The sequence below is a fragment of the Conger conger genome, chromosome 1 (assembly GCF_963514075.1).
Source record: "Conger conger chromosome 1, fConCon1.1, whole genome shotgun sequence".
In the NCBI taxonomy this organism is placed as follows: Eukaryota; Metazoa; Chordata; class Actinopteri; order Anguilliformes; family Congridae; genus Conger; species Conger conger.
In genome coordinates, this window is record NC_083760.1 from 45223217 (window position 1) to 45295305 (window position 72089).

At 42.4% G+C, this 72089-nt stretch overlaps 1 protein-coding gene across 2 annotated transcripts; it reads left to right on the forward strand.

The window, feature by feature from the left end:
* Positions 1 to 3495: 3495 nt before the first annotated feature.
* rpap1 (RNA polymerase II associated protein 1) lies at positions 3496 to 37749 on the forward strand. Of its 2 annotated transcripts, none has more exons than XM_061219284.1 (25): positions 3496 to 3615; positions 4126 to 4318; positions 4451 to 4605; positions 4723 to 4815; positions 5931 to 6135; positions 6450 to 6608; positions 8275 to 8466; positions 11764 to 11879; positions 12233 to 12331; positions 12489 to 12590; positions 15233 to 15400; positions 17545 to 17724; positions 18378 to 18512; positions 22200 to 22370; positions 22605 to 22762; positions 23111 to 23281; positions 25747 to 25942; positions 27846 to 27955; positions 30006 to 30192; positions 30509 to 30655; positions 32914 to 33056; positions 34903 to 35662; positions 36818 to 36994; positions 37195 to 37251; positions 37495 to 37749. In XM_061219284.1, exons 2-25 carry the CDS (start codon positions 4129 to 4131, stop codon positions 37642 to 37644), a joined length of 4221 nt encoding a protein of 1406 aa, XP_061075268.1. In that variant the 5' UTR covers positions 3496 to 3615; positions 4126 to 4128; the 3' UTR covers positions 37645 to 37749. The 2 variants fall into 2 exon arrangements, with proteins under 2 accessions (XP_061075268.1, XP_061075259.1); XM_061219275.1 differs by having other exon boundaries at positions 3503 to 3614; positions 4115 to 4318.
* Positions 37750 to 72089: the final 34340 nt, after the last annotated feature.

Below are 72089 nucleotides of genomic sequence, written 5' to 3' on the forward strand. Positions count from 1 at the left end.
GCTAGTAGGGGGCACAGGATTTGAAAGAGTGTCTTTGGCTATGGTTAATGGAAAATCTTATAATTGACATCAGTAGATCCTACTCCTTCAGATTAACAATTTTGCTTTCAGCAATAATGTTGGCAACCATTTAAAATTTCCACCATTTAGAATTTTTTCTAAAACACATTTCTTGCTTCTTCTACAAAGGTCATGCAATCTTCCTCAAATTTGACACAGAGCATAGTTTTTTCAATCATAATATCTGGAGCAGCATGTAGTTTCACCAGTAAAAATTCTACAGAAATTGACCAATTTTCATGAAGTTTGGGGTGCAGTTGCATTACATCAAGCTTCTTAAAACCACCAGAAGCCCTCCTGGTGTGGTGGTCCAGTGGTTAGCAGACTTGCATTTCAATTCAGCTCTTTCTGTCAGGAGTTTGCATGTTTTGCAGGTGCCTGTGTGTGTGTTTTTTGTTGTTGTTTTTATTGCATTAGATGAACTTAAGAAGGATCAATCATCTTGAAATTTGCTCCATGTTGTCGAGGACCCGGCCCTAGGCCCCCCTGATGAGAGATTGACGGGGGATGGGTTAGAAAGGAATGCATTGTTAACCCCTCGCACACGCCATCGAGGTGGTAGTAAGAACGCCCGTAAGAAGAAAAATATGTGGTTCAGAGAATGAGCAGCCATACTTGTCAGTAGAGGAGTCTGAAGTCGGGGGACTTAGATTTAGGGTTTTAAGGAGCAAGGTTAAAGTTCTGACTGAGAGTACCCCAACCCTACAGGGGAGGGGCACAATGCCTGGCTAAAGAAAAACAAAAATAAGGAAAACGGAAGGGACGTCAATACCGAAAGAAAATTAAGAGGCTTCAAGGGCCTTCCTGAGGATAACACAAATAATTTATCGAATAGATTTAAAGGACTGACTATAGAGGAGTTGAATGATGAATTACACTCAGCTATTAGCTGGATGACCTTTGTAGACCCCTTAAGGCGCCACAAAAAGGGGCACCTAAAGAGGGTGTTGGGATGGTGGCAGGCTTTAACGTCTGGCTTACATGAAATCAAAGTTTGGAGGAAGTCAAGGAGAGATTATGAAACTGACACAGACACCAGTGATGAATAGGTTCATTAAAAACAACATAAGGGCTAGTGTTTTTCCACTCATGTATTAAGATGGGGGAAATTCCCAAACCAGAGGGGCCCATGAAATAAAATATTGGGGACAGTTCTTTTGAGGTATGAGAAAATGACAATTGGAAAAACAGAAATAATTAATATGATCATTAAAAAACATAATGGGGGCATTTCTTATCAAAAAAGGTACACTTTTGTATGCAAAAAAGATATATAAGGGATAAGCTTTTAGACCTTAGAGCAGGATCCCAGAATTTGGCTTCAGAAGATATCTACGAGCTGTTGAAGAGAGAGCAACGCAAGACAGTCAAGCTGGAGTGGCGCGCTCCCTCTGCGCGCCACTCCAGGATATGGATATGGAGAGAGGAGTGACGTACGCGGTGCGGACTCAGGTGAAGAAAGAGCCACGCAGAACAATTATAACAAAGCTGGAGTGGTAATTATAATCTATATTACTTGTAGAAGTAGGAAAAGTAACATATTATAAGTTTACTTTTATATATCTTTTATTTCTCATTAGGGTACTATATAAAGTAGAAAAATGTAGAGAAATTATCATATTTAGATAAATATAATATTATAGGAATAGTTTCTTTTTAAACGTCAAGAAGGGGGAGCTATAGGATAAGGCTAAGGCCAAAGAGGATGGATATAGGAAGGGTGTACCTTGATTTTTAAACATCGTGGTGGAAAGGTAATTTAGAAAGAGCTAAGAGGGGTATATGTAACTTGCATGTGATTAGCAAACTGCAAAAGATGATATGTACACTGTAATCTGTATAACTCTATTCTTTTGATTGATTATAATAAAGTATCTTACTATAATCATATGTGATAAAGAGTCTTTAGAGGAAATACATTGAATACAGGACATCGATTACCAGATTTGCATCACACCCTTCACTTCGAGACTGGGCTGGAAGTTCAGTAGAACTTACCAGGGCTCCAGGACGTTCGGAGTACTTGAGTTCGTCCCCGAGACACCTCATTGTGAGGTACTGCTCGTGGGAACGTGAGGTCTGAGCTCGGCAAGGGGTCCGTGGCTCACGACAATGTGCACCGCTGTGTGCTAGTTTGCAAAACGTGGTCAGAATTGGCAAATAGGGGGCATTACAGTAATTTATCAAACTTGTACAGAGTTTCTTTTTTTGTAAATTCTCATGTTACAACGTGAGTGCAGTCAATTGTGCTGATTACATTCGGGAAACCTGACATCACTGCAAATTGCATTTTGATGTTGGCCTGTTCAGCCCCAGTTTAAGGAAAGTTAATGTGTTGCCATTTTAATTATGCTGTCCAACAGGTAGCATAGGGATTGCTGCAATATTCCTGATCTGTGGGCCAATTCCCTCTGGAAACGGCCGGTCGGCAGAAACCAGGTCGTGGTTAGTACCTGTAAGTGGACTGGGATATCCTGATTTCTTAGGGTTGGTCTCTCTAAAGCTGGACCCAATTCAGCAGCTAGCTCCAGGAGAATGGCTCTTACGAATCTAAATCGGCTCATTAGCCATCCATCATCATGGGCCAGGAAAACCTTGTGGTCCCTGAATACTTGTTCCCTCACGTTCACATAATCTTCTATTTGTGCCAAAGCATCCCATTGCACTGTATGTACCATCGTCATCAGTGCATTCATAAGCCTGTGGCAATCCATCTAATTGCTTCACACTTTGAATTTGTTGCAATTAATTGAGTCATGCCAATTATATATGCTTTTATAATTCACAACTTTTGTGTGGGAAGTGGCATACACATCTTTGAATTGGCTTCAGATTACTGACAGACCACTTTGACTTTCCAGGTGCATACACTCACAGTCATATGAAAGTCATATATTTATCTCAACTTGCCCGATTTTCTTTGATTTGATTAACCTACGGGAGGTCATCGCGAATTCATTGTTGATTCGTTGAAAACTTTTGCAATGATTGAAAAATGATGCATGTGCAGAAACTGAAAACATCACTCTGGCCATTTGACCACATGGAAACCCTGATTTAGTGCCTACAGTTTTTACAGAGCGCACAATGCAATGCAATGCAATGCATATTTTCCCTTTCGTGTGGGACGACTAATGCACATCATTTTGTAAAAGCAATCACGGCGCATCATTGTAGAATGATGGCACGTGTACTCTTCCACAAAAGTGCACTATCCCTTTAAAAGTGGCTTGGACAATGCCCTCTGTCTGCCGCAATAAATATGACATATCGACATGGATATATAGTACATATACTATATATATATGTGTGTGTGTGCAATCAAAACGAAGATTACATCGTTATATCTGGCCACAGAACAGTTATGTGCCCCTAACTAACACCTGCATAATACAAAACCCATATGCGGGGCGGAAGTTGTTATTTGACTGCGGAAACAGTTCGGAGAGTGGCGGAAATGTATGCTTCACGTTATATCATGAAGTTGGAATTGTGCTTATGCTGAGAAGACGAGCTGAGTAAAATTGTATTTGAAAGCCGTGCATTTTAACAAAGGTAACCCGTTTACCGTGATACACGGTCTTCTGTGTTCGACCTTTGTTCATATAAGTTAGTGAGCGTATTGTAACAGTACCTAAACACTAACGCTAATATTTGGCAGTAAACAAGCCAAGTTTGTTACCGGACAGACATTAGCTTGATGTATTTATTATTTGGAAATACACTGCCCTCTTTGAATTGCTGTCCCCTATTTGATGTAGCATTATTTTAGAATGAATTATATTTTCGTTAAGATGATTAGGCTACCTAATGGTATCTAGCTATATCTAAGCGTGCTTATAGGAACATATTTATGTGTATCAGACGGGTACATAACCTCATTAAGCTTCATAAAAGTATTCTGTTCCCTTCAGAATACTGGCAAAGCCACACTCTGGCTTGTATGATAATTGATTAGTTGCCTGCGTTCACATATAAGCAAATGTTTCTATTGTTAAATAACTTGGTGCAAGGCATCTAGTCACACGTTGGTTCGTTTATGTTTGGCTTTAATGGTCACCGCAGGGGATGTTGAGACGTCCCAAGCCCGGAGACTCTGAGGCGGACCTCCTGCGAGCCCAGGAGGAATTCCTAAATTCGGGTGCCCAGTCAGGGGTTCACGTGATTCGTCGACCTGATAAGCGCAGGGGGGAAGAGAACGAGGTGCACAAAGAGCCAGGGAATAAGACCTATCAAAGAGATGTGGTCTCCATCCAAGGTACACATTGAATTACTCTCATCTGCATAGAGTATCTGATTTCAAAATGTCAATAGAGCACACATTTGATGATTGCAATTAATGTCGGCACAACATACATTATTTGGCTATGATTTCTGTTTTATTTTCTAGACCAAGATTTATCAGATGAGATGCCCCCTTTGACTCCTGCAGCCCCCAAGAAGTCCCGCTTCAAGGCAGCTAGTGTACACTTTGAGGATGAGGGCCCAGAGGAATGTCTGGACAGACACGACACACATGTCACTTCTGTCCTGTCCAGAATCATTGTGAGTGTCACTAATCATGTGTAAGCCTTTCGCCACAGAAATGGCCGCTGCTGCAACTGCCTCTCTGTGTGCTTGACAGCCTCTGATACTGTTCTTCTGATCTCACATTGGGTATAGGAGAGAGACTTGAGCAATGTCCCCGTGTCTGTCCCAGCCTTCACCACGGCTGCTTTCCCAAAAGTCTTCCATCGGTCAGAGATCGAGGATGGGGTAAGATCAGCACTGTGTGTGTGAATGAATGTCTGTGTCTTCCCTTGTCTGCACACAGTTACCACTGGCAGCAGTCCAGATTTGATGGACTCATCTGCACACTGGAATGGATTATTGCTATCTTTAATCTCATCAAGTTATAGAATGTAGTTGGCTAAATTACAAAATTTAATAATTTAAAAGCAAGTTATAGACTACACTTAAGTGGAAAGTCCCTCCAGAAAATATTGTGTTGATATTCCATTGATTGACCTTTACTCTTGAATGTAATTTTCAATGAAGCTACAAAAATGTTTAGCTGATGCTGTGTACTATTACTGATCAAATGTTTAGTTTAGTTGAAATGGGGACATAAATTAACATTAATGTAAATGCGCCAGTTTTACCCAGCTGCCTCATTTCCAACTGTAGTCCCTGTGCAATGTGTTAAATGCAACACCTTTCACATTTGATCTGATGCAAGCAATGGAGCGAATCATGTTAATAGTATAAGCTACTTTGTGTAAAAAATTATCAAAAAGTTGAAATAATTTCTCTTTTGGAAAAGGAATGAGATGAAAATGTTTTTGTGAATATGCGAATACCCAATTGATGTTTGTCAATAGAAATGCAGAGTAAATGCAGAGGTCCCCAAATACCACTTGATACTTTTCATTTCACACTGAATGGTACTAATATGATGGTACTATTCAGTTACTTTGTTCTTTATGTACACTTCAAGTTCAGTGTGCATAATAAAATTTCATGACAAAAATGGGTAATAAACAAGCTTTATCGATTGCTGATATTTTGGTCCCATATTGGTTGATAAACCTTATCTACTGATTTATCAACTGATATAATCAGGTGGGCAGAATTTCAGCATCATGCAGAATCCTGAGCTTCGTCTCTTATTGTTAACAAGCTGATATTGTTTAAAGCACTACTGGAATGCATGATTTTGTATGTATGGTTATGTTCTTTTAACTTTCATGTCTATGTGTATTTTGTCATTGTGTCTTGGACCGCAGGAAAACTAGCTGGTCGTTAAGGTGTCCGCTAATGGGGATTGTTATAATAAACAAATACTTCACTAAATCCCTGGAATGCTCTGGTTCACTGTGCTTTACCCACAGGGGCAGGGACAGGGACTGGAACAGAGACAGGGATCCACACCTCTGGGCAAGAGGAGTATTTTTGCACAGAAGCTCGCAGCTCAGAGAGCCAGAGAATCCCCTCATGGGAAGCCCCAAATCAGTTGCCTGACACCTGGAGCACAAGGGTCAAATATCTCTCCTGTTGCAACCAAGGTGACAGAACAGTCTCTTCCTGGACATGAAGGTAATTTCTGACCTGTGGTGAATTTCAGGTGTCAAGATTTTATTGTATTATTACACCTATACGATATCCATTATATTATATTCCTATTATATTTTGTGTGAAAATATTTATTACTACTGCAAAATAAATTTTAAGCTCTGTTGCATTTCCTGGTTTAGCAATTGTTGGTAGCTTCTAGGAGTGTTAAATGTCTCTTTACTGTGTGTGTATAGTCATTCTTTTGTAACTTTGGTGGTTGGTGCTCAGCTTGCTTATCTTTGTTTGATGGATGTGGAATGTAATGTATATTATAAAGCATGTTTGTGTGTGTGCAGGCCGTACTGAGAGCTCCAGGCTGGTGTCAGGGCAGGGCTTGAACCAGCAGGACAGCACAAAAGAAGCTTTGAAGATCCACCAGGAGAACAAGGCCTGGCTGGAGGGCATGTCCCAGAGAGAGATTCTGGAGGAGCAGAAGAGGCTGCTGGCTCAGTTAGGTGGGTGCACTGATGGGAGGGGTGCACACTGGCACTGCAACGGCAAATCATTTCACTTTCAGTAGAGGAGCCAAGTGTTATGGAATCTTCCAATGTTTTGGGGCTCTTGATCCTGTGATGCTATGGTGGAGCACCTCCTTTCCAGTTTGTTAAGCCCAATATCTGCTTGAATACACACCCTGTAAACTGGGAGTATACTTGCTGTAGAAACAATTGTATTTATATATTTATTTAGTACAAACTAAATGACGCATTTGTGGACAAAACAAAATTCTGCATTGACTTCATCCGGCACACTACACATTCCTGCTGGCCAAGTCCGTTAGTCAGTCACTACATTAGTCCATTAGTCCGTTAGTCTGTAACGTTGACTTTCTGCTGCTAGGGGGCGGCATTGTCATTGAATGGGGACTCTGCTCGGTTGATGTGTTGAAGTTAATGGAGAATTTTCAGGCTAACCACAAGACACACACGAGGTGGCCTACTTTTAATACTTCGAGAACATTGGAGACATCAGACTGGGTTAACCACAAGACAAACACAAGAAGGTGTTTACCGTTTTTTGAACTAATGGTATAGCAATCATGTCACTCTCACCAAGCAAGTTGCCACGATTGGCTTTCCCCAAAGGAGACAAAATTCGAGAGAGGTTTGGGCTATTAGCAATGCAATGAATATGTGTGGTTATGATCAAGCTATCTAGTTTTAGAACAAACTGCTGGTGTGCTCTAGCCAGCTGTCATTCACATTACCTACTCCGACATCATGGGCAGCAAGCTAGCTAGCAAAATACACTTACAGCTTTGTGGTGAATGAATGAGACATGTATAATGACATATACTTGAACTTAATGACATACCCAAAATAAAATGGTTACTATTCTTGAACCCTTTTGACTGCAGGCGTGATCCTGGTCTCCTCTGAAAGATAACCCTTTGACTCTACATATTACTAAGCAAAGTTACAGAAGCCCCAAACACAATGGAACCACGGCCACAACACTGGACAAATCCCTTTCCCCAAAAATGAGCATTCTGCATATTTCTTTCTAATCTATGTCTAGGCAGTTTTCCAAAAAGGCTCCAAAATAAAACATGGAAACTAAATGATACTATGGGTCTTATGAGGTGTAAGATACAGTAACCTGCATGAGGCAGATTGCCTGACTAATTTAGCTAGCTTCAAAGAGCCTAGATAGAGAAGTCTCTAACTCAGAGTAATTGGACGGAAGTGGAGACACTGCACACTGCAGAGTTCATTTGTCAGTGAAATGCGGATAGCTATAGCCTACCTTCATGCACAGTACAGTTAATACACTGTTAATGACTTCACTGGAAATCGTTAGTTTAACCTATCATTAGGTCTAAAGAGTTTGATTCCTATGAGTGAATAGCATGGTTTCATAATGTTACTTGTTAGCAAGCGTAGCTAATGATTTCAGTGCAATTGATGTGCAAAAAGAGGGCAAGTTAATCAAGTTAATGTGCTACTACCATTTTGTATTAATAGAAGATCGTTCAGAAAATTGCTACAAAGTTATAGCAATACAGCACTAATTTGCTACAAAATGTAATGGAAAAGGGCCTTGTGTCTCTGTTTCTCAGACCTGTCACTCTGTGTCTCTCTGTTTCAAAGACCTGTTGGACTCTGTCTCTCGGTTTCTCAGATCCCTGCCTGGTGGAATTCGTAAGGAATCGTAAAACGCAGGATTCCACTGCCCCTTTGAACCAGACCCTGGATGGCCATGGTCCCAGTGCAGTAGATAGCACTGTGTCAGCGGTTGACTTGAGGGAGTCTGAGCCAGAGCCACTGGAGATGGAGATGGAGCATGAGGTGGAGTCACAACCTCCAATCACAGGTAAGAGGAAGGAAGAGGTAAGAAAGTAGAAGGCAAGTTTTTGGTTGTACTGCGATTGGAACAGTACAATAACACTATCGTCAGGCCCATGACAGAGTAGTTCAATATTGTAGTTTTCCTTGGTCTATTGGCATCTCTCAGATCTCTGACTTTCCAAGTTTTTCAGAATATTATGCTCAGGTGAACATATTTGAATTGATTTGTAATTAATTTCTTTTAATAGAACTGGGTGGTGATACAGGGAACCTATGCAGCGTTCTGTAAACTCTAGACTGTGAAGTTTTGCATGTTACCCATATCTAGCGAGCTGTGGTTTTCTGGTCGTCTGTGACTGTGATGTTAATATACTGTATGAGGAGACCTATTTTTACAACCAAAATCCTAAGGGTCCCTGCCCCCTGTTCTGTGGTCAGCATTGATTGCTGCACATTGATTTCAATTAGTCTGATTAGCACTGCTCCCTGGAAGAGAGAGCCCAGATTAATTTGGGGTAATGGAGATAATGGAAAACGAGTCTGCTCAGCACAAGAGTTCAGGTCACTGGAGCTAATACACAGGGCCCTCTCCTCCACTGCTCTGCACTGACAGCTCTTTGGATTGCTCCACTGCTGGCTCTGCTGTTCCTACAGAATGAGAGACGCTTGTTTTCCCATCATATGAAGTCAGTAGCTGCGAGTGGTGCTCAACACCTCTGTGGTGCTCAAAGTATAATTTGCTTTAAGGAATATACTGCCTTCAATTACAAATGTAAAAACTGTTTACCAAATTAGTGCATTCTCATGGCTGATCTTAAGCTGTTCAAACTTAACAATAGCAGTTTGCTGTTGAAATCAAATTGAAAAACACTTGCATGACGCAGGGAAAAATAATGTACACATGCATTTTGTTTAGCATATTCAGCACCCATGGTTTTTGTTTCCCCCAATTGCGCTTGACGTCGGTTGCAGGTTGCCATCGATCAACCACTGATTACACAAATATATCCTATTTGTAATCAAGTTTATAAATTAGAATTATGCCAGTTAAGTGGGATTTTTAAAATCGCACAAGTATGATGATAAATGAATACAGACAGACAGTTCAACAGACAATGGTTCAATTGTGGAAATTTCATCACTATGAAAGGAAAGCATTATGGGAGGCTGAGTTTTAGCCTATCTTGGCGATCTAAAAACACAGAATATTACATTACATTACACAACTGAAATCCCATCATATTCAGTATATAGCTATGCATTTAAACCATAAAAAACATACTTTGAATCCAGACATCAACACTACGTAGTTGGCTTATATTGAGCTTTCATCGCTCTATTTAATAGGGAGCAGTTTACTGGAAATTCCCGATACATCCACTTTGCCTCCCTATTGAGTCTGTGATTGAAGGAATGAATACCGCATATGGTCATTTCCCCAACCAATGCCTCTGGGAAAGTTTTTTTTACTTGTAATACCTCCTCGGCACCTTTTACTTCAAATTAATCATATTTATTTTCACTTATTTTCTTCTTTCTAATAGGAGACCCATAATGCTGTGAGAACCTAATTAACTTAGTCTATTTCATAATCCCTGTCAGACTGTAGCATATCTGCTTGTTCTAGAATGGGAGTGTCTCATCCTGTGGGGTGACAAGACAATGGTTTTACACAAGCGTAACAAGCATCTGCCCATAAACAAAAGTGACTTAGCTTCTGTCATTTTCTGCATTTGGTGTGCTGTTTTCCCACATGTTTCTGAAGTGGGTCATAGCAAGAACAGCAGCAGCAAGAAATTTGCTTGATTTGGAAGTCATTTAGATTGATTGATACCCCAATGAAATTAACAGATTAATATTGTTTTGATATTTGAATGAAACAATGCCTCTTCTAACTATTCAATATACAGTGGGCTCCAGAATTATTGGAAAAGAAAAAGAAAAAGGCTGTATTTACTAAACAAGATAATAATCTATCTGTTCATACATATGGGATGTACTTTTATTCCGATACATTTACTCAAATCTTTCATTCAGTAAACCACAGTTGTCAAAATTATTGGCACCCCAAGCAATTATTGTAAGTAAAATAAAAGTGAAATTGGCAATATAACTTTACTTAGATTTAATCTCAGTCTAAAGGAACTATATTGCATCATTCCATCTCTTCCTGTTTCACTAGAGTAAAAAGGGAGACAAAACATGCAAAAAAATATTTGTCATCCATCAGTATGGGAAAAGCCAAAGAACCCTCAATTCAAAATAGACCGATGGTAATTGACCATCACAAGTCTGGGAATGGGTACAAAAAAATACATCAACAGTTCAACATACCACTAGCACTGTAATGGCAATAATACAAATAAACATATGGAATGGTTGCAAATGTGCAAATGTCCCTGGTTATGGGAATGCACTTTGTTGTACGTCGCTCTGGATAAGAGCATGTGGAAGATGGTGAGGGAGGTTATATCTTGGGGTCTCAAAAAGAACCATAAAATAGCACCTCCATGCCAACAAACTCTTTGGAAGGGTGGCATGATGAAGGCCCTTACTGAGCTAAACAAATCGTACATCTGGAATTTGCCAAACCTCATTGGCAAAAGACGAATGCATACAAGGAGAAGCACCTCATACCTACAGTTGATAAAAAAAGAAATAAAATTGGACAGCATCGCCACACAGAGGCAGAGATGTATTCCAAATACAGTGCTGCTCAGAACCATAATTTTTTTTCAATATTTTAACATTCTATTTGGTGCAGTATAGGAGAAACTTATTAAATTAGTTGCCTTGCTTTGTTACTCCTTTGTGCAAATGTAAGGCAACTAAAATTTGCACAGTGGTCTCTAGCCTATAGGACTATAGTTCACATGTCAGTCATCTGTCAGTACAGTTCAGTAGCAGGTACAGTTGTGAAGTCCACAGTTCTTAGTCATCAGGGTCTCTGCTGGTGCACCTGTTTTGCAGGACAGCTCCCGAGATTTACCATAATATGGGCTGCAGGATTGCTTTTGAAAGAATGAAAAAAGAATATGCAATTTCAACTGCTGTCAAATTATTATGCCAATAAATTAATGAATAAATATGAATTGTAAAATTACTAAGCTGATGGCTGAAGAAACTGCAAATTTATTTAACTTTCAGTACCCTTGGATTAGGGAGAAGTCCATTTTGAAGTTTGGAGATTTGTCCCATCAGCAAACTCTGCACCATTGGGAGCCAAAATAGTGTGCAGGCTTATTCATCAGTGTCTGTGCAGGGTTGATGGGGGAGTAATTGGAAAAAGATGATGACAATGCATCACTGTCTCTCACCACAGAGAAGGAGCTGCCTGTCAAGCCCCAAAAGGAGTGGCTACACATGGACAAGCTGGAGCCTGAGAAACTGGAATGGCTGAGAGACCTGCCACCCCCCAGGAGGAGGGACACTAAACGGGTGAGCTGGAGAAAGGAGGTGTGAGGAGGCAGAAGGAAGAACTTTGTAAGTAAAGGAGTGTCAGGGGGTGTGGTGGTGCTTGAATTGAGCGGTGACAGAGGGTGAGTCGGTGAGGGGGTGCTTGAATTGAGCAGTGACGGGGTGAGGGGGTGTTTGAATTGAGCAGTGGCAGGGGGTGAGGGGGTGTTTGAGTAAATCAGTAACAGCGGGTGAGGGGTGTTTGAATTAAACTGTGATGGGGGTGTGGTGGTGTTTGATTCAAGGATGGACTGAGGTGGTGTGTGATTCAGAGACAGACTGAGAGAAGGGATGGCTTTTGAATTGGGCAGTAATGACTGTCTCTCTCCTCACAGGCCATGCAGGCCCGTTTTGATTTCAATGGCATCCTTATTCCTCCAGCTGAAGACCTGCCAACCCACCTTGGCCTGCACCACCATGGAGAAGAGCCTGAGGTCAGCAGGCTGTCTGGAGGGAGTGGGTGTGGGAGGGGGAGACGCCATAGATTTGGTGTACAGTATGGCTGGCTGCAGTACATGTATGCGTAGGTAGGCTGTGCTGGGGCAGACCTTATGTGTGAGTGACTGCGTTGCCTCTGCTCCTCTCCTGCAGCTGGCCGGTTATTCCCTTCAGGAGCTCTTCCACCTCTCACGCAGTCAGGTGATCCAGCAGCGCAGCCTGGCCCTCACGACCCTCGCTCACATCCTCACCAAGGTAACCGCCGCATATCATTTTGTATAAAATCCCTTTTTGGTTGCCAATTGTACCCTATGTAATCCAGTTACTGTTAGCTGGGGGGATACACTGCCTGCACCCAGTCCCTCGGCGGCCTGAAGGGATCTGGCGATCCGAGAACAACACGCCTTCTTCAAGCAGTCTCGTCTTGGTTGGCATTTATATAGTGCCTTTATCCAAAGCGCTGTACAATTGATGCTTCTCATTCACCCATTCATACACACACTCATACACTCACACACTAACGGCGATTGGCTGCCATGCAAGGTGCCGACCAGCTCGTCAGGAGCATTTGGGGGTTCGGTGTCTTGCTCAGGGACATTTCGACACAGCTCGGGCGGGGGATCGAACCAGCAACCCTCCGACTGCCAGACGACTGCTCTTACTGCCTGAGCCATGTCATGTCGTCTTGTGCTCGTGACCGTAAAAAATATGGACCGAGTTACATCACCCACCGATTGTCCATGGGCTTGCGAAAAATGTTTTGAAATAGCAGAACTCAAGTTGATTGGTGCCGCCATGTTGTACAACTGTCACCAGAGACTGTGCAGTAGAGAAGCCTAGTGCGGCTCCTCCACTAAACCCAAGATACAGTGACGTCCCTGATTCATCCACTAAGTATTGCTGTATTTTCCTGTTTACACAATAATTTAAAGAAAATTGGCACATGGGGTGACATTAATTGAAGAAAAAACACATATTGCGACTACATTTTATACAGATTATTGACTTTGTATTTTGACCGCAATTGTACCATTGGCTTTCCACTGAGTGATTTTGGCCTCTTTATTGTAACCCTCGCAGGAAGTGGAGGAAAATAATCATAAATAGCAGATGGCTCGGATTTGGTTCAAGGACGTACACCCTACGTTAATCCCATTATATTTCACTCTAGTTCTAGTCATTTTGCAAGGGACCAGCTAAAGTTTGGCACCAGGAAATGTCTAAATTTATTGGAATGGAACCAAGAAAACTAGATAATTTATTGAAGGTGTGCGGTCCAAACAAATGACTGCACTACGTGTTGCACTGATTGTTTACACCTCCAATGCAATGATATTGCTCTGTGAGTAAACCTGACACATATTATGGGCTGTGAATGTTGTACCATGGGATAGCTGACATAACAGACAGTGAATGCTATACTCCCCGAGCACTTTATTAGCCAATCGCAGCAGTGCAGTGTGTACAATCATCTAGATACGGGACAGGGGTTCAGTTAATATTCACATCAACCATCAGAATGGGGAAAAAATGTGATCTAAGTGACTTTGACCGTGGAATGATTGTTGGTGGCAGACAGGGTGGTTTGAGTATCTCAGAAACTGCTGATCTCCTGGGATTTTCACGCACACTAGTCTCTAGAGTTTTTGCAAAAAATGGTGCAAAAATCTAACAAAAAAAAATACAGTGAGCAGCAGTTCTACAGACAGAAATGCCTTGTTAATGAGAAACATCAGATGAGAATGGCCAGACTGGTCAAAGGTGACAGAAACGTTCCTAATAAAGTATAACAAATACCTAATAAAGTGCTCACTAAGTGTATATGACCAACTCTATCAAAGGCAGTTACAGTGACCCCAAAACAGTTTTAGATAACAAGTGAGTTGTGTCCTGTTGAATTTTGAGTGCCTCCAAACAACATTTTTGATAAAAACAGCTTGAAAGTTTAGTAGCAAGATGGTAGTTACGTGAGGTTGGGAGACGACCAACACTGGTAGTTCCTTGTCATGTTATGTATAAACCCTATAAACTATATTTTTACTCAGAATTTGACATTCAGACATACAGGTCATGAAAGCAAACACGTTTCTTGAGTAAAATCAGATGTAACTAGCTTGCAGCTGACGTGATTGTGTGACTGATGACCGTTGACAAGCTGGCTAACCTCCAAACAATGCACAACTCTGGTGCTACATCCACTATAACATCTTGTGTTTAAAATCTCAAAAACTATTCATAATCTGGCATTAATACATACAGATTATGAAAGCCAAGATATTGTTCTACAACATTTGAAAGCTTAAAACAGCACAGATAATGATCAATTTATTAATTTGCAACTTCTGACTGATTATGATAGAACATATGATGCAGTAGCTGACACATTATGGAGAGTAAATGCTATATAATGGGGGAGCTAACACATTATGGGCAGTGAACATTGTATAATGGGGTTGTGAACTCACAGGGAATTGTATCCTATCAAAACTCCCAGAATCAAGGAGCTGCTTTTGTTTGAATTCTTACATTTACTGATATTTATATAATGTCACAGCCAAGTGCCATTGACAGTCATTTGAGAATAAGGTCCATGGGACAGTGTCTGAAAAAACAGGAAAAGAAATGTATTGAGAAATCCATGCTATTCTTAAATGAATGCTTACAATTATCCATATACTGGGTTATAGTATCAAAATTGCATCCGTACTAAATGATCAAAGTCTCACCAAATAGAGCCATTACACAGTATATAGCATTAGTATTTAACTGTTTGTATAATGTACATTCATAAAATAACTGCTGTGATGGCCAATTTAAATGGAATCCTTGGGGCAGATGCAATAATAGAAGTATAAATTATACTATTTCTCCACTGATGTGCCCCCACCCCTTTCTAGGCCCACCTTGGTGACTTCACTTCCTGCCTGACGGGCAGTATAGTGTCTTCCCTGCTGGACGCCGGTCTCCTCTTCCTTCTGCGCTTCTCTCTGGATGACAGTGTAGAGGGCGTGATGGCAGCCGCTTTACACACTCTCCGTGCCCTGTTGGTCTCGCCAGGCGATGAGGTGAGGGAGAACACAAGGTGCAGTAATTTTCTAAAGTATGACATCGGATTCTGAAGTTTCCTGCAGTGTCAATTTGTGTCCGCTTCATACAAGATATCAATATTGTGTTTGACCCTGTCTGTTAACAGCTGGGACCTTCTTTTTCCTTGTTCGTTTTTTGTGATTGGTCATTTGTTCTGTTCCCCTATGCTGATTGGTAATTTGCCCTGTTCACCTTTTTCTGATTGGTTCAGCTGAGCTAACCAGGATGACACCATCAATATATGCACTTGGATGTCAAAGGAATTGTGAGCCTCTAAAGACAGTTTTGGTTTTACTTTCACTGAAGTTGCCTGTTATAATTCAGCCTCTTAAAGTCATGTCTCCCTGAAGGAACCTGTGCGAAAGATGCCCAACAGCTGTGTAGATCTTATTGTGGCTACACTGGGGATTGAACCACCAACTTTGCGGGTCTCAGTCATCTACCTTAAACACTACGCTTTAGGCTGTACCATATTTTAATATCTGCAAAGGCACCCCTAAAATGTTAACAGAAGAGCTACAGCCACTCCCTTCACTCTACTCTGTCCTCCCTCTCCACTGTTCATATCCATCCCTGGCTCTTTCTCTTGTGCAAGGAAGTGTTCGCGTGCCAGCTCCCTGCTCTATTTGTCACTCTGGATGGCAATGCTGCAGCAAGTCTGTATCTCTGCCTGGGACACCATAAAACCTTCAGTCCAGCAGGGCCCCGACTGCAGAGTTCAGCTGGTGTCCTGCAGAATTTTCTAAAATTCTTTCTTAGGGCCACACTGTAGTGCATTGTGCACAGGCATTTTAGCAGATCCTTTTATCCATGGTGACTTACACAAACACACATAGTATTCACTTATACGGCTGTAAATAAATTTATGCAATTCAGATTAAGTACCTTGCTCAAGGGTATAATGGCAGGGTACTGCCTGGGAAACAAACCTGGAACCTCTAGGTTACGATAATTCTGTAACTAACATGCAGTAACAGTGGGCTCCTGCCCTCAGAATGAGCTGCTGCTGTCAGCGAACATGGAAAGACGATGGTATCTCCCAAGTTCTTCAGAATGTGACCACCCACCCCTCCAACTCTGTTATTGCCGTTTCTGAACATGACAGTCGAGGAAGCCATTACGAGGCTGAGCAATAAGAAGAAAAAAAAAAAACAACAGTCCGAGACAGAGGCCGAACAATATGCTTACCAAAATAAAAAAGCGATTGTGTACACCTGACTAATCAGAAACGGCTGATAAGACAACTGTCCAATTACTTTTTGTCCCCTAAAATGGGGATGCAATTCCTACACGTATCACCTGATGTCGATATAAATGCCCTCACATTAAAGATGACTCTTTGCACGTTTCATTTCAAATCCAATGTGCTGGACTACAGAACTAAAATAACAGAAATCTGTGTTTCGGTGTTGACATGAGAGTTCTGGCCATCAGCTCCTATCCTGGATGTATTGCTGCAGTAGCTCTTTTGCCTCAATAATTTAAGAAATCCGTATGAGTCACCGCTCCAGAAACACTGTTCTGTTTCGCTGATGTTTTATTCCTCCTCCTCTACAGCCAATCAGTGAAAGACAAATTACCCTTCGAGCCCTTAATATAGCACTGGGGCTCTCTAGCTTGGCCCTTGTGGTCCCCTGTATACACTGTTTTTGTTTCATCTATTCTATAAATCAGTTTAATTAGTTGAAAAGGGCTTTTGAGTTCTTTCATTATTTTTTCTTTTAACTTATATTAACACACATTTGCCTTTATTTCAGTGACCCAGTTAAAACACTTTGAGTAAATAAGAACTAACATATTTGCATATGAATTCAAAATATTTTGCTTTACTAGGAGTGATTTACAATAGAACACTTTACAGCAATTGATAGCATAGTTTAATATTATTAAACGTCTGGATATCTGAATGATACATTTATTCTTTATGGCATGCATTGATACGTCTGACATAATGTGATTTTAAAACGGTATATCATCCTTCATTAGACATTAAACTAATTAAGAGCAATTAGCAGCTGCTTAAATTTCAGGGGGTGCAGTTGTGGTTGGAACAAAAATGAGGGCTCAGTTTGAGAAGTATGAGGGAGGTATGAGGTTTCATCTGTCAGTCTTTCTGTGTTAGGAAACTCTGGATGGCACCTTTTCATGGTTCCTGGGGATGGAAGCATTTTCTCTGCTCCCTGCCGCTCAGGAGGAGGAGGAGGAGGATGATGAGGGGCTGGATGAGGTGATGAAGCTGACTGAAAAGGAGAAGGAGGAGAGAAAGACTGATCACGATGTGGCCCTTGAGGATGTTATCAAGGTGACGAGTGCTTCTTCCTGAGCCAGCTCACCGGACCTCATGTCTTACATACACACAGTCCCTCCTCTCTCTCCTCTCTCCCCTCCCTCCTCTCTCCTCTCTCTCCTCTCTCTTCTCCCTCCTCTCCCTCCTCTCTCTCCTCTCTCCTCTCCCTCCTCTCTCTCCTCTCTCCTCCCTCCTCCCTCCTCTCTCCTCTCTCCTCTCTCCTCCCTCTCTTGTCTCTCGTCTCTCGTCTCTCCTCTCTCTCTCGTCTCCTCTCTCCTCTTCTCTTCTCTCCTCTCTCCTCCTCTCTCCCCTCCTCTTCTCTCCTCTCTCCTCTTCTCTCTCTCCTCTTCTCTCTTCCTCCTCCTCCTCCCTCCTCCTCCTCCCTCCTGTCTCCTCTCTCCTCTCTCCTCTCCCCTCCCTCCTCTCTCCTCTCCCTCCTCTCTCCTTCCTCCTTCCTCCTCTCTCCTCTCTCCTCTCTCCTCTCTCTCTCCTGTCTCTCCTCTCCTCTCTCTCCTCTCTCCTCTCTCTCGCTCCCCTCTCTCCTCTCTCCTCTCTCTCCTCTCTCTCTCCTCTCTCTCCTCTCTCCCTCCTCTCTCTTCCCTCCTCTCTCACCTCTCTCACCTCTCACCCCTCTCACACCTAGCATTTGCCATGTCTCTCTGTCCTAGGGGCTGCTGAGGATGAAACTGCTCCCCAGGCTGCGCTACATTCTGGAGGTGGTGCGGCCGTCCCCCCGCGTGGTGCTGGACATCCTACAGGTCCTTGCTCGGATCGCCCGTCACTCATCTTCCTCTGCCACACAGGTGCTTCTCCATTCTCTGAAAACATTGTAGCAGTCACAACAGTACGGCAAATCTGTGCACATTGTCAGATTTTAAGCCTCCTATTATGTTAGTATTTAACATCTCTGACAAATCAGTTAACGTTTTTTTTATATTGATACTGTATGATTTTTAAAATTTTCTGATAAATTCTTTTCTTATAAGATCATATCATAAATTTCTTTAATTATATTTCTCTGTGGATGATTCTGGTTGCACTTTCCCATACTGGTGCCAAACTTGCACTTACTGTACCTTAGGCTCTAAAATGAGATGTTTCTCACAGATTTTTCATATTAATGGATAAAAGGCTAGTCATTTTGGTTACAATAAGAAGGTGACAACCAAAGTGTCAGAATATTTCTGCAACAATAATCGTGTGTTTATTTAAACTGTTAGGCTCAATTAGACCCCAAATTTCTACATGGTGAAACCAAAATGTTTAAAAATGCTGTTTTGGTTGGTGGGCAGAGCCAGGTTGAGTGGAAGTAATTATCTGGGAGCAGTGTGTACAAGTGTCTGAGTCCAATCCAATTTAATACATTACATGAATTACATAAATGGCATTTGGCATACATCTTGTGCTTGGTCGTATGTGTTCTGTGGATTACCTTAAATTATTTTACTTGTAGGTTAGTATTGGTGGTCATTGTGAAGGTGTTCCTACAGTTTTTTGTCCAGAAGGTGTGAGAAAATTCAAATCCTCACTACAGTGCCTGAGTCATGGTCTTTTCAAACAACTGCCATGGAGTTTTAAACATCGTATCACATGACAAAAAAGCCTTAGCACTGCAAGAGAAACATCACATACTGGCCTCTTTTCTTAAAAAGCTTGGAAGGAGAGTTCACAAACAAAAGACTTCGGTTCATATCTCATATTGGTTATTCAAAATACAACATCCTAAAATCGCTCCAAATTTGCGACCAAAGGACTGTGTATTGGCAGGTGGTAGTGGAACACATTAAATTTGTTTTTCACAATATATGAGAATGGAAAGCTGTCAGAATGTTTTTCTTATCTAAACTTCCACAATTGAGTGCTCAATCAATTTGAATCTAGGATTCTCGGTCTCATCTCATGTGTTCTCTTGTTGAAGCTTGCCATTTAGGACATTTTTAATTTCTCAAGCCATTTTTGAAGTCATCATTACTTGAAAGAAAACTCCCAGGGAAGGTGTTCCACTTCTCAAATGGTTCTGCAGCACAAACACTACAAAGCGTTCCAGAGCCTACGCCTCCACTTGGAAGACTTTGATGTGGAAGCACAGTGGAACTTCTTTCCATCTGCTCATGGCAAAGGACCATATGATGGCATTGGGGGAACAAAAACATTTCTGGTAACTAGAGCTTACCACACCCATTTCAGGACCAAATGTCAACTTGCACCATTTTTCTAAGGACTATTTCTATTTTTCTAATATCCCCCTTGTTTAAGTGGAATAGTTACACAATATCTTGGTCTCTTGCTGAGAATCAAGTTTTGCCGCTGTGTTTCAGTCATGGAAGAACTTTACCAGGCACTAGGAATCTTCACTACTTTCAACCCATTTTGAGGACAAAAGTCCTGACACAGCAGTTATTTTATGCTATAAGAGATGAACCGATCAAAGTTGAAGATGATGTCCTGACCTTGGAAGAAAGCCCACCCACACCTTGAACTATAACTATTGCCATATTGATAAAGATGTTAGTATTCACACTCATAATGTTATTTCAATCGTCTCTCAGCTGTTATCTGCCATTATGAATGCAACACCCTGTAAATGTGGATGGATTCAAATTGGATGTCAGCTTCCAGCTGTTTTATCGTATAGGCAGCTGGAGAAATTTGCTCTAAAAACACACAAAAAATGCTAGCTACCCCTAAGATATCAACAGCATGCATAGACAGCAAAACTGCAAAACTGGTTACTTATCCACACAAAGGGAACAGTGCTGCTACACTGTTGGACAGCAAAACAGTCCTACACATTAGTGTCATGGAGTGGTAAAGAATAAGAATAAGAATTGGCCACTCACAAGAAAGACACTGGGAAGATGTCTTTGCATCGAGCCATGTGACTTGAATGAAGCACTCATGCGCCCACACCACCCCATGTGCACTGCAGAGGAGGTTGCTACACAAATATCCAATGCTTCAGTGTTTTCAGTACTGGATGCTAAGAGCTCATTTTGGCAAGTCAGGCTGCATGAATTCAGCTCCTGAGGTCTTCCATGGAACAGATCTTTGCAGACTATACATGCTCAATAATCATGGATGACATACTAGTGGGTGGAAAAGACATGAAAGAGCATAATGAGAACCTCAGGAATGCATTGAACAGAGTTCGACAAGTCAATCTTAGACTGAATCCTCTGAAATGCAGATTCAGATTGAAGGAAGTATGGTATGTGGGACACCTCTTCACTAGCAAAGGACTAAAAGCTGACCCAGCAAAGGTCCAGGTGATCTGCAAAATACCTCCACCTGAAGACAAGGCTTCCCCTCCACGTCTAGGAAGGAATGATAAATTATCCTAGAAAATTAATTTCCAATCTCAGCAGCCTGTCTGCACCACTACATCAACTGCTGCATCATGATGTGGCCTGGTGCTGGATGCAACAACAGCAAGAAGCATTTGAAAACCTGCTGTCATGCATCTTAAGCCTACTGTTACTATGATGTATGATGTCAACAAGCCCATCACCCTGACCTGCGATGCATCACAATATGGCCTAGGTGCCAGGTTGCTTATGTGTTGCGTACCTTGACAGACAGAAACGAGATATAGGCAAATTGAAAAGTTGTTAGCTGTCGTCTTAGCTTGTTTCAAGTTTAATGACTTCATCTACACCTGCTGAAACCATCATCAAAGAACACTCAGAACACAAGTCAGAGCACAGCTTTCAAAAAAGAGATTTAGAAAGCATACAACGACAAATCAGGACAGACCTCCTACCTCAATACAAGAATCCCAGGTAGTCCAACCTCAGACAACAAAAGGCTAAAACAAGATTTGAGTTGTGAGAAGGAAGTGCCAAGATCATTGTCGAGGCAGAAGGAAAGGAATACAGGAAAAACCGACTGTACTTACAACCAGTGAAAGAGGGTCCTTATCCAACCAGACCAGGAGTCATTCTGCTTGATCAAACCACATTCTAAGCCTCTGCCATATAGGTTAACAAGTATTAAAAATATGTTCAAATCTAAGAGGGTGAGGTCAGGAAGTGTTTAATTTCAGATGGAATGCCTTTTCATGCCAGGAAAATCCCTGGAAGCACTAACTTTCCAAATTTCCAAAACAGAGCCAATCAACAAATTAATTACAAGCAGCCAAACCCTTCAAAGTTTCAGTACGTGGATGAGCAGTTTGTAATTGGTTGATAAACTCTTTAGTTTAGTAAAATGGCAAGATAAGCCTTTTTAATTTTAGCCTTTCTAATGTAATGTGCTGTTATATTCGTTGTGCAGGAATGTGCGGACTGACAGACAAAGGTGATGCACATCAGAGCAAATCATGATGACTTTGTGCCATAGCAGTTTGTCACTTCAGTTTGTAGCTTATTTTTGATTGTCAAAATTTAGGTTCCCCTGTCCTCCTACACATGAAGTGGATCATAAGAACTTGTTTTTCAATATTGTTTATTAATTGCACGACTCTACGTGGCTTGTGCTTCTGTCCATACCAGGTGCTAGACTGTCCTCGCCTCATGCAGACGGTGATGTCAGAGTTCCTGCCATGTTCCTGGAGTCTACCTACCTCTCCCACCCCAGAGAGTCTGTATGGGTTGCCTGTTGCCATGGCGATGAAGCTCCTAAGAGTAGTGGCCACCAGTGGGAGACAAGCTTGTGCTAGGCTGGTGGGTGTGGCTTCCCAGTGATTATTATAATAATGCATTTCAATACATTTTCATGATGGCATGCACGCGCGGCCATACACAGTTAAATGCAAAAGTATTGGGATAGTGGCACAGCACACTGGATTTGAGATAAAAGAATGAATATGAGTGTTATGCTAATTCTCTGCAGTATAGGTGAACTCTAAGATTACTCTGTGATGCTGGGCTAATGTTGTGCTAACGGGTCACGATCAGCTCCACAGCCTGGGTGCGCGAGAGCGTCTGTCCTGCCTGCTGGCCCTGCAACCCAAGGATCTGCCACTGGAGCTGGGGGAGGCCCTGAGGATCAGCACAGAAGCACTGAGACTGTGGGCTGTGGCTGCTGGATATGGGCAGGCCTGTGATCTGTACAGGTGAGCCAAGTTCGGCATTATAACTGGTCTCATCCATGTTCATCTTGCCTGACAATTTGGAAAATGTAGCTAAATGTAACACTTGCAGGCAGGCGTACATTATATGATTTTTCTCACGTTACGACGTCAGGAGCTCGAATGCGTTCTCACAGTTTGCGAGGTCAGACTGTGACAACCAATCAAAGATCCCAAAGAAAACAATTGGGAGCCCACAACTTGTATGATGTGTGCCTGCCCTAAGTTGGTTCCTTAAATTGCAGACAGAATCCCATAGGGGCTAGATTGAACATTTCCTCGGTTTCATTTCTGTGAGGGAATTGTGACTGTAGTCATCTCTGTCCTCCTTAGAGACCTGTACCCCCTTCTGGTGAAGGCCCTGCAGTGCATCCCTCGAGTGTGGGCCCCTGCAGACCCCCTGAGGCCCCTGGAGCTGCAGCGATTGCTGGCCCTGTTGACACTCTTGACCAACGTCACTCACACGGCAGGCTGCCACCAAGAGCTGCAGTCTGCATGTCACAGGTGAGTGTAGCCTGCTCTGCGCACTGTTCGCAAAACATAACCTACCATTCGGATTTGCCCCTCATGTCAATAGTATTTCACCTGCCTTTGTGCAGGGGCCATTTCAGCTGAAGCGTTTGCCCTCCACTGATTGTTTAGGAGCTTAGCATACATGCTAATCTGTATCAATTTGCAGAAGAGGGGCACATCAGGGATAGTGTTGGAGTACAAAGGTAAAAAGAAGGCTCAGAAGGTCCATTTATAATCAGTAAGTGCAATGTTGAGCAAAAACACTAAAAATGAGTATTTTAACAAAAGTACATGCCCACATAAAGATCTTTACACAGCTGTACCTATAACACATACAGATAACCTATCTTTACACAGCTGTACCTATAACACATAAAGATAACCTATCTTTACACAGCTGTACCTATAACACATAAAGATAATATATCTTTACACAGTTGTACCTATAACACATAAAGATAACATATCTTTACACAGCTGTACCTATAACACATAAAGATAACCTATCTTTATACAGCTGTACCTATAACACATAAAGATAACCTATCTTTACACAGCTGTACCTATAACACATAAAGATAACCTATCTTTACACAGCTGTACCTATAACACAGGGGTCGGCAACCCTGGTCCTGGAGAGCCGCAGGGTGTGCTGGCTTTCGTCTCCACCTTAAAATAAGCAAGCGACTCAGACCCAAGAAACCAGGTGAGGTGAGTTAACCGTGTAATCAACGGCTTTCATTGATCAATTAATGCCAAGCAACAACGAAAGCCAGCACACCCTGCGGCTCTCCAGGACCAGGGTTGCCGACCCCTGCTATAACACATAAAGATAACATATCTTTACACAGCTGTACCTATAACACATAAAGATAACCTATCTTTACACAGCTGTACCTATAAGATTTTCTTATATGAATAGGGAAAGAAAGAAAGATCTCTGGAGAAGGTCATAAGAGAATAAGGTTCAATCTGAAGAGGTGGGTCTTCAGTCAGACAGAAGATGGACAGGGTTTCTGCCATCCTGATTGCAGGGGGGTGCTCATTTCATCACCAGGGGCCAGAACAGGCAGTTGGCCTGGAAGAACAGGCATAACGTGGAGAAGGAACAGGTGCAGGTAGCAGAATGGAGATCTTGATGATATTTTGAAGACTATGGGCCAGATATACTAAGCCTTTCACAATGATTTTCAGGCACACATATGACTCTTTCTGCCCAGGAAACATGCGTCATATGTATCAAACTGGTGCACGGGCTAGAGCCGCGGTAAATGGCTGGCATTTATATAGCGCCTTTATCCAAAGCCCTGTACAATTGATGCTTCTCATTCACCCATTTACACACCAACGGCGATTGGCTGCCATGCAAACTACCTATCAGCCCATCAGGAGCATTTAGGGGGTTGGGTGTCTTGCTCAGGCTGGGAGGGTAATCGAACTGGTAACCCTCTGCAACCCTCCGACGAAATGTTGTTGTAGGCAGTCCCAATTGCTGATTGTGTAATGAGCTGTAAATCAGTTAACTTCAGGCAGACTGCGACCGCACCAACACACCGCATTTTGGGCTACGAGCGTTTATGTAAATCTGGCCATATATATATATTTTTTTAACGTATTAGTGGAGCTATCTCTCGATTGATGAGCTCCAAGATTCTGAATTTGATTAAGCTGAAATTGGTAGCCAGTGGTGGGAATTGAGGTTGAGTATATGGCTGAGCCTGGGGAGGTAGATCAGGCATGCAGTTGTAGTCTGAATGAGCTGCAGACATGTAGTGTTGGAGGCAGGGTGCCCAGCTGGGTGAGAGTTTCAGTAATCCAGATGGGAGATGGCCAGTGCCTGGACAGTAAACTGAGTCGAGTAGGTGGTGAGGATGGGGCGGATTCTCTGCATGTTGCAGAGAAAGAATCTGCATGCCTGACATACTGCCACAGTGTTCTCAGATAGAGGCATCTTTTTGTTCAGTACCAATTCAAGATTCCCAAAGAGGAATGATGCTGTCCAGTGTGAGTAAAACGTCATGCAGGGGGAATGACTGCATGACAGCAAGGAGTTCCACACATGGCGGCTGTCAGCTACACCCCTCTGTTTGACAGGCTACATTTCTTTGAGCAAAAATGATGCCAACAGAACAATCTCTGTCTCCCCACTGCAAACGCCTCTAGCTGGCTACCCCTCTCAACTGGCTGGCTACTCAAAAATTTGGGGAACACCCTGTGACAGGGAGCTTAGTATGGGGGAGTTGGCCACAATGTTGGGAAAGATGCATCGCTCATTGACACTTGCTCACTGGAAGTACTTTTGTCAATGGCAGGAATATTGCATAGTTTTGTGTAATTTTTTGTTTATTGCTTTCTTTGTGACTGAGGTTGCTGAAAAAAGAAAATGTATTTGAGGAAATTAATTTCTTATTGTGATTGTGATGGTGATGGTGATGGTTACCTCTCTTCAACTACAGCTCCCAGGATGCAGAGTGTCCTCCCCCTCCCCCAGTGGAATGGAGTCATGTGACAGGCCTGCAGCCCTCCATACTGGGCTGGATGAAGGGGTGTGTGAGGCTACTGCAGGACCCGGCACAGAGAGAAAGTGCACTGATCCTCTTACCCCCGCAACTGCTCTACCTGGGTGGATTCTACTCCCAGCTCAGCTCTCAGGTCTGTTTGGAGTCTTTACCCACAGGCAGCACATAAAATAATCATTTAAAACTCGTTTAAAATGTGTCCGCTAAATATGAACTAAAAGGAATCTAACTGGGTATAGAATTATTATTATTGGTAGTAGATGTTCACAAATCCAAACCAGCAGCCTAGTCTTATTGTGGTAAATAACTTCAGCATGTGTGCCTAGAACCAGTCTTTTGTTGTTGTCTTCCACTTCCACACTACAAACCCTTCTTCTATATCAAAAACTCAACTGCACACTGATTGGCTTGAAGGGCTGACCAAAGAGCCAATGGACGGAATCCCAACACGTTCTGCAAGAGCTGAGCACAGCCAGTGACATGCACACACAAGGCAGACTGCATCCTGACACTTTGCCAACGTTGTTGTTAGTCAACCGTCGGTTTGGTTTATTCCCTGCTTAAGAAACCCCTAGAATCACCTACAGTCCCCTCAAAACTTATTGGAACAGCAAGGCCAATTCCTTTGTTTTTGCAATACACTGAATACATTTGGGGTTGAGATAAAAATATGAACACAAGACAAGTTTTTAAGTAAATTAAAATAAATAACATTTACTATTTGGGAGCATACCCCTTGCTTGCAATAACTGCATCAAGCCCTTGGCACATTGACATCACCAAACTGTTGCATTATTTTGTGATGCTTTTCCACGCTTTTACTGCAGCCTCTTTCAGTTGTTGTTCATTTTGGGGGGTTTTCCCTTCAATGGCCTTTTCAGGTGAAATCCATGCTCAATTGGGTTAAGGTCTGGTGATTGACTTGGCCAGTCTAAAAACTTCCACTTTTTCCATGAGGGAGGGAGGGGTTGTATTGGCATTGTTTTTTGTCAACACAACTCTTTTGTTGTGTTGGCATTGTTTTGCTGCGTGATGAAGTTCCTTCCAATTAGTTTGGACGCATTTTACCGTAAGTTGGCAGACAGAATGTTTTTGTAAACTTCTGAATTTATCCTGCCTCTACCATCATGAGTTACATCATCAATAAAGATTAGTAAGCCCGCTACAGAAGCAGCCATGCAAGCCCAAGCCATTCCTCCACTGCGCTCCACAGATTAGCTTGTATATTCTGGTTCATGAGCAGATCCCTTCTTTCTCAACACTTTGGCTTTTCCATCACTTTGGTAGAGGTTAATCTTGGTCTCATCAGTCCATAAATCTTTGTTCCAGAAGTTCTTGGCTCATCTCTGTACTTTGCAAATTGTAATCTCGCCTTCCGATTCTTCCTACAGATGAGTGGTTTCCATCTTGTGGTATAAAATTTCCCTCGGAATGAATAAAGTATCTATCTATCTATCTATAGCCTCTATATTGCTGCTCTCTAAGTCTTTTTCAAACGGTTGATTGAGGTACCTTCATCTCTGCCATGTGGAGATTGTTTGTCACTGACTGAGGTTTTGGGTTTTGGGTTTTTTTTGGGGAGGGGGGGTTTTCACAACTCTCACAATGTTTCTGTCATCAACTGCTGTTGTTTTCCTTGATTGACCTGTTCGATGTCTGTTGCTCAGTATGACACCATTTTTTCTTTTTCAGGACATTCCAAGTTGTTGTACAAGCTATCTCCAATGCTTGTGCAATGCCTCTGATCGATTTCCCCTCTGTTCTAAGCTTCAAAATGGCCTGCTTTTCTCCCAAAGACAGTTCTTTGGTCTTCATGTTGGTTTATTTTTCATAACACAAAATAGGCAAAACCCAATGCTAAAACCAAGAGTAGACATTCAGAAATATGTATTGTTTAACCAATCAATCTAACTTTTGACCACAAACTCAATTGTCTTCAGTGTATAGCATAAACAAAGGAATTGGCCTTGCTGTTTCAATTCATTTGGAGGGGACTGTATATAAAATGAGAATGTCTGTGTTTGTGTGGTCCTCAGAACAGTTTCCAGCCTGTGGAATGCCTTCAGGAACTGGAAGCTCTTACAGCGGAGGTCCTTCTACCTTTGCTGTCTAACCAGGCCACGCACCGTGGGATCGACTGCCTCAGGTGAGTATCTGCTTTGTTTCATCAGCCTTTAGGCCAGGGCTTCCTAATTCATTTTCTGCCCGGTCCCTTCTAAGATGCAAATGACTTGGCGGGCCAGCCCTGACCCGCTCACCCCTCCCTCATTCAAAATTCATACATACATATAGCCTATGTGAGAAAAACAGCAATGCTTATTTTAAACGGGTAGTAAATGCTAGGTAATATATATATTTACTGATGTCCATTTCTTAATTTTTTTAATCAAGGGTGCATGCTCAAAAGTGTTTTTTTTCAAATTGTTGGCTGTTATGATGTTGTGTCAAGGTGGAGGCACTTATGGAGATAATTGTTCATAATTCTGTTTCTTTCAGCTAGCTAGCAAATACATAAGTACCATTAATTAACATTATTAAGCCAGATGTGGGCCTTGTTTATTTTGGCTGGCTGGCTGGCTTGACTCTTTATCCTAAGCAATATACAAAAGTGGACACTTGGAACAAGTGCAAACAAAGGTCAACCAAATTACTATTACTCATTACATTACATCTCATTTGATTAGACTAAGCAGGGTTAAGGGCCTTGCTCAAGGGCCCAACGGCTGTGCAGATCTTATTGTGGCTACACGGGGGATCGAACCACCAACCTTGCGGGTCCCAGTCATGTACCTTAATCACTACGCTAAAGGCAGCCTCGATCATTAAGTAGCAAAGTCCAAAGCCATGAAAAGTGAAGAGAAAAATTGCTTCCTTTATAACAAAACATAACTTTCTAATTGGCTACCCTTTTATGATATGAATAGTCTACAGCTAAAAAGAAAATACCTGGAAATACCCAACAGAATGATAATTATATTGCTATTAACAGTGCAATATACAATAATACTTTAGTAATACCTGCGGACAGAAGCTGAACAGGACGGCATCTATCTGCAATTCACAAGGACTGGACTTGAACAAAGAAGCGTAAAAGTAACTTTTATGCTTGGTATATATCATCTCCTGTACCCGCTGACGTGATGTTTGACCAATCACAGCACATCGGGCAAATGTTCGCGTTTACTGCGCGCATTGACCTATGAAGGTAGTCAATAAATAACAAATGGATAAAATGCAAACAATCTGTGAATTCTGGTGATAAAATGAGTCTGATGTATGCTATTATTTTATATTCAGAAAGCTTTCATCTTTGAAATTGACAGGTTTACCATCTTCATATTCACCACTTCACCGTAATCAGCACCATAACGTCATATCAAAAATAAAAAGCAAATGAAAGCTATTATCATGATTTATTTTGGCCTATTTATTCAACAGCACTGTCATCATGCAAATGAAGAAATACTAAAACTGAGAACTTGTTTCATAACAGTAGGCTATTACAATATCAAAATAACAATGGAATCAAAATAATAATCTGGTGGAATCATATCAACATAATAGCATTTTAATTTAAAGGAATACACCAATATTTTGGGAAATAAACCCTACTTTACACCAGGTATCATGTGTATTTGAAATACACATGCAGGAAAAAAATAGTGAAGACGAGAGATATTTTCGGAGAGGTTAGAGGGTTGGAACTACAACAACTGAACGCACCTGTGCAACTGTTTAGAGGAACTCATGGTTGTTAAGCCAGACAGAACAGCCACCGCAGTGAATAATTTAGAAGGCATGGAGTTACTTCAGAATAAAAGGTTCAGCCCTGCAATTATATTCACCTGACTCATTGAAGCCCTAATGAGTAAATCACCTGGATCTGGGCCTTAGTAATCATTTTTTGAAAAATTAACAAAGAACAATGCAAAAGGGTTCCCAAACTTTTGCACAGGGTCCTTTTTTATAATTTTATAAAAGGTCTCATTTTAAACTCTGTTTAAAATTTAGAGTTTAGGTCTGCTTTCAATCATATACAGATTAGTTGTAATAGACATTTAAACCAGGGGTGCCCTCATTTTTGCACGCCAATGCAGTGTTTTGCTCTGTGTCGATGCAGTTTTGAGCTATGTGTCACTGCAGTGTTCAGTGTTGATGTATGTGTTGATGTATGCATGTTTGTGGTGGTTCTCCAGGTCCTTCTCAATGCTGTGTAACCCGCAGTCCTGCAGCCTGCATCCAGAGTCGGTCCCCAGCCTCCCTGGCTGGGGCTGCAGTGGGAGCCGGTCCCTGGCTGGCTCCAGCTCCCCCCTCCCACTTCTCATGGCTCTGTGCCACCTGCTGCAGACTGTTGTCAGCATTCACAGGGGAATCGCCCACAAGGTGCACCATTCATTGCTTGTGTGTTTGTTATGCCTTACTGCAGTTTTCTATGCAGTCCCCTAGGTCACCCGTACAAACGAATTGCAAAACTGAGAGTACGTTTTGCCAAACTGCGGGCGCAGATTGGCAAACCGACTGCATGGTTTACAAAACTGAGGATGCAGATTTTTTGCGATCCGTATCCTATATATTTCTTCACCTAGGGTGACTACAGGGTCTCTGTAGCTTTCTTATTGTGAAATAAATCATATTTTCCAAAACATTTGCTAATTCCCATTATATTCCCACCTTTCTCTCCTTCCCTCTTCTTCTGCAGTTTTCTCCACTGCTTCTCTCAGAGCCTCTGCTGGCATATCTGAGAGCATGCTGTCAGGCAAGGCCCACCCTTTCCCATGCCTCCACCTGGCTCCTGCGCCACGAACACCACTTCCTCTACCAGCTGCTGAAGCTGGCATACATGCTGGTAGGTGTGTCTGCTGCTTAAACCGCATACAGGCTGGTAGGTGTGTCTGCTGCTTAAACCGCATACAGGCTGGTAGGTGTGTCTGCTGCTTAAACTGCATACAGGCTGGTAGGTGTGTCTGCTGCTTAAACTGCACACAGGCTGGTAGGTGTGTCTGGTGCTGAAACTGCACACAGACTGCTAGGTGTGTCTGGTGCTTAAACTGCACACAGACTGGTAGGTGTGTCCGGTGCTTAAACTGCACACAGACTGGTAGGTGTGTCCGGTGCTTAAAATGCACACAGACTGGTAGGTGTGTCTGCTGCTTAAACTGCACACAGGCTGGTAGGTGTGTCTGGTGCTTAAACTGCATTTAGGCTGGTAGGTGTGTCTGGTGCTTAAACTGCTCACAGGCTGGTAGGTGTGTCTGGTGCTTAAACTGCACTCAGGCTAGTAGGCGTGTCTGGTGCTTAAACTGCACACAGACTGCTAGGTATGTCTGGTGCTTAAACTGCACACAGGCTGGTAGGTGTGTCTGGTGCTTAAACTGCATACAGGCTGGTAGGTGTGTCTGGTGCTTAAACTGCACACAGACTGGTAGGTGTGTCTGGTGCTTAAACTGCATACAGGCTGGTAGGTGTGTCCGGTGCTTAAACTGCACACAGACTGGTAGGTGTGTCCGGTGCTTAAACTGCATACAGGCTGGTAGGTGTGTCCGGTGCTTAAACTGCACACAGGCTGGTAGGTGTGTCTGGTGCTTAAACTGCATACATGCTGGTAGGTGTGTCTGCTGCTTAAACCGCATACAGGCTGGTAGGTGTGTCTGCTGCTTAAACCGCATACAGGCTGGTAGGTGTGTCTGCTGCTTAAACCGCATACAGGCTGGTAGGTGTGTCTGCTGCTTAAACTGCACACAGGCTGGTAGGTGTGTCTGGTGCTGAAACTGCACACAGACTGCTAGGTGTGTCTGGTGCTTAAACTGCACACAGACTGGTAGGTGTGTCCGGTGCTTAAACTGCACACAGACTGGTAGGTGTGTCCGGTGCTTAAACTGCACACAGGCTGGTAGGTGTGTCTGGTGCTTAAACTGCATTTAGGCTGGTAGGTGTGTCTGGTGCTTAAACTGCACACAGGCTGGTAGGTGTGTCTGGTGCTTAAACTGCATACAGGCTGGTAGGTGTGTCTGGTGCTTAAACTGCACACAGACTGGTAGGTGTGTCTGGTGCTTAAACTGCATACAGGCTGGTAGGTGTGTCTGGTGCTTAAACTGCACACGGGCTAGTAGGTGCTGCAGCAGTGAGTACCCAGATGGTCCTGCCCTGAAGACCTAAGGAGTTGAGGAGGGTGCCTGGAGATTGTGTGATTGACTTTGGGGCGACATTGGCTCAGGTGGTAAGAGCAGTCATCCGGCAGTTGGAGGGTTGCCGGTTGGATTACCGCCTTGGGTATGTCGAAGTGTCCAAGAGCAAGACGCCTAACCCCTAATGCTCCTGATGAGCTGGTTGGTTGATTTTTAAATCCCTTATCTTGCTATCCCAGATCAAATCGAACATGTAGGTTTTGTCCCAGTTTTTCAAATAATTTTCATATACTTTAATTCTGATCCAGATACCAAAAGATCAGGATTACAGTATCTAGATTTGCATAACTACCCTTTAGGAAATTATTTTAGAATATATTGAATTTATTTTCAAATAACATCCCAAAGCATTTAAACATTTTTAGGATCACAGCCTCTAGTTTTAAAATTTAGCAATTTCATCGTATCCCATAACTGAAATCCTATCCAAAAAAGTTTTGAAATACTGGTCCCTGCTTTCTCTTTGGGGCTGATCCACTGCTGGAGTGTGAGAATATAAGCTTTTCAAATATCTAAAGTTGAGGATTTATTGCTTGTTCTTGTATAAAACAAAGCTCATTTCATAACCATGGACTTGCACTATCCAAATGTTTCAGTATTTTATAGCCGGATATAAATGTAAGTGCATTTACCAAGCAAATGTGTTTGAGTGTATATGCTTTATGACTTCAGGCAAATACGGCAAGAGAAATACTGCTGACCTTGACATATCCTGAACATTTGGATAACACCCCAGTGGACATTGGAACCCCGAACAACCCAGAAATCTGTCTCTTATTTCACTGCTTTCTACTTGCTTGGGTGTACAGAACATGGATGAGTTACAAGTGGCTGCCAGGAATAATGTTGATCCAAAAGCGTAAAACCAAATTGTTTCTTTTGTTTTAGAATTGGTGAAATTGCATATATTCTTTTACAGGTCCCGGTCGATGCAGAAGTGGCCAAGCATGCCTCTCTCTTCCATGAGCTTTCCATGGCAATGGTATCATGGCTTTTACCAGGCAGTGAACACCTTGTGCACGACCTCCTGGCCACCATGGTCTTTAACCCGGATTTCATCCCGTGAGTATGACTAGCATAAATATGAAAACATCTCCTTTCATTTAAGCTACAGTAATTGAAGGTTAAAAATAAAAATGGTTGGATATTTTCTTACATTATAAAATAATTTTATAAAAATCTAAATGGTTGTATATCTTCTTACAAAAGATGTAAGAAAATATACAACCATTTTTATTTTTATTTTTATTTATGATTCTGGTGGCACTTTTCAATACAGGTGCCAAACCTTTACGTACTCCACTGACTCACTCCTTCACCCTCACAACACATGCAAAGTTGGCACTGGACTTTTGAAAACATAGCATTATGTTTACATCTTTACTATTTAATCCCACCAAATTAGGAAATTAGGAAAAATCATACAGTATCAAGATGAAACAAAGGTTAACTGGTTTTTGAGGGATGTCAAGTATGAAGGTTAAAAGGGTGAGAATGGAGAGCAGTTAAAGTTGAGTAGGAATGCAAAGTGAATGAATCTGCAGCTGCTTTTCAAACCTACTACATTAATCTCGAATTCAATCGGAACGTTCTTAATACTATAAACCCAATAATCAAGTTCCAAATTCTACTTCATGTTGCTTTAGTCTTGGAGCTGGTGTCCAACAGGGGCAGTGTTCTTGTCAGTTGTGGTTACCATCATCCACGAATAGGGGTTTGTGCAGACGATCTCTGCTACTGGCCAACCTCTAAACATTCCCACAGCTAGCTGCAAAGAAATTACAAATAAAAGGCTACATGCTATTTTTTAAAGAACTGAAATGAAAGAAAAAAGGCTGCATATAATGAAATGCATAATTACTTATATTTTATGTTCAGACATACAGGAAACTGAATAGGGGGGTTTCCCAAAGATATCAATGATTATGAAAAGTTCTGCTTGGAGGAATGGTCAAAAAATGTATAATGGCTGTATTATTTTGTAGTAATTTTGGAGCCCACTGTATGTACACAAATCAAAAAATTAAATAATATAGCAGAAAGCATCATTATCATCATTTACTTGTAAAAATATTGTGCTTGTTAGAGTAAAATCCATCCATTATTCCACTGACTCACTCCTTCACCATTAGACCATGTGTTTGCTCTCTGTTCCATTTTGATCTTTGAGCTGAAATATGTAAAGACTTATATTTTAAATTCTAAACATCTGGCCATGATCCTAATTCATACTTTTAAGCCCCTCTGCACTGTAAGGTGGGGTCCTGGCCCGCTGTGAGCGGACCGTACTCAGTCTGGCTTTTGTTTGCAGCAGCTGCATAAAGTTGTTCACTCCCACAGGGCTTCTGGGAGGCCCAAGCTCCAGGTTCACAGGCTGCAGCTGCAACACTTCCCTCTTAACTGTATACAGGTGTGAGGAAAAGTCCTTGGTGTTGCAGTGTTGCATGCTGCATTCGGAGTAGACCTGCAATAAGGAGCATCGCACTGTGATTGAACACTGATCTCTGCAAGTTTCATTAGTTAATCACCAGATGGAGCCAGAGAGCCAAGTCTGTTTGGGATTACACATGAATCTCACTATCGGGACTGGGCATTTTTGGAAACTGGTTTAGTAACATTGGCAAATTTATGTTCAGGCAGTGAATCTACTGCTTCATTAATATATTGTAAAAGTTGTGAAGCTTGTAGGAAAATGTTTATTGCATTAAGAAAACCTGATGTTTTGTTTATTTTGGCCTTTACCAGATGATCTTGGGCCCAGGTTTGAGGCCTTGTGCAATAGTGTTTTTAGGAATAATCATTTGTTTTCTTATGCTGTGATATGAGGGTGTTTTATTGATCTGTGCATTTGTGGGTGGTATATGAAGATGACAGTCATATGATGGCGGTTTATTGACCTGTGTTTCAGGGAGGGGCGCACTGGAGGTCCAGAGGCAGCACAGCTGTCTGAGCTGCAGCTCCACGATGGCAGCTCTCCTGCTCCTTTGGGTCCACTCCTGCGGGACGCCTGCACCCAGCTGCCCTCTCTACGCGGCTGCTTCCTGTCCCACCTGGCCCACCTGGAGCCCTTGGTCCTCCGCTCGCGTAACTCTCACCTGGGCCAGACCCCCCGCGTGCGCTCCCGTCTCCTCCCAGAGGCCTCCGGGCCCACACTGCCCTCCGATTGGCCCTTCCTGCCGCTCGTCAGCTTGTACGAGTGGACCGGCGGGGCGGGCGACTGCGATGTGGAGTCCCTGCCTGCCGGTTCCCTGGAGCGGGTCACCCACTGCCTGCAGTGGCTGCTCGTCCTGGAGAGCTGGCGGGAGGGGACACTGAGGGCGGTGCCTCCAGCCGCCAAGCTGGCGCGTCTGTGCTGCCTCTTCCTCTGCTCCAGCGACCTGTTCCTGGAGGTGCCCGTCCAGCGCTTGGGCTGGGTGCTCCTGAGGGCGCTAACTCGCCCGGCCCAGCTGGGGGCGCTGGACCTGGCGGTGCCCCTGCCGGGCGTGGCCTCTTTCCACGACCTGTACGAGGCCCTGCTGGGGCAGTACGAGGCCGTGTCTTTCGGGGACCCGCTGTTCGGCTGTGTGCTGCTCCTGCCTCTGCAGAGGCGCTTCAGCGCCGCCATGAGGCTGGCGGTGTTTGGGGAACACGTGGGGCTGCTGCGCTCCCTGGGGGTCACACTGCGGCAGGTAGGACTGAGGGGAACCCCAACACCCCCCCCATTCTGCCTACACTGGCCTCTTCCATGTGCCAACATCCCCCCTCCCCAGTTCTTTCTACCTAAAGAATGAGATGAAATGGAAGTTAGAGCAGCAGTAGCTTCCATGATATGACATATACAAGGGGGAGAGGGAAGCAGAGCAGTAGCCTATGGCTTTAGGGGGAAGTATAAGCGCCACTGCGTGAAAGGATCTTGATTGGAGGGGAACGGAAAATTGTCAGACTTAATCTACACAATAAAATGTTTTTTGTTTTTTTGGACCTTTCTGCAGTCCCCTGTCATTTTGAGCAGAACCACAAGTCATACAGTTTTGAATAGGCAATGCTGCAATAGGCAGCATACTACCTAGCTTGTTCAACACAATCACAGCCCCCCCAATCACACCCCCTATGTGCATAAACAGAACTTGCCCTGGATACAGTGTAGGTGTGCATGGGCAAAAGGGCGAATTAATCCAAACTCATCCCGCTTCTCTCCCTGTCTATCACCCAAAAATTAAAGTGTGTTTCCGCATTTCACCCGGAGTACAATCTGTCCGTCCATTTTTGTAGTTTCTAGATGCAGTTCACCTTCATACAAAAGACCTCAAAATACCTTTTTTGTTGTGCCAAACATTTGTCGGAAACCTCAACAGCAACGTTCTTTACAAATATCATGCCATGCGTACTAACATCCACAGAGCGTAGTTTGCAGACCGTTTATTTAAGAACTACTTCTCTCACATGAAGTACACCAATTGTTTATATCTGAGTCTTGTGCAGGCAGGCGAGTATGAAACGTGACGTGACATACACAGAATGTGATAGTTTGTTTTAGTTTCAATATAGCAACTTGTTCGCAACTTACTTTATTAAAGTAGATACGTAACAGCTTCAAAATTCATAGTTGAGATATTAATGGGTGTAATTTATGTCATAGAATAAAACACCCATTAATATGTCAATTATGAATTTGTAACCTTTAATGTGCTTTAATGTAGCACGATAAGATTCGCACAACTGTTGGGCCCTTAGCCCCGCATTGCTCCAGGGGGGTTGTAAGCCGCTTGGATAAAAGCATCAGCTAAATAACAAATCATTATTATTTATTTGAAATAATGCTTGTGCTCTCTGCACTGTCCCAGCTGCCTGTCCCTCTGGAAGGATACACGTCCCCCCCAGAGGACTCCCTGGCCCTGCTACGGCTGTACTTCCGCGCACTGGTCATGGGCACGCTCCGCCAGGCCTGGTGCCCAGTGCTCTACGTGGTCGCCCTGGCGCACCTCAACGCCTTCATCTTCTCCCAGGAGCCCTCACTGCAGGTAACGGGACAGGCTGTCACACTTTACCATTCTGGGACTGCTTCTTGAACGGTAGTGGATGGCACTGGCACGTCTGAAGTGAACTGTGCCTCCCAGCCCAATGTTTTCCCTGCCAGCTGAGCTCTTCTTCATATCCTTCCACCATTTCCTCTTACTTCAAAGTCACTGTCTTTGTCTTTCATGGTCTTTCAATCTCTAAGGAGGTAGAAGCAGCCCGCCGGAGCCTGCTATGGAAGACCTACAAGCTGAAAGATGAGGTACATCCTCACACTGCAGGCACGCATGCATGCAGACACATTAGCTGCATTAGCCTGAACTGCAATGCTTTATTTTACAGCCCATTAATTAAATAGTACTTACTGGGTAAGTACACAGCTACATGTGTAATTATTACAGTAGGTAATTCTGGCAAGTCTGCCATTCCTGAACGCACTCATAAATGTGTGCCTACCCGAACAGACAGATGCAGCCTTCATTAACACTTGTTTTGTGGCCTCCAGGTACTGAAGACCCATCTGCTCCTGTTCAAGAAATCTCAGCAGGAGAGTGAACTTGGGTTCGAGGTGTACGATAGCCTGCCACCCATCCGGGCCCGGAGGCTGGAGGCCATGGTTGGAGTGGAGGAAAGAAGCAGTGGAGAGAAGGACTGAAGAAGACTGCGAACATCTTGAGTAGATGAAGATGCTCTTGCTCTCAGGCTATGAGAGAACTGTGCTGTCTGACCTGAATCCAAATAAAGGTTTTTTCTGTACGTACATTGCCTCTGTGTATGGGTGTACATGAGTGCTACTTAACTCCTCGTCATACGGGCCGCAGTGTCTGCAGGTATTTGATCCTACCGTGTGCTGCACCTTCTGATTACAGTATATTAGGTTATATAAGGGTACTTGTACTTTATTATAATGCTGAATGGAAGCGTATTTTTGTCATCAACGTGGCAAAACCCATTTCTTTCATTTGAATTGCTCCTGGACCACGCCATCGTCTCTCTCTCAGCTTAAAATGAGAATGAAAATAGGTTTTTGTATAATATATTTAGGGTTAATGCTGGTCGCAAAGCATTGTGGTTCGTATCCAGCTTTCTATTGACCACGGTTGGTCACTAGATTTTACGGTGCATTGTGGGATATTTCTAGTGCTCTCAAAATGTGTGTAAAAATTTATTTAATTTATTTAATTTGGACACCAGAACAAGATGGCTGATGGCCCATCTAGTTTACTAGTTAGTGAATAATGAGCCATTTAGGACAGCCCGTAGCCCGTAGGACGAGGAGTTCAGTAATTCTGATCTATATGATACTACTATTGTTTTTTCCCCCCCGAGTGAAAATTCAGTCGACAACTGGGAAGGTGCCGTTGGAACAATTGAGGGTAAAAATTACGGAGCGCTCCCCCTGCATTATCCCTGCTACCCCCTCCTCTACTTCAGCTCAAGTTCAGCCAAGCCCAGGACTGACAGCTTGGCTGGCTTTTGGCTTCTCCCAAATGAGTGCAGAGGAGGGAACTGGTGTCAGCTGCACTATACTGAATACCTGCCCATTCTGGGCTTTCCTGCTGGGTCCATGCAGCTTTGTCAAACTTATGCTTAGACTGAACTGAAAATTAGCAGAAAATCGGAGTAAAGCTACGGTATCTACGCAGCGCAACCTAAAGGAATGGAGCACCTTTAGGTCCAACTGAATACCCCAGTCTTTGACCGTTTAATATTCTACAGAATGCAACCTGCTGCCTTTCCCCCTCCACATGAGAGAATCTGCTTTGAATTTGTGTGTGAGCGACCACATGCCTCAGTTTTCAGGTTCAGAGTATGAGCCCTCCTCGGGATTGCAAAGCTGTTGGAGTTCTTCTCTAAAACTCTATGTGGAAATGATGGAATACAAAGCAGGATGCCAAGCTGCTAGTGGAACACCCCCCCCCCAACACTTAATTCCTCCTCTCCACTCCTTCCTGAGTAATAGCTCAAGGGAGGCATATAATTTAGCGTTAGGAAACGTGTCTTAGCAGCACCTGGCAAATTATGCTTCATGGACACTATCAATTTACGGCTTGCAGTCTTCCTATGTGTGTCTGCCACCGGGGAAGTTCAATAACACGCACTTGCACTAACGCCCACGCACGAGCACACTCGTACTAACACCTGCGCACATACAGTTGGTTAGGGGCAGGAAACTGCCAGCACATTTAACATTTTCCATGATAAGTTTCTAGGAATTCTGGAATTATGTCTCTGCGCCTTTGGAAATGTCATTGTTTTTATGATTCTACCTGCCAGCACTGGATTGTCACTTTGGATTGGATCCAAAGTGACAATCTTTTAAACCATTTCATAATCACTGGAAATTTTCATCTTAATACAGTTAATACATCTTAATACATCTTTTTGCAAAGTTGTGTTCAAGAAAATAGCAGTACAACATCAGTAACCTGATGAACCACTGTTATTAGTAGTAATGATATTTCTGCATGGCAAATACTTTACTTGTAGATGTAGTAATGTAATAGAAAAACAACAGACCCAATTGTCGTGACATGCACGCTGCTCATTCTGAGTAATTGACTCATTTATTGAAAGGGGCATGTTCAAAATAATAGCAATGTGGAGTTTAATTACATAATTCATTCATTCTGTGAAAAAAATAGGTGTCATTAATTGTCCTTTATTAAGGAAGAAGAGAAGCAAATGTTTCACACATTGTTATAAAATATATTTCCTTGTGAATTGCTAAATGCCGTTCCAAATGTTGTTCGGTGGAACAACATCATTTGATTAAAAAGTTGATTGGAGAGGGGAAAATGTATAAAGAAGTGCAGCAAATTATAGGATGGTCAGCTAAAATTATCTCAAATACTTTAAAATAGCAACAAAAACCCGAAACAAGTGGGAGAAAACGAGCAACTACTGTTAAAACGGAAAAGATTCAGCCATTCATCAGCTCCAGAAAGATCAAACAATTACCTGTACAATTACCTGTAAGTGCTGTTACAGTCAGAAGACGTTTTATCAAAGCTAAGCTATCAGCAAGAAGCCCCCATAAAGCACCATTGTTGAAAAAAGGGCATGTGCAGAATCGGTTAAAATTTGCCAAGGAACACATCGATTGGCCCAAAGAGAAATGGCGTAACATTCTGTGGACTGATAAGAGTAAAACACAGGAGTAACATCTTGGTTCCAGACACAAAGGATTGAGGTAATGGGAGTGGCCAGCTCAATCCCCTGACCTCAACCCCATTGAAAACTTGTAGGATGACAGTTTCTGAAGCAAAACCCCAAAATTCACAGGAACTGTGGAATGTAGTTTGTTCATCCTGGGCTGAAATACCTGTTTCTAGGTGCCAGAAGTTGGTTGACTCAATGCAATGCAGATGGGCAGCAGTTATCAAAAACGATGCTTATGCAACTAAATATTAGTTCAGTAATTTAAATCTTGAAAAATGTCTTCAGTTTATACAGTTTGAAGAGAGTTTGAAGAGAAAAATGCAATTTAATATTAATATTAATATTCCTTTTCTTTGCTTCCTGTAAAAAAATTACGCAGACTTGATAAAATTGCCTAATGCTTTGATTTGAAATTGAATGTGTAATGTTTCCACTACATTTGAAATATTGAACTAAAAGCTATTAAAAAAATATTTGCACTTTATTCACTTTTTTTTAACCCACTGCTATTTATTTGAACACAACTGTAGATGTGTTCCAAGGTCTGATGTCTGATGAGTGGTTGCCTCAATGCACATATCATGCTTTCATCACATTCACACTGGTTAAAACAATCTTCCTGCAGCTGCCATTCCGAGGAGAGTGCGCTCATGGTGAGCTCAACTCTTGATGGGACATTACTTGAAAATACATAAAATAATGAAATATATAAGATCCACCACACAGCTAGACTGTGACACAGGTGGAAATTGTGATTTCATCAGAGTGAAGGGGGCAACAAAGCGAAAAAAAATCTAGTTATGTGACGAGTTTCTTTTTTATAAATAATTATGAGCAGAAGTTGCCCCAAAATCCTGCTGTGCACCCCTGTATTAGACTCTTTGTGTAAACGCCCTAGTGGCCATGGTGCTTGCATTATGAGACTGCTCAACTCAAACATCCAGTGCTCTGGCAGCCAAACTATGAGTGGAAGCAACAAACTGTGTTCTAACTTCATTAGCAGACAATACACAACAACTATATCAAATCGTTTCTAATTGTTCCACTGTTGCATAATTTGTCCAGTTAACAAGCACTCCCTGCCCAGACTCATCTGAAAATAGTGTGACACATTGGAAAATGAGAGTACAGTCCATGTCTTTTCTTGGTTACATTTTTACATTCACGTCTATGTTTTAAAGACATGCATAAAAGGGAAACTGCGGACAGGATGCCAGCATGGGTCTGAATGAGATTGCATTTCTGTGAATATTATTTCTCCAGAGATTATACACCTGCAAGAAGATCCTGGTGTGTAGATAAATTATGCTCGGTTGCTTTGTAACTAGCAAGGGTGAGTAAATCAGGCAGGAAATTAGATGGACCATAAAACATGTCTCCCACATTTCAAGGATTGCTCTTTTTAGACATGGCGCCATTGCTGTTTCAGTGAAGGAGCCACTAGGGCGTTTACACAACATGACTCCAGACAGTCAGTGCATCTGATTTGAATGGCAATGCAAATACGGGCATGGGGAGATATGTAGGGGTCCTCGCACGGGACTCCAAATTATGTAGGGTCCTCGCACGGGCCGCCAAATAACGCAGGGATTTTACTCTCTACGAAACCGGGGCGCCAGTTAAACGTTGTGTAGCAGTATAACTGCAAAAAGTAATCAGTCTCATAAAATGACTATTATCAGAAATATCTAACCACAAATTTAGTATTTTAATTAATAATTAAAATAACTAATATTAATGATTAAACATACCGATAACCTGAAGGTTGGAAGTTCTTCGAAAGATTGCTTTAACTCGGCTCTCATGTCTATGTGATTCCAAAACGGACACCGGGGTTTAATAAAATATATTTATTAAACAAACGTAAAACACAGAACAGATAAACTAACGGGAAGTTAGTAAGGAAATTTAGTTGGGTATGTGTGTGTGCGTGTGTGTGGAGGGCGCAAGCGCGGGTGTCGCTTGAACAGAGGAAAGGTAAAAGTGGGAGTAGCTAGCTTGGGTAAGCTAGAGTTCTGGGTGTGTTAGTTATTGTTAGCTGTGAGAAGACTACATGCGCAAAAGACGGCGAATCAATTCACGTACATATATAGCTAACAAAATACATTCCAATGATAAGACGGCAAATATGGAAACACAGATTCACAAAAACAGTTAAGACTAAACTAAACACTGGCTATGCCTGAATGTTTGTTCTCTTACTCAGTGCTTGAAGTGGAAAAAAAAAAGTGCCAGTACTCCTTATTCACGTGTTGGAAAGTGTATCGGCCGGTATAAGCAAACCCTTGCCGGTTCCCGTTTGAAGCAACGAGGATTCAGATCAGTGATCAGAGCACAGTGTGAGTGTGCCGGTACTCCGCAGAGTAAAATGTAGAACTTCCGGTACTGCGTACCGGTGAGTACTGGCCCACTTCAAGCACTGCTCTTACTGAGTCCATACGCATTGGATCCAAAAGACGTGCTGTCCTTGTAGGAGCCGCGATGGTGCTGTGAATGTGTGTCCTGGAGAGATGCGCAGGCTGGGGCGTCTTAGCCGCGCGTTGTCGTCTGGTCCGCTCGGTTGCTGGAAGGATGTTCGTCGGTCCCTTTTCCGGGTGGAAAGTTCGTTGCTGTTGTTTTTTGGTGAGCTTTGCAGGGGTAAACTGATGTAGCGTTCCGCGTACACCAGTTTCCACTCGCTATAGGCCACGAAGTTACCGCGAGGTAACTGGGTGTGTCCGTAGGCCTGGTAGTGCGCTGTGCAGCATTCAGCCTCTGTCCGAGTCTCGGAGCAGATGAGCTGAAGCGAATGGCCAAAAAGGGTGCGTCGAAGAGAAGAAGCAGAAGAAGCAGAAAAAGCATAAGAGAGAGATCCCAAGAACGTGTCTTGCTCTTATACGGGACCGTTTATTGCTCCCGCCATTACGGGATTGGCTGAACCAAGTTAGATGTCATTCGTGGTGGACGTCGCTGAATTTTCCTGTGGGAATGTGGAAGTTGTAGTCCCTACAGATATGAGGATGTTGTGCTGCCTGTATGCTTTGTCAGATAGCAGACTGAGGAATGCTTGCATGACTGGAACACCTGGTAACTAGAGGGAAAGTGTTTTTAAACCTGTGGTGCCCCTATTTTAGGCTCACTCATTTCTGTGGGTGGGCTCTGCCCTGTTACGTATATACTCAATAAGCACTTTAATAGGTATTTATTATACGTATTTTTTTACTAATTGGTCTTCTGCTGCTGAGATATTCAAACCACCTTGTCTGGCACCAACAATCATTCCACAGTCAGAGTCACTTAGAACACATTTTACCCCATTCTGATGGTTGATGTGAACATTAACTGAATGTTACATTGACCCATATGTGCATGATTTTATGCATTGCACTGCTGCCACACGATTGGCTGATTAGATAATCGCAGGAATAAGTAGGTGTAAAGGTAGGGGTACATATATTAACATTTCCTGCCATTAATTGGCAGATTGCTGATATGCTTTTCCATCTCAGCCTAGTTTGAATTATCCAAGCGGTAGCAGTTCCTATTTGCGGTTCAGATTTGTATGTACTGTAATTGAGGATGTAATGATTAAAAATCTTCAGCTCATAACCCCCTACTTTTATAATGGGGTGCAAAAGGTTGGGCACCAATGTCTGTTACAATTTATCTGTATGTGATCGAAAGCAAACCTGTACTCTAAATGGTACAGAGTTAAACAAGATCTTTTTGCAAATTTTGAAGCAAGATTGCTTTTTATTTTCATTTTTATTGTTTATAAATTAGCAAAGAAGGAAAAGGGCCCTGTGCAAAAGTTTGGGAACCCTAATGGATTATTCTTTGTTACTTGGATGATTACTAAGGCCCAGACCCAGGTTATTTACTTGTGTTTCAAACTATCCATTTCCACTATCAGAAACATTAGAAAATGGAGAAAATAGAAGATAAATGGAGCAGTTGAAGTCATGGCAAGGTCTGGAAGACCAAGAAAGATTTCAAATAGAATGACCTGAGACCTGGTGAGAAATCCTCAAAAGAACCCATACATTGTTGCAACAGAGCTGCCAAAAAAAAGTAGTAAACACAGGCCTAACTGTTCACAGGACAACAATACAACATACTTTGAACAGAGACTGCATGGCAGAGTTGCCAGAAAGAATTACCTCAACAGAAAATTAAGCATCTGAAGTATGCTAAAGAACATTGAGAAGCCTGAAGCCTTTTGGAACAATGTGCTTTGGACTGATGAAACCAAAATTGAACTTTTTGGCCACCAAAAGGTATGTTTGGATAAAAAAGGGTGAAGTCTTTTGTAGAGGGGAACACCTTGCCAACTGAAGCATGGAAGTGGATCCATTATGCTTTGGGGTAGTGTGGCAGCTACGGGCATGGGAAATATTGTGCGAGTGGAAGGAAGAATTCCACCAAATAAAAACATTCTAGAGGCTAATGTTGAAAGGTCAGTTCAGACATTGAAGTTGACGAGAGGTTGGGTCCAGCTGTCAGGATTTCTGGGACAGAAGAACCAAGGGCAGTCTGGGGAATTCAGTGAAATTGCAGGCTTTAATAGGAATAAGCAGATCGAGACAGGTAGAGGTAAACAGAGAACATAGAAAAAGGAAAAAACAGCGGAAGAAGGGCACAGATGTGACACCAGCAAGACAATGATCAGCATGCTTGATTTCAAACATATCTCGAAATCAACCAAAATAAAATGAAGTACTTTCAGGAAAGAGGTTTTGGAATGGCTACCACAGTCCCCAGATTTGAATATTACTGAAAATCTGTGGAGAGATCTCATACATGCTGTACATGCAAGGAGGCCGAAGAATATTTTTGAGCTAGAGGTGTTCTGCCAGGAAGAATTGGGAAAAATTACAAAAGCGAGAATTGAAAAACTACCGGAAGCGTTTACAAGCGTTACCCTAACTGATGGGGTACCCAAACTTTTGCAAAGGGACTCTTTCTTTTTTTATTATTTTAAAACTGTGAAAAAATTAAAGAAAAAGTAATTTTGCTTTAAAATTTGAAGAAATTTGTTCTTTTTATCATTGTACCATTTAGAGGTCAGGTTCGCTTCTGTTCACTTAGATATTAGTTGTAAAAGGCTTTTTGACCAGGGGTGCCCACATTTTTGCACTCTACTGTATAAAGCCCAATCAGAACATGATGTGGTGCTATAGAACATAACATTTGACATTCCAGGATACGATGTTAATTTTCTTGTATTTATAATTAGAGGGGGATGTGCACAAAGGCCCAGCTCAGATGTTCCTAATCTAGTTGCTACAAACAAATAACAAAGCTGCAATTAAACATTTATACACCAACTAACCAATGAGAGTATTTAAAAAATGTTCATTTTTTTGCATCTTTCCAGAGATTTCAGTCTTGCTGCAGTGCAACTTATCTACAAAAGTTATGTATATTGTGCTGCAATATAAAAAGTCCCCAACACTCATCAGCTGAGTGACTTTGTCATCACTTTGGCACTGTAAACTGTATTATAGTATATGCATTGGCAAACGAGTGCTTGCAGCTAAAATGTGGAGGACCACGCAGTTGTTTGTAGAGAAACATGTCAAGTGCATGATCTGTCATGGTGGCCCTATAACAGATGATTCAAAATGCAGACTTTAATCATTGTAGATTGATGGACCAAAATTCTGTGGGGTATGGTTCAAGTTTACAAATAGGTCAGTGTGGTATGGGATACAAATTATGACAGTGCTGACTGAGGATATTCAATGTTTTGGCCATGTGTAATGTGAGGAAGTTCCTGGCCTGGGACACTGATATTGCAGATGTAGAGACCAGATGCTCTAACTGTGAATGATGGTCTTGTTTCAGGGTATTATTCCCACCCAGCTCCCATGGAGCCAGCAGAATGCAGGACGAGTGAGTCCTGCTGAGAAGTTGCAACAGTCCTGCTGAATCTAATGAAAAGTAGTAAATCATTTGTCAGTTTTACCCCCTTGGCTCGTTGGATCTTGCTTACATTTGACAGACTTTTTTTTTTTACTGTCATGATTCTCTCATAGGTGAAAATCTTGTTAGGCACTAATTTAGGACCAGCGAACACACATTGCTAATGGTAGCAATTATTTACTTACAAAGACATGACATTTATTCTGGATGACAGAATTGTTTTTTATACAAATGGTGGTGTGTCTATCCAACTCTCTGACCAACAGGGGCCACTGTGTGGGCCACATCAGTCTCCCCTCCTGGTGGCACACTAGTTTGATTTAGACTGTAATACAAGGGGGCTGATATGGCGCCCCCAGCATAAGGAGTCTAAATTGGTGTCACCAGGTCCTAATGTCATTACTCAAGGGAGCAATGCAGAGGGTCTGATTCTATTAGTTCAGGACATGGTGCTCTGGCAAGGGTTGGGGCTCCTAACAAAGACCACATTGAGTCCAGGACATCCTTCTGACCGACAACTGAAAAACAAGTGGAGAGGGTGTCATTGGGTTGTCCTGTCATATTTATATTCTTGACAGATCACATGACTGTTTAATGCTTCCTCTGGTCTCTTGAAAATGTGGGTTATTCAGTATCCAATACAGGAGTTGCAGGAGTGTTGCTCGACATGAGCAAAAAATGTATCTAGACAATCAATATAGTATAAATTAACAGCTTACAGGTGATGACTTACCCGAAAAAAATAACTCCCAACCATCTGCCGATTAGTAGCCTACAAATAATTACTGCCTGACAGTAGCTAATTGGCACAAAATGTAACGTGTATAAAAGCTAGGCAGTTATTATTGACTATGTGCATGTGCATTTAGCTTTAGGCTTTGGAGTAAAAGAAATCGACCCCAAATCGACAGTAATTGGCATGGCTAAAATATACGTCAGAAGCCTAATGTGTTCTCAAACACTTTGCAATATAAAACTATGGCAATTTTTCCTCTTTGGCACCAGCTGCAGTACCACAACCGACCACTGGATGCAGGGGCGCTTCAGAGTTAATTAAAAAAGCTGGGGGCCTGGTTTTTTCACTTAAACATGTGTCAAAAGTTTCTGACAAATAACAGATGTGTCTTTAGATCTCTGTCCATATAGAGGTTGGCTTGAAGTGTGAGAAAGATCCCTTAGTGGGGAGGGCAGCTGAAGTGTCTCCGTTTTTTAGTACAGAAAGATCACCCTTCAAATTAAAGTGAGCATCACAAGCCCTGTGATTGGATTAGTGGCCTGTGATCAAAAACTGACCTGTCTGATCACGAAAATAAGGCAGAGATGTCCACCGTCACTCTCCATCCTCTGCTGTGTGTGAGGACGCATTACCAAGCAGCACGGTGTGTCACATGTCATGCTCCTACATATACTAGGTCACCAGGAAAAAAACAACTGTGACTAAATCAAGGTAAAAAACAAAAACATTACATGTTAACTGTTCCCATAACACTAAGCATTAGGTCACTTTTCTTTTTCCAAATTAATTTAATTTAACTCCCAATATTCAACCTTAGTTTACGTTCACTGCTCCATTGAAGGCTGCCACATCAAGTCTCTTTTGCCATTGGTCATTGACGGAGGACATCATGCTGCATTAGTGGATGTGTGGCTGGAACCCAGCTGCCATCCTTCGAATCAACATGGTGAGTGTTGCTTGGAAATGGCTCTATTCATATGGTATGATATTAAGTATTGAGTAATATGGTAATCAGTATCACGCATTAACACAGGCACTAAATATTACAGATCGCCAGCATTTCGTATATCCAGTTTAGTAAGGTGCTGGGCTGAAAAGCACAAAAATGAAAAGTAGGAAGCCTGCACACTGATATGCTCCTTACACACATTTATCACAGACAAAGTTTGGATCCCAGTCGATTTTCCTCAGGTCCACACCCATACATATACATGTTACAGACCACCTGATCACCCGATCTGTGATCCAAGGCTGAGACTTGAATGTTCAACACTGGTATATAGGAAAAAAAAACATGAAAATAATATGTTTGAAACATATACGTATACACATACATATACACACATATATGGTATGAATGGTTAACCCCATCCACGTTTCCTCCATTTGGTTGAGTCGCTGGGGTCCCAAATTATTGTTGTATTTATATTTCTAAGATAATAAAAACTGCAATGTAATAAAACTATAAGATGGCAATGCTCGATTGTTAAAAAGACTCTTTTTAGTGATAAAAGCACTTTAGATTCTTATCTGCCCCTTATTTGCAAAGCAGGGCAATAACACAGAAGGCGCCCCCATGCCATGTTAATGGTTTACAACGCCGACCGAGTCACAGACAATAAAAGGCATATTCTAACAATCATGGATACATCAAAGAATCATGTTCCAATATAAGAACAAAAATATACAATTCAAAAGTTGCATGAATAAACTTTTTCTTTTCCTCACTTTTATTGCATGGCCGGCCAACATATTTCCGGTTTGGTAGAAATATAAGTTTATATTGCAAATTATTTGATGCAGACACATTTATGGAACCAAATATCCCACCTGGTTATGAAGCTACAACTGTTGTCAGACTAACGTTGAAGTTTATTTCATAATCCGTTCAGCCATTTTTGAGAAAAATATGTTTTTGCTGGGACTATACCTAAGCAAATGCCATGATTGCTAGGTTCAGTACGAAACTCATTTAAAACATGGCGATCTTCTTGTACAGGGTTGTTGCTGTGTTTGCATAGCAGAATTAATATTCACATGTGGGTAAAACGCTTGGACTTGGTAAAACCGTAATTTTATTGCCTAACGGGGCTCTGGTTAACCTAATTTTGAAATAAAGTTCAATTTTAAATGTGATGCAGGTTCATCAAAAGCTGTCAGTTATGCTGCTCCCTCAGCATGGAAAAATCCAGCTTAATATACTGATACCTTTAGGAACTTTTCAACTGCTTATCGGCGACACAATGGACACTGTATGCACTTGTTTTACAGCCTAAATTGTTTATATATTGTCTATGTTCTTCTGTGTCTTGCTGTGTCACGTTTCATGCTTGTCATGTCATGTTTCATGTTTAGTTATTGTCTTAGTTATTTTATTGTCATGTCACGTATTATGTTAATCTAGTCACACCACGTTTTTATGTTTTATTTCTTGTTAGGTTTCATTGTCATGTCATGTCACATTTCATGTTTAATTGTTACGACTTAATTGTTAGTCTTGCCATGTCACATTATATAGTTTATTGTCATAGTTTTGCAAACTTGTTATGTCACGATTTATGTTTGTTTTATGTTATGTTCTGTTCATTGATTAGCATACACTTTTTTGTGTCTTTCTGCAAACCTTGCATTCATGCTTTTTTTCTCTCTCTCCCTTTCTGTCACTCACTCTTCCCTAATTGTTTCAATTTCCCTTGTCTTCTTACTAATCTACTAACTTTAGATCAGGATTGGGTAATACTAACATTCTAACCATGTGTTCATGTTACCTTACGTTTCTTGTGCATGTCATTTTCTAATTTACTAACGCTAGGGCAGGATAGGTTTATTACTAACGATTACTAATTATCTCGTTAACTTGTCAATCCTCAACACCTGATTTCCATGCTCATGCTGCTCTCAAGCTAATTGTCTGCACCTGTCTACACCTGCATATAAGCTCAGTTTCACGGCATGTCTTCGTGAAATTGTTGCCTCCTGTTTGTCAGTGCACTTTTAAGCAGTTTGCCAAGCTATTGGCTACCTGTTATGATCCAAGCCTGTTTATTGACCAAAGATTATTGACTTCTGTTTTGTTGACCATTGCTTGCCTGTACCACGACTTTGCCTGCTGTCTTTGTGCTTTTGCCCCACGGAGCAGACTTCAGTCTTGACTCTTGCACCGCCATTGACTCCGAGCCTGCCTACCATCCATCTGCACTACTGCCCCGCTGACAGCTTTCCTGGTTACTGGTTACACATTTTGCATGGTTTACCGATTCCGAGACTGCCTTCTCCCTAGGTACTGTACTTTTATGGATTTTATGTGTATGAACTTTGCTTGTTTTTTGACTACGCTCATTGGACATTCCCTAAATAAAGCCATGTCGGGACTTTATTACATCTCTGTTGTCTGATTCTTGCATTTTGGGTCCAACCCCCAAGCACCCATCTCACTGTGTCTAATGCACAATCTGTTTCATTTGTTCTATTTTAAGCTGATAAAAAGGTAAAATAAAAAATACAATAAGAATTTGGGGTGAGTAATCTCTTTTGGACAGCTTGGGCATACTTTATAAAACATACTCATATATGTGAATAAAACACACAAGAAGGTTCATTTTCTTTAGATTTTGGATAATAAAATTGGGTTCAATAAAAAGTAAGCTTTTCTGATCATTCATGTTTCTGGACAAAAATATATGCAGATATTTGTATTTGGAGAGATTTTGGGACACTTGAGGACATCTGGGTGCAGTTTTGGGAATTTGAATGCCTGTAGATATATTTATCAAATCTTGTACACACATTGAGATCAAGTTTGTGCACAAATAAAAAGCAATTCTGGGTTGGCCCTTGCCTTAGAAATGTAGATATTCTGTCTTAAACTATACAAACATAAGGCGCTTTGTCATTTTTTGATGTACCTTTTGTGTACACTGTATGTACATTCTCTGACGTACAATTTGTTCTGTCGCAAATTTAGGAATGGTACAAGCCTCTTCTTTAATTCTTTAATTTAATTGCCACCCATGCATGTTTTTTTCCAATATATTTTATGGCCAATATATTTTATATAAGAATACATTTTCACTATGAACATGACGGCACCAGATATGTCATGTGTTCTGAGCACACGGCCATGTATTTGCTTTTTCCCAGGCTAAAAATCCATTCCATTCCTGAAGGGCCAATGTGTAGGCAGGTTTTCATTGCCAACAATTACCAATTCAGTGCATTAGCTGAATATATTGAGGCTTGTATAGTGGTAGATTAGACCACAGTAAATGTTTCATACAGGGAAACAAGAACAGTGGTCAGCTGTCACTCGCAAGCTTATCAACCATTTTAGCTAAAATGTCAATAAATGGCTGGACTAATTCAATTATTAAAGGAGAAGTATAAATCGAATCCAGAAGCCAATATTTGAGTTTATAAAAGAGGAAGAAATGCCTTTTCTTTTCCTACTGTAATCTGATTGGATGCAGATGCAGGAATGCAGGAATATTCAGCTAAGGGGCATTGCAACAAAAAAAGAACTATAACACTCCGTAAAGTGAAAAGGATATGTTCAGATCTTTGAATAGGGAAATGTGTCACTAAATGGACTATGATCTGAATAGGCCTAATCTATGCAGTTAGTTGGCTAGCAAGCCAGATGAATATAAATCCAGCTATGACCAGCTTGAAGTTACCAGCTACCAGCTGTTTGTAAACATGGCTTGAGCTGGTCTAACCATGTTGAGAATCTGAACTGGTCAACCATCTACCAGCTGTTTCAAAGCCTAGATGAGCTGGGAGCTGGTCTGAACTTTTATCAGTGGGGTTGAGTTTTAAAATTTTTAAAAATGATTATGGACATAATCCTAATGCAGCAGATATATACACTTTATATGTACACATACACATTTTTACTTTATTACACCGACTTATTCATGCGATTATCTAATCAATTGTGTGGCAGCAATGCAATGCATACAATCATGTAGATATGGGTCAGGAGCTTCAGTTAATGTTCACATCAACCATCAGAATGAAGAAAAAATTTTATCTAAGTGACTTTGGCTGTGGAATGATTGTTGGAGGCAGACACGGTGGTTTGAGTATCTCAGAAACTGCTGATTTCCTATCTAGAGTTTGCAAAGAATGGTGCAGAAAAACAAAACAAAAATCCAGTGAACAGCAGCCGGAAATGCCTTGTTAATGAGAGACATCAGAGGAGAATGGCCAGACTGGTCAAAGCTGACAGGAAAGTGACAGTAATGCAAATAACCATACATTACAACAGTGGTATGCAGAAGAGAATCTCTGAACACCGACCGAATAAAGTGCTTGGTGAGTGTATGTGTATTGTTCACAGCGGTGAATTTAGTTGTCCTTGGCATTCCACTTTCCCTGAGTGCAAATCAGTAAGTTCATGTTCGCTGGAACCAGCCTAAGGTGATCAAGCTGGTTTAAACTTTCTTTATGCTGGATGACCAGCTGCTCATCAACTGACCAGCCAATGTAGTCAGCTAGTCCACCAGCTTGACCACCAGCTTACTGTACCAGTTCAACTAACTTTGCCAAGACACAGAACAGCTATGACGAGGCTATGAGTCTCAACAGTGCTAGTTTGACACAGAGATTAAACCCTTATAACATGCTGTTACTAGCTGCTCACTTGCAAAATAGGGCTTCAGGAAAGTAGCCTACCCAGGGAGCACAGATGGGCCTCGCATTTTAAATAAATTTAAATAAATAAACAAGAAATAAAAAAGTTAATGGTTTGGCACGATCATTGCCAATTTAGTATTTGATCACACATGAAGGTAACCAGGGGAGCTTGAATAATTATCAGTTCATGAAGTTAGCTGGTATAATTACCAGTTAATATATTGTGGGTAAACGCGTCTGCAACTGCACTATGCAGTGAGGAAAAGGGGAATAAACATGGACAAATAAAACAGACTACTGAACCCAATGGGAAAATTATTCATGAAAAACAACCCTTGAAATGATCCATAAATAAGAATTAGCCAGCAAATTGAATACTTCACAAAGGTTGTTTGGGCAATCAGTCTTTAGGCAATGTACAATGCATTAATGCTAGGTTTATCATTTACAAAAAAATTATTTTCTGACTTGTGGAAAAGGACAACACCCTTTGTGAAGTATTCAATCTGCTGGCTAATTCTTATTTAGCCAGATTTCCCTTTTCCAATACCAAATACAGTGCCACCCTTGGCAGGATATATTGTGAAATGCCCTCAGAAGAACACACCTAGCTCATGTACGGCAGATGTATCCAGCATATAGCTCTGCCAAAAGGAGGAACCAAAACCAAAGGAAGTACCAAAATCGCCCCCCCCCCCCCCCAAGCTTATTCCTGTAAAATGTAAACAGGAACGTGGGTTGGTAAATTAAAACAAGTTAGACATGGGTATCTGTTAGCATTCCAAAATAGCGTTTGTGCTAGTAAAACTGGACCCAAAATGCACGACTCAGAAACAATGGTTAGATAAAGTCCCATCAGGTCTTTATTCGGGACGAATCCCAGGAGAGTAGTCAAAACAAGCAAAGTCCATACACATAGATCCAGCCAAACAAACGGTAAACAAACAAAAAGCACGGTGCCGAGGGAAGAGGCAAACTCGTAGTCGGTAGACGTGCAGGAAGGTCCGGTAGCAGGAGAGCCGTCAGCGGGGCAGAAGTACAGGCGGACGGCAGGCAGAGTCGTAGTCGAGGGCGATGCGGAAGTTGAAACCATGAAACAATCAGCGAGGCAAAGGTACAAAAAACGGTAGGTGAGGACGTGGTCAAAAACAAACGATGGTCAACAAAACAGAAATCAATAAACAATGGTCGGTAAAACAGGCTTGGCTCTTAACGTGTAATCAATAACAGTAAATGCTCAAGAGTTGCGTTGATAAACAAGAGGCAGACAATTTCACAAAGAACAGTAGTGCGACTGGGCTATAAATGCGGGTGTAGACAGGTGTAGACAATTCGTTTAGAGAGCAGAAAGGAAATGAAAAACAGGTGCGATGGATGACAATTCTAACAAGGTAATTAGTAATCGTTAGTAATAAACCTATCCTGCCCTAGCATTAGTAAATTAGTAAATGACATGCACGAGAAACGTAAGGTAACATGAACACATGATTAGTTTGTTAGTTCTACCCAATCCTGATCTAGCGTTAGTAGTTTTAGTAAATAGACAAATGGAAACAATTAGGGTGTGAATGACAGAAAGAGAGAGAGAGAAAAGGCGGAACGCAAGGTTTGCGGAAGTCAAAGTGTATGTTTAAACAGTAACCAGTCTATGTAACAATAAATATAAATCAAAACATAACACTAAACGAAACTAAGACGATAACCTAATAACATAATATAATCGTAACGAAATATAAGTAGACATGACGAGAAAATAAATCGTAACTAAACAACATGACGAACCTAGACTAACATGATACATGATAAGACAATACGTGGCTAAGACAAAATGAATAAACATAAAACATGGCAAGACAGGCCTGAAACGTGACACTGAAAATGCTTAAAAAGACAAAGGTGTCATGCTTTAAGACCCAATATGTAGAAATGACAAAGTACTGGCGGGTTCATGAGTGCATAAAGAGATCGTAAATTTGGATTTGGATGCATTATATTAGGGATGGGTGATTAACCAGTTGACTGGAATGGACACCAAAATGGACACAATGTAACGTCTTAACCAGTTAATGTTTTTTTAAAGAAAATATATTAATGATTAAATCCTGCTTGTTTTGTTTGAGGCAGAATATACCATTGTGCAATATAATTACTAGGGGTCAGCGAGTCGTGCAATACTTGTATCCATTTCCATATACAAGTAAACCAATTAAATTATCCGTAACTCGTTACTCGTTACTCATATTTGGAAGTCGGCGTGACGTAACCCGGAAGTGGTGTCGTTTAAACAGTCCCCTGTACTACAGTGTGAGTTGCCGTACATTGAAACCAAGACTTTCACCTGAAGCACAACTCCTACAGTTTTTCACTGTTATGCAGGTAAACGAAACCTAGTAAATCTTTATCTGGTTAATATTAACATAAATTAAAAACCAAAACTATATGTTACGACCTGGTACTCACCGATGTTTCAATAACAGACTTTGTCCGTGGCAACGGACCCACACAATCAACAAGAATCCTTTCGAACGGCTCCCCAACCACTGGAATAGGGTACAATGGAGCCGGCGGAATCTTTTGATTTGGCTTCCCTGTAACCTGGCACACAGAGCACGTCTCACAGTACCTGGCGACATCCTTCTTCAAACCAGGACAAAAAAGGGCTTTAGGACACGGTCATAGGTCTTATTGACGCCCAAATGTCCAGCAAGGCAGCTATCACGAGCTAGGTTAAGTACTTCCTTGAGAAACGCAGAAGGGACCACGATCTGTTGACTGACACACCAATCATCAAGAACTGAAGCATCCAAGGGTCTCCACATACGCACAAGCACTCCATTCTTTATAAAATATGCCATTGGCACTAAGGTAACTTCCTCTTCAGGAATTGTCTTTTCAAAGAGAGAAGAAAGCTCTGGATCCTTCCTCTGTTCCTTAACAAGCTGCTCTCAGGATAGAGACAGCTTACTAACCCCCTCAACACATTCAGCCTGTTTCTCATCCTCCGCAGTGAGAAGGGGAGGCTGCTCATCGGGTTCTGGCTTTACAGCAAACAAGTCACTCAGACCTAGATCGCCAGCCACCCAATCTTCCTCCAGCCCACCATTAGGCCTAGAGGAATCGGGGTCATCCCCCAGTCGCTTAGACATGGCACGAGTGACTGCACACCTAGGAAATACGTCAGGGTATTCCTGTGCCAGCTCATCAGGGTGATCGATAACAGGGACGGACGTCACCTCTGGGCTAACTGAAACACGGCTACCAGCTAAGTAATTCCCCAGAATGAATGATATTCCAACCACCGGAAAACTGGGATGCACGCCCACTACGACGCAATCCGTCACAAGGTCAGACTTCAAGTTAACAGCATGCAGTGGCACGTTTGTAAAGCCCATTTCGAAACCCTGCACAAGAACGCTGGTGCCTAGGGAGGATTCCTCAGAGAGGGGCAAAATATCCTCCAAGATAAAAGACTGCACTACACCAGTATCCCTCAAAATTTTAACTGGCCTCTGAGAACCAGGCTCACCAGTCAAAAACACAGAACCATCTGTAATGAATGGAGCATAATCCTTAAGCGGACTATTATTCTCCATCGACAAAGTCTCATCGTGCCCCAGCACTGGCAAAGAGGTCTTCACCAAGGAGACTCCTTTTGAGAAACTATTCCTCCTCTGCCTGGTCAAACAATTAGCCACTTTGTGGCCAGGCTTCTTGCAAAAGTAGCACACCACCTTTCCCTTATCTCCCCACGTCTCCTGCCCCACACTAGAAACGGGAGTACTGGCCTTCGATGGAACGAGCGACCTGCTAGGGAATTCCCTCTGAGGAGTGACGTCGTTATGACGTAGCGGGGATTTCCCAGCAGACGAACTTGAATGCGTGAACATAAATTTGTCCGCTAAAACTGCCGCCTGCTCGACCTGAGTAACTTTCTGCTCATTTAAGTAGGTGGTGACACGTTCAGGTAAACAGTTTTTAAACTCCTCCATGACCATTAGAGCACGGAGTTGTGCAAACGTTTCAACCTCTTTTGTGGTGCACCAGCGGTCAAACAAGCGCTCCTTTTCGCGGGCGAACTCGACAAAGGTCTGGTTGTCCGCTTTCCGAAAGCACCTAAACTTCTGCCGATAAGCCTTCGGGACCAGCTCTCCCAGGACAGCTCTCCCTTCTACTCAGTTACCACGGCAATGCCTACGATTCGCTGGTATACAAGTGGAATGTGACAGACAATCGCTACTAAGTAACTAGCGACTCAAAATGACACAAAACTTATGCTTCAGGCTACCGACAGAACAAAATAGACAGCAACGAAATAAATACGGTTACAAACGGCAAGGCAAACGCTATGTATTTCACCAGAATACAACACAAACTAGTGTTAAGTCTTAGTAACCGTGTGTCCACAGACCGTGTAACTTAATACACTTAGATCGAAGCTAGTCAACACCTCGTAGCCTCTCTAAAGTAGCCTAGCAAAAATATGAACGAAAACAGAGCCAAATCTGTAATATATGTTCAAATCCCAGATGAGCCCCCAATCTGTTACGACCTGGTACTCACCGATGTTTCAATAACAAAGAGAGTTGATTATGGCGTAACATTCACTATCACAAACCTTTCAGAAAGAAGTAACCAGTACGCAGCATTATAAAGAAGTAAGAGAATGTTTAATAATTACTAAGCTAAATAGAGTCCTATACTAATAATATCCTTGTTAATTAAAGGTCCGTGATTCGGAAGTCTCACCGTCTAAGTTGTTCTACAATGGGGTGAAACTTCTCCAAAGTTCGGTCTCTTAAAGATCTTCTTAAAGTCACAGACAAACTTGTTGGTAGCGGAGGTCAAAGCGTCGTAGCTTCCAGCTGCATGTGAATTGATCTTGCTCGCTTGGTCTCTCTCTTGACAGCGTGCAGCTCCTATGTAGTTGCATTCTTCTTGGCATGTGTTGCTCCTGGACGACCGCCTTCATTCTTAGCAACGGCTGCATCTGGTGACGTGACGAGATGCTAAAAAGCAACAGCATTATACATCCCAAAACACGGGGACGTAACACTATATAAAATGATGTGTGTGCATGAACAATTTTACAAGGAACATTCTTGGCTATCCACGTTGCTGTCACACTCTCCCTTTAAAAACACACCCACGTTGTATGAAACACTATACTCTTAAGCAACACATCCGTCACAGTTTGTTACATAAATAAAATAATGCAGATAAAAATCACTGAAAAACATACCATAAATCACAAACACTTGTGACCAGTGACCACACTCGGGTCCCGATCCTCTGTGACAGAGGCAATACACCTCATTCAATACACTGGGCTCGCATGGATTATCGGTACGTTTCTAAATAAGTAATGTCGGAACTAAACTGCCCCATACTTTGCTATTGGGTGACATTACAGTACAGCCAGCCTAAAGTAGCCGGCTGAGCTACCAACCACAACCAAAGATTAACTGGCTTATTTCAATTCACCTACTTCACCATTTTAAGAGCTAAAAATGTATTCATTAACATGATCATTAAAACACTGTACTTTTCTAACTGTACTGTACGATTGATTTCTTTAACTACCAGAGAATGCAGTAAGTCTGACCCACGTAGGAAGCTCACTCCATACAGAGTGCCTCCATTCATGCTTTGAAATGTTCTTGGTGTTATGGGTTTATTCAGTGCAGTAATCCTGCTTTGGCAGTATTATGACTTTTCCTGCTATTTTTTATTTGGTCGATATTTCTGTGGATTCTGTTTTCGTAAATTTTTTCGAACACTTGTTTGATTATTATTGTTAATTATTTTCTAATCAATTTTTTGTTCTTTTAATGTTTAATGTTTTTTTGTTTATTTAGTGCAATAATCCATCCATCCATCCATCCATCCATCGTCACCCGCTTATCCGGAGTCGGGTCGCGGGGGCAGTAGGCAAAGCCGGGTATTCCAGGCGTCCCTCTCCCCAGCAACGCATTCTAGCTCCTCCTGGGGGATCCCGAGGCGTTCCCTGGCCAGGAGAGATATATAATCTCTCCAGCGGGCTCTGGGTCTCCCTCGGGGTCTCCGCCCAGTTGGACGAGCCCGGAAAACCTCCAAAGGGAGGCGCCCGGGAGGCATCCTGATGAGATGCCCGAACCACCTCAATTGGCTCCTTTCGATGCGAAGGAGCAGCGGCTCTACTCCGAGCTCCCTCCGGATGTCCGAGCTCCTCACCCTATCTCTAAGGCTGAGCCCGGCCACCCTACGGAGGAAGCTCATTTCGGCCGCTTGTATACGCGATCTCGTTCTTTCGGTCACTACCCAAAGCTCGTGACCATAGGTGAGGGTTGGGACGTAGATCGACCAGTAAATCGAGAGCTTCGCCTTCCGGCTCAGCTCCTTCTTCACCACAACGGTCCGATGCAACGCCCGCATTACTGCTGACGCTGCACCGATCCGCCTGTCGATCTCACGCTCCCTTCTACCCTCACTCGTGAACAAGACCCCGAGATACTTGAACTCCTTCACTTGGGGCAAAGACTCGTTCCCAACCCGGAGGGAGCAATCCACCGTTTTCCGGCAGAGAACCATGGCCTCGGACTTGGAGGTGCTGACTCTCATCCCGGCCGCTTCACACTCGGCTGCAAACCGCTCCAGTGCGTGCTGAAGGTCACGGTCCGATGAAGCCAGCAGAACCACATCATCCGCAAAAAGCAGAGATGCGATTCTGAGGTCACCAAACCGGACACTCTCCTCACCTCGGCTGCGCCTTGAGATCCTGTCCATGAATACCACAAACAGGACCGGTGACAAGGGGCAACCTTGGCGGAGTCCAACACCCACCGGAAACGTGCTTGACTTTGTGCCGAGAATGCGGACACAGCTCTCACTTTGCTTATACAGGGACCTGATGGCTCGTAACAACGGCCCCGGTACCCCATACTCCCGCAGTACACCCCACAGGGTTCCCCGGGGGACACGGTCGAAAGCCTTCTCCAAGTCCACAAAGCACATGTGGACTGGATGGGCAAACTCCCATGACCCCGCCAGCAACCCTGCCAAGGTAAAGAGCTGGTCCACTGTTCCACGGCCAGGACGGAAGCCACATTGCTCCTCCTGAATCCGAGGTTCGACCGTCGGTCGGAGCCTCCTTTCCAGTACCCTAGAGTAAGCTTTCCCAGGGAGGCTGAGGAGTGTGATACCCCGGTAATTGGAGCACACCCTCCGGTCCCCCTTCTTGAAAATGGGGACCACCACCCCGGTCTGCCACTCTACAGGTACTGTCCCCGATCTCCACGCGACACTGAAGAGGCGTGTCAGCCAAGACAGCCCAACAATGTCCAGAGCCTTCAGCATCTCAGGGCGAATCTCATCTACACCCGGCGACTTGCCACTGAGGAGCTTTTTGACTACCTCAGCAACTTCCACCAGGGATATAGGTGCAGATTCCCCCGAGTCTTCAGGCTCTGCCTCTTCCACAGAGGACGTGTTGTTCGGGTTCAGGAGCTCCTCGAAGTGCTCTTTCCACCGCCCGACAATATCCCCAGTCCGGGTCAGCAGTTCTCCTCCCCTGCTGAAAACAGCCTGAGACAAGCCCTGCTTTCCCTTTCTGAGTCGTCGGATGGTTTGCCAGAACTTCCTCGAGGCCAACCGAAAGTCCTTCTCCATAGCCTCCCCGAACTCCTCCCATACCCGGGTTTTTGCTTCAGCGACTGCCGAAGCTGCAGCCCTTCTGGCCACCCGGTACCTGTCTGCTGCTTCAGGAGACCCCCGGGCCAGCCAAGCCCGAAAGGCCTCCTTCTTCAGCTTGACGGCCTCCCTCACCGCTGGTGTCCACCAGCGGGTTCTTGGGTTGCCGCCCCGACAGGCACCGATGACCTTCTGGCCACAGCTCCTGCTTGCCGCCTCTGCAATGGAGGCTTTGAACATGGCCCACTCGGACTCCATGTCCCTAGCTTCCCCCGGGATGCGTGAGAAGTTCTTCCGGAGGTGGGAGTTGAAGACCTCGCGAACAGGGGCCTCCGCCAGACGTTCCCAGTTCACCCTCACTACACGTTTGGGTTTACCGGGTCTGTCAGGCAGCCTCCCCGGCCACTTGATCCAACTCACCACCAGGTGGTGATCAGTTGACAGCTCTGCTCCTCTCTTCACCCGAGTGTCCAAGACATACGGCCGCAGGTCTGATGATACGACCACAAAGTCGATCATCGATCTTTGGCCTAAGGTGCTCTGGTACCAAGTACACTTATGAGCTACCCTATGCTCGAACATGGTGTTTGTTATCGACAATCCATGGCCAGCACAGAAGTCCAATAACAAAACACCGCTTGGGTTCAGATCAGGCAGGCCGTTCCTCCCAATCACCCCCCTCCAGGTTTCTCCGTCATTGCCCACGTGAGCGTTGAAGTCGCCCTGCAGAACTATGGAGTCTCCGGGTGGCACCCTTTCCAGGATGCCACCCAGTGACTCCAAGAAGGCCGGATACTCTGAACTGCCATTTGGTGCATACGCACAAATGACAGTCAGAGCCTTCCCCCCAGCGACACGTAGTCGCAGAGAAGCGACCCTCTCGTTCCCCGGGTGGAACTCCAACACAGTGGCACTCAGCCGGTGGCTTGTGAGTATCCCCACACCCGCCCGGCGCCTCTCACCTTGAGCAACTCCAGAAAAGAACAGAGTCCAGCCCCTCTCCAGGAGTTTGGTTCCGGAACCAGTACTGTGCGTGGAGGTGAGCCCAACTATATCTAGTTGGTACCGCTCCGCCTCCCGCACTAGCTCCGGTTCCTTCCCCACCAGAGAGGTGACGTTCCACGTCCCCAGAACCAGTCTACGACGCCGAGGATCAGCACGCCCGGATCCCCGCCTTTGCCTACTGCCCGTTGGGCAAAGCACCCGACTCCGATGCCGACCCCTGCAGGTGGTGAGCCCACAGGGCGGCGACCCCACGTGACCAGTTCGGGCTGTGCCCGGCCGGGCCCCATGGGATAAGGCCCGGCCACCAGACGCTCGCCGACGAGCTCCCCTCCCGGGTCTGGCTCCAGCAGGGGGCCCCGGTTTCCCTTTTCCGGGCGAGGTAACTGGGTCTTTGTGTGGCCGTGTCATGGGAGTCTTTGAAAAGCAATAATCCTGCTTTGTCAAATACCACCAATTCAGATTGCTAGCTAGCTAGCTACAGCAGATACTGTAATTAAAATGCTGTACATGCATGTAGCAACAACAGCAATAAGCCAACAGGGTCCACCAGGATAAGCGTTTAACGTTATTGTAGACCAACTGTTAGATTAAGTAACACAAAGGACCAGAAATGGAGGTGAGTAAATAAACACAAAGAACGGCCTGACATCAAGGATTTTCAGTCGTCCTCACACACTAAAGTGTGTTCAGACCACTTCAGATTACAGGTAATTTGACCACTAGCTAGCAATCAAAAAAATCCACCGCCACATCACAGCGAACAACTTCAACGAACAAATCAAGCCGATGGTATCACATCACCCACATGATCGCCCACACGTATCACAGCAAGATCCAAGTACCTAACTAGCTGGCCAGTAAACACGTTTTAAAAGTGAAAAACTAAATAACAAGAATCACCACTAGAAAAAAGAAAAAGAAAATCATGTACTTTTTCATGCATGTACTACCTTACGTCTAGCTAAAATAATGTCCATGTCCACAAAATCGTAACCGCATCCTTTGTTCTTCAAATTAACTATTATTAATTAATTATCATTTATGTCTAAAGTCAGCTCTGTACCATAGCTTATTTGAGGCACATGGCTGAGTGTTTATAACGGGTCTCTTGACATGCCCAAGAGCCCAAGTTTTACTGATCTAAGGGGGAGGACCCAGGGAGGAACTGGCCAATCACGAAACAGTGTTAACTTCATGTTATGCATTCGTCACTGATGTAAAGCTACTGCAGCAAAAAATAAATAAATAAGGTGGCCACCGATAATATCAATCACAGATAATTGAATCCAATTACTCGCACAGAATTTGTATTCAGAAAAAAGGCAATAATCGTTACGAGTACTCGTCTGAAACGAGTATCGTTACGGTACAGGTTGAGAAGGACCTTTTGGCTGTCTGTAATGTTACTTTTTCCACCTGAGGTGGCATAAGCTACGTGACTGTAACATGTTGATGGATGGGAAATTAAAACAGCTGTGCTGCAAGCTCACAGCATAAAGGAGAGGCACACAGTCGAAAACACAGCAGCATATGTTATGTTCCTGCTTTCTGTCAGTTTATTTGTTTATTTTGTATATTTGTAACTTGTAACTGGTTTCTGTTCATAGTTCATGGTCTTCCCCTGTGATGTCTGTGTCTTTATGTAGTTCTGAGCCCAAGTGACAAGAGCACCCTGTCTGCGTAAATCACTATTTGGATGTCTTTGGAATTTTCCGGTTTCCCATGATTCCTTCTCAGTCTCGCTTTTCTTACTTTCTGCTTTCTTGTTATTCATGTTTGTAGATAGTACTACTCTACTAATCCTGACTAACATAGATTTTGTACAGTACTAAATATATTAACACACTAATATGTTTGTCTACCTAACATTCACTAGTTTTGGGTAATTATAGTTTAATCATGTAAACTAACATATTAACATTATCCCTATTTCTGCACTGCTCTGTAGCTCCACCTCCCTGTTCTATCTCTAAATTGCCTGCCTTAATTCAGTGAAGTGTTCACACCTGCTCTCCATTATCTCTACATTCCTTAAGTCCCTACTCCGCATCTTCGGCATCCCTTGTTATTGTATGATTGCCCTTTCATGTATCTCACCTGATGTCTATTTGTTAGATCATCCTCACTCCCATGCCCTGCCTAGTTTGTCTTATCCCTCTGTGTATTTAAACCCCAGGATGAGTATTCACTTGCATCAGAACGTTGATCAATATTCCAGTGCCGTAAGCATGTAATACTTGAAATTCCTGAGATACATTGTTTGCATTGCTGCGATCGTTTGGTTTTTGATCTCCGCTTTGTCTACGACTCTCCTTACACCTACTCCTTTGTACCCTTGCTTTGGATTTTTGACCTTCAGACTGTATTGTGACTACTCTCCTGCAACTTGATTTGGCACTGTGTTTTCTAGATTACCTGGCTTTTGACTCTGGACTTTAATAAACAACGTTTTTGGAATTCCATGGTCAGCATTTGGGTTTCTGGCTCCGAACATTACGGTATATCTTAGATCTGATTAGAATCAGAAACGTCACTTGTATTTTTATTACCTTTGAAACAAAATTAAATTAAAAACAGCATGCAATGGGATCTAACCCTCCTATTATGTTAAGATACATACTGTTTAGCATTTGGAGTCAAATAAACACAAAAATGTTTTTTGTGAAAAACATTTTGACATGTAGTGTCACCTTCATATTGTCTCCCAAATTACAAGCCTTTTATCCATAAATATGATAGATGTTTTCTGTGAGAAACATCTCATTTTAGAGCCTGTGGTACAGTAAGTGAAAGTTTGGCACCTGTATGGGAAAGTGCCACCAGAATCATTCGCAAATCTAAATAAAAATAAAAATATGTTGTATATTTTCTGACATTTCATACAGTTACAGAGGGCCAAAAGAACACTACACAACACATTTGTATGCCAGGTTGGTACAGGACTTTGTTTATTGCATTTTTACAATTTAATTCTACCAAATTTTTAAAAATAATTCAGTATTAATATAAGAAAAGGCTAACTGGTTTTTGAGAGATGTCTGAATGAACACTGAATGGGGTTAAGGGAGAAATGTCAGATGACACTTTTGACAAGTTCAGTTCGACAAGTGTCATTGCCAGCTTTCTTGAGACAAATAAGCCCAAACAACTGGATAGGAGTTTGCGCTTGCGGACCATGGCTGGGAGTTGAATACTTTAAAGGAGCACTGTCACGCTTGTTTCAGTTGAGATTATCTGGATTAAATGCTTAAATGATGTGTGCAGGCATTTTTAAAATCACTGTCAGTGTAGCTGTTTCCTAAATATGGGGCAAAACTTCTCAGGGAACTTTTTACTGTTAATCAGTAAAAGGAAATACATACAGTACTGTGCAGAAGTCTTAGGCACCCTAGACTTTATTATATATATATGTTTATTTTTTTGTGTGTGTTAGTATAAAATAACACATTTCAGATTTCCAAATATTCATTTTCCATCCATCCATATAAATCCATCTTAACCCGCTTATCCTGAACATGGTCACTGGAGCCTATCCCAGCATACATTGGGCCAAAGGCAGGAATGCACCCTGGACAGGTCGCCAGTCCATCGCAGGGCACACACACCATTCACTCACACACTCATACACTCATACCTACAGGCTATTTAGACTCTCCAATCAGCCTAACCTGCAGGTCTTTGGACTGTGGGAGGAAACCCATGCAGACACAGGGAGAACATGCAAACTCCACACAGAGAGGCCCGGCTGATGGGGATTCGAACCCAGGACCTCCTTGCTGTGAGGCGGCAGTGCTACCCACTGCACCATCCGTACCGCCTATTCATTTTCCAAAAGATTTTATTTTACAGAGACATTTTTGTATTTAATTTAAAGAAAGTTACATATTACTGTAAGTAATTGACTACTTTTTATATAAAAACTTGATCAAGGCCGTCTGAGATCAGAAGCAAGGAGCCAACCAAAGTCTGCAGAAGAACTGTGGCAAGTTCTTCAACATGCTTGGAACAACCTCCCTGCTGATTGAGCTGCAGGACAGCGTTGGCTATCTCAGAGAAGTGATGCAGTTTTAACGCCGAAGGGTGGTCAAAGAAAATATAGATTTGAGAGAGAGAGAGCGAGAGAGAGAGAGAGAGAGAGAGAGCGAGAGAGAGAGAGCGAGAGAGAGAGCGAGAGCGAGAGAGAGCTTTGATATATAACAATGCGTGTATTATTCTTGCAGTTCAGAGAGTTTTAACAAGATTTTATGAAGGCAAAGGGTGGGTGCTCTTTTTCTTTGAGCCATGGCACCTAAAATGCCTGGAGGTTTTTAGAGATTTGTGAGTAATCTTGTCCTTTACAGGAAAACACATATGTTTGTATAACATATTTGTTAAACAAAATGTTTTTTCCTGGTTTAATTTTTCCTATATTCTCCATTTAAGAATACAACTGCTATTGCAGGTACATGGGTCACCCAGGAGCGAGCTCGTGGGGGGTGAGGATTTTGCTGTTCCACAGAGCCCACAGTTTTCATCTAGCCAGTGGCACAGAGCACTCCCTTACAGTCTATCAGACAGAGTAGCCAATGTGTAAAAACCTTACAAGGCAGCATCCAGTGCTTTTATAACACACACGTTATGAGCTTCTGCCTGTAACACTTCATCCCATGTGCATATGGAAATGCATAAAGCCATTAAGCCAGTCGATTCTTTGCTTGGGTTAAGAGGCTATTAATTCAGTAATTGTTTCAGTCCCCTCTACAAAGCACAACCCCTCCTACTGTCACTGCTTTCTCCATGCTGCCTCCAGGCAGGCAGTTAATAAAGGGTAATGAAAAGGAAAAAGGCACTTATGTGCCAGACTGGACCTCCCAAAGTAACAGACATCAATACCCCTTGTCCTGTCATGTTTATTAGGACTGCTGGGGAGAGATCATGCTTCTAGAATTAGCAGATTGAGGGCCCAAATTAGTGCTGCCACCCTGGCTCCAACAAAACTTGTCTTTGTTAATCAGCACTGACCTCTTTTCCAAATAAACAGCGACAGTGTGGGAGTAGTTTCTCAAACTGTCACCATGGTTTACTTTTGTTATTTCGCTTTATCTCTCGGCTGCCTCATTAGCACTTTCTGACTTTTTACATGTTAAGTATTTTCAATGTTTCAATGCTTAAGCAATGTAATAATATAGACCTACGGTGCGGTACAGGCATATTTTATATGCAAGCTCATATCCGTTAGTTACAACCATTTTCCTTCTCATCTTTTGGAACATTTCACAGAAAACCTTTTTTTTCACAGCGCACCTCGCAAAGGCCATGCTTGAGAAATTGGTCACAGCAGGGTTGTAAATCGTATCCTGTTACTCCCATTGTTTCAATGGCAATGTGTGTGCTTCTGAACGGCTGAACATTCTGTTCACTGACATCGGGTCCCGATAGCTCATTTTTTGCAAAACGCAAACTACAGTACTCTGTGAGCACTTTATTACACATTTATTAGAATTAAATCTTCTGCTGCTGTAGCCTATCCACTTGAGGTTTGACGTGCTGTGTGTTCAGAGATTGTCTTCTGCATACCACTGTTGCAATGTGTGATTATTTGCGTTATTGCCCTCCTTCTCATCTGACCTCTCTCATTAACAACACATTTTTGCCTGCAGAACTGCTGCTTACTGGATTTTTATTTATTTTTCGCACCACTCTCTGCAAAATTTAGAGACTGAAAATCCCAGGAGATCAGCAGTTTCTGAGAAACTCAAACCACCTATCTGGCACCAACAATCATTCCACGGTCAAAGTCACTTTTCTTTCCCAATCAGTTCTACAAAACCACATCCTCTTGACCACGTTGGCATGCTTTCATGCATTTAGTTTCTGCCTCTTGATTAACTGATTAAATATTTGCATTAACTGATAATATATTTGCATTAACTAATAATCTGAGTGTCTTCTATTAAGTTTCTTTATTAGAGACTTAACTGACTATGTATTCTTTGTGTTTTGTATTATCCTGCAAACATTTTCTTTAATTCAGCCCTGTTTTCTGTGCTGTTTATTTGCTCATATGTATGTGCCATTCCTTTATTCCTTGTGCATGTGTCTTAAGTGTCTGGATTGCCTTCACCTGTGACTCACCAGTTTACAGTGGCTTTAGAAAGTATTCAGACCGCTTCACATTTTGCACATTTTATTTTCGCGAATGTACAAAAAATCTAAAACTGAAAACCTTAATTCATTGTTTTGTAGCAATTGCAGCTTCAAGTCTTCTTGGGTAAGTTTCTACTGTCAGGTGTGGGGGACAGAGGAACCAACAGCAGATGCAGGGGTAATGTGCAAGGCAGGCTTTATTTAAGGACAGACAAGAACGTAATCCAAAAAACAGCCGATGGTCAAAAACCAGGCAAAGGTACATGTGGGGCAGGCAGAGCATCGTAAACCAGGCGGAGTTCAAAACCAAGGATAAAGACCAAACCAGTGAAAGTACAAATCGAAATTCCAAAATCACAGTCAAAAGCCAGGCAGATGTCAAAAACCAGAAGAATCCAAAACTGAGAAACCAGACAGAATGCCACAAGGAAAAAGGAACAGGGACGAGGTTAGAACTCCGGGAAAGGAATACAAGGGCTCGGAACTTGAAAAACTGGGAGAGACAAACTAGCAAAGAGCAACTGAGAAGGACAGGTATAAATACACAGGGGAATGAGACACGTATGGGCGTGGGGGCGGTTTAAAAATAAACATCAGGTGGGAAACATGAAAGGGCAATAATACAATAACGAGGGATGCACAAAGTTGCGGACTGGATTCACAATGACACACATTAAATACAAACGGCTCTGGACTAAGGAGTGGACAATTGCACAGAGTTAAGGAACGTAGTGACAGGGGAGAACAGGTGCGAACACTTCGCAGAATCAAGGCAAGAAATTTCGGGATAGAACAGGGAGATGGGGTTATAGAGCAGTACAGAAGTAGAGAGTCAGTCTGTTAGTTATGTGATTAAACTATAAATACCCAAAACTAGTAAATATTAGTTTGTTAGACGAACGTTAGATTAGTGCTATCTACAAACATCAATGGAGGATAAGCAGGAAGTAAGCAAAATGAGACTGAGAAGGAATTGTGGGAAACCGGAAAATTCCGAAAACACCCAAATAGTGAATCACACAGACAGGGTAGTGACTCGAGCTAGAATACATTGAGACACAGACATCACAGGGGAAGACGAATGCAATGAACTATGAATAAATAAGATGGGTTTAAGTCTGGGCTTTGGTTGGGCCACTCAAGGATGGGTCAGACTTGTCCTGAAGCCACTCAAGCATTGTCCACTCAAGCTGTATGCTTCACATCATTGTCGTGCTGAAAGGTGAACCATTGCCCCAGTCAGAGGTCACGTGCACTGTGTAGTTTTTTGCTCTGAAGCTGGTACTGTATCTTTGCCTGCGGCACTGTACTGGGCTTCATTTCATCTAAAAAAATATTAAATAACAATCCAGACCGGTGGATCACGGCTGCCCGTGGCACTCCCGCTGTCCAGAAGATTTCCCTGGGAGTCACGCCACACCCACCTCTCAGCAGATCCCATCCACAAAAAACATATTTGGTTGTATGTCCCCCCATGCTCGAGTATTTTAGTTTTATGGAAATTATTTTGTATCTAACAGGCTAATAAAAAACAACTTTTGGACTACAAATAAACTAGTATACCCTGGTGTCCCTTAGTGCCTCTAAACCTATCTAACCGTTAGACTTTAGATAATTTTTACTATTGATTGACAGGACATAATCTGAGTTTACCCTCAGCTGAACTACTGATCGTTGGCCAATATATTGCATTCCTAGTTCACAGTGTATGTAAACTGAAACAGAACTGTAGGTGATTAAACATAAATATAAATAAATATATACATATCCGTATGTTTTTAATTACTAACTACAGATATGTGAAGGATTTGTAATTGTAAATACATCTTTAAATGTGGTAAAGCATCATAGTCTAATTGTGCAATTTAACAGAAATGAATCTCACACTAGCAAACAAGTACTAAAAATAAACAACCTAATAAAATGCTTGGTGAGTGTATATAAATGTGTTTGGTTATGAAACAACTCTACATCCAGCTTATGGTTAACGTTTAGAGAACCATACGCTGGTTGTAGAGTTTCAGCCTGCAGACAGCTAAATTCATGCTCATTAATCCATGATTGATTTTTAATTGCCTTTAAAATCCCACTGAGCAACTCTGTGACCTGGTAAACTAACTAGGCTTAATGATATAGCCTCTTAAAAAGCAAAGCCATCAGCCAGTCATTAAGCCCCAAATTAACAACAGCTGCAACCTTTTCAGGCCCACTGGGGCATGCAGGAACTAGCTGGCTCCAGTTGGGTGGAACTGCCTGTGGTCATTCTGTGAAAAATCAACTAGAGGTGTGGGGGGTGACCACTCCAATTTTGCTCAAACCTTGTGTTCATTAGCCTTATTGGATTGGTTTTTATAGACATATTGGCTCTATAAAAAGGGGGGATGGACCAAGTCACTCACTAGTGTAAATTGGGGTTTGTGCAGAATTTGGAGCATCATAACAAAACAAGGACACTAACACAATTCTCTATCTACTTTCAGATTATGGACTCATTGTCATAGTGCTAAATTGTGCCGCTTGGCCATTTTATTTGTCAATATTTGATGGCTTACTACATCAGCACCACTTTGTCTATAACTAAACTAAACTTCTACGAATAGTGGATATTTTCGTTAGCAGCCATAAGTCAAATAGAAAATGAAGTAAAATGATTTATTAAAAAATTATACAATAGTTGGGTCTGGCCAGAAAATGACCAAAACGTCTTAGATATTCAACCAAGTATATATATGTTATAATAGGCTTACTTATGTAAAAAAGAAATTGAGTTGATACTGCAAATGTCTGATGAATGGAAATAGGTAGTTTGAAACATTGAGAGTTTTTTGTAGCCTACACCTTCTTGGTGGAAGTGAACCATCTTCATTCTGACATCCTTGGACAACTGTTTAGAGGAACCCATGGTTGTTAACACCAGACAGAACAGCCACTGCAGTTGGATACTTCAGGCATGGAGTTACTTCAGAATAAAAAGTTCACCTGACTCATTGAAGCTCTAACGAGTCACCTGGGTCTGGAGTAATAATCTTTTAAAAAAGTAACTAAGAAAAATCCAAAGGGGTTTCCAAGCTTTTGCACATTTGGCTCAGAAGGCAGTCACCTGGCAGTCGGGAAGGTTGATCCCACCCTGGGTGTATGAAAGTGGCCCAAAGCAAGACACCCAACCCCCAACTGCTCCTGACGAGCTGGTTGGTGCCTTGCATGGTAGCCAATTGCCGTTGGTGTGTGAGTGGGAGAGTGGGTGAGTGGGTGAATGGGTGAATGAGAAGTATCCATTGTACAGAGCTTTGGATAAAAGTACTGTTTAAATGCAGACATTTGCCATTTACTGAGTTAGCTGGATCACTCAAGTAAAACCTGGAACAGCTTCTTACTTCAGTCCATGTTCTAGATTTGGGAGGTTTCTGGGTTTTACTCAGTGTACTCATCTAGCTGACTACTTTCTGAAACAGGGACCAGACCTTTTGGCCTTCTGCATTGACAATGAATTGCAACCAAAAACAGCCGCTTCATCAATATAATAGAATGGAAGAAATTGCACCAGAGGTTTAGTTGGTAAGTGAATGTGAAGTCAATGAATGTGTTTTCTCAATGAAAAAGCAGAAGCCATGCAAGGAAAGCGTGTCTACAGCCTATTTGGTCAGTGTGCTGGAGCACTGTATTATTTGGCTGAAAGCTAAAGAAGACACAAGCTCTGCTGGATACTCCTCACTTTGAGTTCTAACAGTCATGACATGAGGTAGGCATCAACTGTGAGTCCCCTGTCAAAAAAAATGAAAGAATGAAGTTGCAAGTCTCAATTATCAAAAAAGCTCAATACCGTCATGGTTTTTGAATCACTGTATTTATGTACTGTAACCACAGAGACAGCATTGCTGAAATCATACCAAGAGAAGATTGAGCTATTTTAAATCTTTCCCGTCTCCTTGCATCATGTCAAAAGGAGCATCTGCCACTTGAAATCATCCCGCACCATTTTCTTTCCAAGCCAGTGACTGATTTAGTGAATCTTATTATCGTGCATTTTTAGGTGTGTGCTTTTTTTCCTGGTTAAGTGGAAGCAGGTGAACAGGAAATAAATATTTTCAATATCAAAAGGACAGCTTATCTTTTCAATTTGGATTCAAATTATTAGCTGATAAATAATTAAAATTTTGCACAATAGTTAAAACACTTTGTCTCAGTAGATTAAGTTCATTTTTCTATTTCAATGTCATGAATGAGCTGGGGAATTAGGGGTTTTTTATCTGTTAATGTTTTGTATCTGCTGGAAAAAAAAATATTTTTAGCTAGTCTTCCACATAAAATACCCTATAAAATAGAGATGACAAATATATTAAAAAGCCCTTTGTAATTCCTCAGCTATTTAGGTCAAGAAACACCAAGTAAAATTTGGTAGCTATACCCATAAGTTCACCCTTATTTACACCTCATAAGTGCAATTTGCAATCACTATGGTAAGAGGATATGCAGTTTGAAACTCATGGTTCCATCTGTGTAACATATTTCAAAAACAAACTTATCAGACCAGTAACCATATGTTACGACCGGTAAAGGAACCAGATACAAACCACAGGGATGAGCAAAAATCGTCGTCTTTATTACAGTTCAAGTTCGTAGCCAGGTATCAGAGGTTCAGACAGTGCCAGAACAAGATGCCGAAGATTGGCCAAAAACACAAGCAGAAGTCGTAGCCAAAAATCAGATGAGCAAAAGTACAAAAGGAGCAGGCGGGAGAATAATCACTGGATGTAGCAAAAGTCAAAACCAACAAAACAAGAAAGCTAAACAAAACAGAAGGGCAAGGTAACTCATCAGGCAGAAGGGTGTCTCAAGAATCTCACTACAAACTAGCATACTTGGAACTC

What these genes read in the sequence shown, in the direction of transcription:
- rpap1 (XM_061219284.1), top strand. Translation starts at nt 4,129, where the DNA reads ATGTTGAGACGTCCCAAGCCCGGAGACTCTGAGGCGGACCTCCTGCGA. An exon ending in TTTAACCCGGATTTCATCCC is followed by an intron (nt 33,057 to 34,902) that starts GTGAGTATGACT and finishes CCTGTGTTTCAG; the next exon opens with GGAGGGGCGCACTGGAGGTC. An exon ending in CCTACAAGCTGAAAGATGAG is followed by an intron (nt 37,252 to 37,494) that starts GTACATCCTCAC and finishes TGTGGCCTCCAG; the next exon opens with GTACTGAAGACCCATCTGCT.